This window comes from Schistocerca serialis, unplaced genomic scaffold, assembly GCF_023864345.2.
Source record: "Schistocerca serialis cubense isolate TAMUIC-IGC-003099 unplaced genomic scaffold, iqSchSeri2.2 HiC_scaffold_1261, whole genome shotgun sequence".
NCBI classification, from domain to species: Eukaryota; Metazoa; Arthropoda; class Insecta; order Orthoptera; family Acrididae; genus Schistocerca; species Schistocerca serialis.
This window is the reverse complement of record NW_026047471.1, coordinates 4,177,142-4,249,230: the sequence shown is the minus strand read 5'-3', so window position 1 is coordinate 4,249,230 and position 72,089 is coordinate 4,177,142. Positions and strand designations below refer to the sequence as shown.

At 42.3% G+C, this 72,089-nt stretch overlaps 1 protein-coding gene across 1 annotated transcript; it reads right to left on the bottom strand.

The window, feature by feature from the left end:
- Window positions 1–12,301: 12,301 nt before the first annotated feature.
- On the bottom strand, window positions 12,302–71,523 carry LOC126438158 (uncharacterized). The gene is made up of 7 exons (XM_050090535.1): window positions 71,420–71,523; window positions 38,374–38,464; window positions 37,439–37,500; window positions 37,312–37,347; window positions 25,192–25,309; window positions 16,561–16,616; window positions 12,302–12,481 (listed from the first exon to the last, which is right to left on the bottom strand). The coding sequence occupies exons 1-7, from the start codon at window positions 71,474–71,476 to the stop codon at window positions 12,455–12,457; spliced, it is 447 nt and encodes a 148-aa protein (XP_049946492.1). The 5' UTR covers window positions 71,477–71,523; the 3' UTR covers window positions 12,302–12,454.
- Between the last annotated feature and the right edge of the window lie 566 nt (window positions 71,524–72,089).

Below are 72,089 nucleotides of genomic sequence, written 5' to 3'. Positions count from 1 at the left end.
CTGAACGAATTATTTTCAGAAATTAAAATGGAATATTTTTAAAGACGGGACAATTTTGATATAAAGTTGATTCTAGTATAAATATGTAAATTACAGTTGTAAAATTCTTCAGTTGGTGTTTTTCAAACGAAGTGCAGATCTTTGGCATAGTTTGTAACTAAAATTTTGCTAATTTTAATATTGCCATAATATTAAATAAAATTTGTTATTTTAAAAGAAAAGGAAATCTGTGATGGTAGTAATGATCAAAAATATATTTGTAGAAAATAATTCAAAAAAGCATCATCTGTAACAGTCTGTTCCGTTTAGGCTCTAGGTATACTGAAACACAGCCAGTTTTCAATCTGTAGTAGTGTGTGTTGCAATCCTGTCCATGACAGTTTGTTTAGCAGTAGCAAGGAAGGATGAAATCATAAATATAGATCACTGAATTCACTAGAAAGAAAACCAACATACAACCAGTCACATTTACTGTAATTAAAACTCGTGAGGACGAAGATCCTGTGGAATTTACTAGTACTTCAACAATAAAACACCAAAAGCATCAACAATAAGATAAGAACCTTTTCTTCGTACCTCTCGATTTCGAGCAGTAAAATACTGATTGCAATAAATTAATTTATCGAATGATGCATTGCGTTGAATTACGTATACTAAAATGAAGTGAGAAGTTACACATTCTCTCTACTAACTAAGAGCAAAGAGACGTATCGATAGAAAATGAGAGACAATAAGTTTATTTTATCATTTAAAATATCGTAACTTTAAGTAGTACACGCTGTGTGAAGACTCTCCTGGCTGAAATGGATCCTCTTCTGTTTATTTTCCTTCTGTTTGAAAGTCATTAAGTACATGTCGGGGAAATTTGGCTGACCCACCTTTGGTCTTATTGTCTAGCATATCTGTTCATTTTTATTTCTGTCACGACGTTCAGTACCCCTCATATCTGTCTTTCTTAAAAATTCTTCCGTGAACCGATGGGACATTATGATATTGACTGATTACGTAGTCATTCATCACACACACACACACACACACACACACACACATAGACACAAACACACAGATCGCTTTCGCAAGAAATCTTAAAGCAGGAGGGTTTGGACTGTACAGTTTCCGACCACGACAAGGAAGACACAGTAAAAGATGCTATGGTTCTGTTTGTGTGGATTCTACAGGCCGTCTTCTGCAAACGTTAAGGAGATCGTCAGGCCCTGGACTTTAGAAGTATCAGTAAGCTTTTGATGGCCATTAACATCATGGGATGCGAACAAAGAATTTGTTTCACCCTGATAAATAAATTCAGATAACAATTATTAAAATTTTCCGAGGTCGAATTAATTTCTGGGAGAAAACAGACATGCATCCTCAGCTGTAGAGGTCACCTTCAGAGGAGGGTAGGGGAGGGGTGTAGCTTCGATACACATCCTGCCTTGTTACGGAGAATTTTCGTCATTAAATACGTTCTATGTGAACTTTGTTCTACGTCTTTGTTAGAGGGGAGGTTACTGATTGCTTTGTACCAGAGTACATTTCTCCAAATGAAATGATAAAGTTTCAGAAACTTAACTGGTCTTATACTGATATGATTTTATGTAAAGACACTGAAGAGGTGAGTGAAAACTTGTGCAAAGGTTGGGAATCGATCCCAGGTCTCCTGCTTTCTAGGCAGGTGCGTTAGCCACTGAGCCACCTCGGCACAGCAGTCCACACAACTGCATGGATGGCGCTGGCATACCTCCCTCGTCAATCCTAATTCCCACTGCCGCCCCAGTCTACTTTAAACTCATCCTTACACACGCACAGAATTGCCGAGGTTGTCCGTGTTCCGGAGTAGCACCTCTACAGGGTGGTCCATTGATAATGACAGGGCCAAATGTCTCACGAAATAACCATCAAACGAAAAAAACTACAAAGAACGAAACTCGTCTAGCTAGAAGGGGGAAACCAAATGGCGCTATGGTTGAACCGCTAGATGGCGCTGCCATGGGTCAAACGGATATCAATTGCGTTTTTTTAAAATAGGAACCCCATTTTTTATTGCATATTCGTCTAGTACGTAAATAAATATGAATGTTTTAGTTGGACCACTTTTTTCGCTTTGTGACAGATGGCGCTGTAATAGTCACAAACATATGGCTCACAATTTTAGACGAACTGTTGGTAACAGGTAGGTTTTTTAGAATTAAAATACAGAACGTAGGTACGTTTGAACATTTTATTTCGGTTGTTCCAATGTGATACATGTGCCTTTGTGAACTTATCATTTGTGAGAACGCATGCTGTTACAGGGTGATTACCTGTAAATACCACATTAATGCAATATATGCTCAAAATGATGTCCGTCAACATCAATGCATTTGGCAATACGTGTAACGACATTCCTCTCAACAGCGAGTAGTTCGCCTTTCGTAATGTTCGCACATGCATTGACAATGCGCTGACTCATGTTGCCAGGTGTTGTCGGTGGATCACGATAGCAAATGTCCTTCAACTTTCCCCACAGAAAGAAATCCGCGGACGTCAGATCCGGTGAACGTGGGGACCATGGTATGGTGCTTCGACGACCTATCCACCTGTCACGAAATATGCTATTCGATACCGCTTCAACCGCACGCGAGCTATGTGCCGGACATCCATCATGTTGGAAGTACATCGCCATTCTTTCATGCAGTGAAACATCTTGTAGTAACATCGGTAGAACATTACGTAGGAAATCAGCATACATTGCACCATTTAGATTGCCATCGATAGAACGGGGGCCAATTTTCCTTCCTCCCTCAGTGCCGCACCTCACATTAACCCGCCAAGGTCGCTGATGTTCCACCTGTCGCAGCCATCGTGGATTTTCCTTTGCCCAATAGCGCATATTATGCCGGTTCACGTTACAGATGTTGGTGAATGACGCTTCGTCGCTAAACAAAATGCGTGCAAAAAAGATGTCATGGTCCCGTAATTTCTCATGTGCCCAGTGGCAGAACTGTACACGACGTTCAAAGTCGTCGCCATGCAATTCCTGGTGCATAGAAATATGGTATGGGTGCAATCAATGTTGATGTAGCATTCTCAACACCGACGTTTTTGAGATTCCCGATTCTCGCGCAATTTGTCTGCTACTGATGTGCGGATTAGCCGCGACAGTACCTAAAACACCTACTTGGGCATCATCACTTGTTGAAGGTCGTGCTTGACGTTTCACATGTGGCTGAACACTACCCGTTTCCTTAAATAACGTAACTATCCGGCGAACGGTCCGGACACTTGGAACATGTCGTCCAGGATACCGACCAGCATACATAGCATACGCCCGTTGAGCATTTTGATCACAACAGCCATACAACACGAAATCGACCTTTTCCGCAATTGGTAAACGGTCCATTTTAACACGGGTAATGTATCGCGAAGCAAATACCGTCCGCACTGGTGGAATGTTACGTGATACCACGTACTTACACGTTTTTGACTGTTCAACAGCGCCATCTGCCACAAAGCGAAAAAAGTGGTCCAACTAAAACATTCATATTTCTTTACGCACTACACGAAAATGTAATAAAAAATGTGGGTTCCAATTTAAGATAATGCAGTTGATATCCGTTTGACGTATGGCAGCGCCATCTAGCGGGCCAACCAAAGCGCCATCTGGTTTCCCCCTTCAAGCTAGACGAGTTTCGTTTTATGTAGTTTTTTCGTTTGATGCTTATTTCGTGAGATATTTGGCCCGGTCACTATCAATTGACCACCCTGTAGAGGTGCCACTCCGGAACACGGACAACCTCGGCAATTCTGTGCGTGTGTAAAGAGGAATTTAAAGTAGACTGGGACGGCAGTGGGAATTAGGATTGACGAGACAGGTATGCCAGCGCAGTCCATGCAGTTTTGTTGACTGCTGTGCCAAGGTGCCTTAGTGGCTAACGCACCTGCCTAGTAAGCAGGAGGCACAGGTTCGATTCCCGGCCTTTGTACCAATTTTCAGTTGCTGCTTCAGTGTATACACATAAAATACACTCCTGGAAATGGAAAAAAGAACACATTGACACCGGTGTGTCAGACCCACCATACTTGCTCCGGACACTGCGAGAGGGCTGTACAAGCAATGATCACACGCACGGCACAGCGGACACACCAGGAACCGCGGTGTTGGCCGTCGAATGGCGCTAGCTGCGCAGCATTTGTGCACCGGCGCCGTCAGTGTCAGCCAGTTTGCCGTGGCATATGGAGCTCCATCGCAGTCTTTAACACTGGTAGCATGCCGCGACAGCGTGGACGTGAACCGTATGTGCAGTTGACGGACTTTGAGCGAGGGCGTATAGTGGGCATGCGGGAGGCCGGGTGGACGTACCGCCGAATTGCTCAACACGTGGGGCGTGAGGTCTCCACAGTACATCGATGTTGTCGCCAGTGGTCGGCGGAAGGTGCACGTGCCCGTCGACCTGGGACCGGACCGCAGTGACGCACGGATGCACGCCAAGACCGTAGGATCCTACGCAGTGCCGTAGGGGACCGCACCGCCACGTCCCAGCAAATTAGGGACACTGTTGCTCCTGGGGTATCGGCGAGGACCATTCGCAACCGTCTCCATGAAGCTGGGCTACGGTCCCGCACACCGTTAGGCCGTCTTCCGCTCACGCCCCAACATCGTGCAGCCCGACGCCAGTGGTGTCGCGACAGGCGTGAATGGAGGGACGAATGGAGACGTGTCGTCTTCAGCGATGAGAGTCGCTTCTGCCTTGGTGCCAATGATGGTCGTATGCGTGTTTGGCGCCGTGCAGGTGAGCGCCACAATCAGGACTGCATACGACCGAGGCACACAGGGCCAACACCCGGCATCATGGTGTGGGGAGCGATCTCCTACACTGGCCGTACACCACTGGTGATCGTCGAGTGGACATTGAATAGTGCACGGTACATCCAAACCGTCATCGAACCCATCGTTCTACCATTCCTAGACCGGCAAGGGAACTTGCTGTTCCAACAGGACAATGCACGTCCGCATGTATCCCGTGCCACCCGACGTGCTCTAGAAGGTGTAAGTCAACTACCCTGGCCAGCAAGATCTCCGGATCTGTCCCCCATTGAGCATGTTTGGGACTGGATGAAGCGTCGTCTCACGCGGTCTGCACGTCCAGCACGAACGCTGGTCCAACTGAGGCGCCAGGTGGAAATGGCATGGCAAGCCGTTCCACAGGACTACATCCAGCATCTCTACGATCGTCTCCATGGGAGAATAGCAGCCTGCATTGCTGCGAAAGGTGGATATACACTGTACTAGTGCCGACATTGTGCATGCTCTGTTGCCTGTGTCTATGTGCCTGTGGTTCTGTCAGTGTGATCATGTGATGTATCTGACCCCAGGAATGTGTCAATAAAGTTTCCCCTTCCTGGGACAATGAATTCACGGTGTTCTTGTTCCAATTTCCAGGAGTGTACATATCTCCAGTCTGAACCCCACACAATGTGACAGTCTACATGAAAACCATTTTCGTGTCTTGTATTGTGTTTATGTAACTCACAGTTCGACTGAAACTGATTTTTAGTATCAACCTAAAGGAGGATGAAGGAATGAATGAAGCGGGAAATGAATGTAAGAATTTCGAGACCGTTATGAGAGTTCTGCGTATATTTACTTCACAGTTCACATAATATTCTTAAATCTTGCTTCTACCGAAAAAGCATTGTATTACTTTAGGTTTACTGACCCAGAAGATAGTTCCATGAGACAAACCTGTGTGTAAATATGTAAAATTAAACAGCAATGAGATTCTGAGTTAAGCTTCTCGGTTATCTTACCATTTTGTGCTGCAAAGTAATGCCTCCGAATAAATATCTTCATCTTTATTCTCCATGTCTACATATTTACGGTCCTCTGCTGCTAGGTAGCTCCAAATTGTAGGGCGAAACATGGCGATGCGTAACGTTAACTTCGGCCGTGCGTGAGAAACAGCGAGCTGTAATCGAGTTTCGAATTCGAAGAGTTCGTCTACATATGGAGAACCCTCTACTTCAGCATGACAGCGCCAGGTACCGCACGAACGCTGCGACATCAGCAATAATCCGACACCTTGGATTCACTGCCACCGATCATCCTCCAAAACCGAAAGAACACCTTCGAGGGCTTCACTTTGATAGCGATGAAGCGGCGCAAGCATAGGTGAGCTTATGGCTCAGTCAAGAAAGCCGGACATCATACTGCGACGGCAAGCAGAAGTTGGTCTCTCGTTGGAAGAAATGTGTTCGTATCCTGGGTGACTATATTGAGAAATGATACGTAGACATGAAGAATAAACATGTAGAATGTTGAATTATTTAAATGTAAAAATCAATAAGAGTTTCCGCAGAAAAAAATCGGAGGTATTACATTTCAGCATGCCCTCTTGTTTATTTTGCTTGTTGACTTCATTCCATTATCCAGTTGGACCAGAAGGAATTTTACAGACAGGGTTTCTTATTCAGAATGAGATTTTCACTCTGCAGCGGAGTGTGCGCTGATATGAAACTTCCTGGCAGATTAAAACTGTGTGCTGGGCGGAGACTCGAACTCGGGACCTTTGCCTTGCGCGGGCAAGTGCTCTACCATCTGAGCTACCCAAGCACGACTCACACCCCATCCTCACAGCTTTACTTCTGTCGAGGTACTGGCAGAAGTAAAGCTGTGAGGATGGGGCGTGAGTCGTGCTTGGGTAGCTGAGTTGGTAGAGCACTTGTCCGCGAAATGCAAAGGTCCCGAGTTCGAGTATCGGCCCAGAACACAGTTTGAGTCTGCCAGGAAGTTTCAGGGTTTCAAATTGTTTATGACCATTAACGTCAAAGATCAAATTGAACGTGGCGGTGATGAAGCCGCAGGCATGAAGAAAGGAAGTGCAGGGATCACAGCATCTTCTGAGCTGGTGCGTTGCTGGCGCCATTTTCCATCGATTGTCTTTTGATCGTTGAGTCGACTTCGTTGCTTATTTGTCTTCTTCGCATCTTTGGCAGCGGGGGATTTTATCTGCAGTGCGCGCGCTCTGCTAGCGGCTGGTGTGCGGGTATCCGTGGTGAGGTGGAGTGACGTGGGACTGTGTTTGTATGCAGCACGGCGAGAGGCGAATTAGCACATGCATCCGGGTCAGAGAGGGCGCATCTTCGTACCAATAAGTGGGCTCGTGCTGCCTACTTCCTTGTAAACTGGAAAGGAAATTGTAATCACTGAAATAACATTACATACCCCCCCCCCCCCCCCCCCCAATCCGCGAAGTTTATATCGTTTCCTCATTCCTTTCTGGGTGCTTTACTTTTTCGGTTGGCAGTGTACAGACAAGTGGATGTGAAGGAAGTGTGTAGCGTAAAGAAATTGGAACACTGGTTTAACTCTAGTCACTACATCGGAATAATTTTGGAACTACAGAATACCCTACTTTTAGTAAAACAACGTTATTTAGAAATTTACAATATCGTGAGAATAAAATGCGCACGAAACATATCCTAAAAAAAGACTGTTCCGGAAAGATTAAGAAATGTTTGACAGCTTTAGGTGAAGCTTAGTAAATAAGAAATGCTGCACTTAATGTGAAACTTCAAAATTGAATAAGTGACGTACGGCAAGACTTTGTTGATTTACTTAAATCCCAATAAATTTAGATTGTGCTCCATTTTTTGCCATGTAGAAGGTAAAGGAGTGGGTTTGGTAACTGTGCAGCTGAATTGCTCATATTGAGCTAGTTCATCTGCTACAGCGTTGCCTCATCGATGTAATTTTGTATACCTCACTACAGTCATTGTGTCTTGTGTTCTTGAATATATCGGGCTCTTTTGTTTCTCACTGTGCCGTGAAATGCGGTACATTCGTCTTGCCCGTCCCTTCTCGTGCATGTTGAAATTGATTCGGCGGCGGACCACGCGAGAGGTCGCGAGGAGAGCTTGACAAGTACTCGGAGCGCCACCACCGGTGGACGACACGTAGCCGCGGTGGAGCAGAGGCAGATGAGGCCACTACGATTAGCAGGAGTAGCGGGGCAGCGAGGCAGCCTGGCGGACGGACAGCCGAAGCCGTTAGGTTCAAAAATGGCTGAAATGGCTCTGAGCACTATAGGACTTAACATCTTATGTCATCAGTCCCCTAGAACTAAGAACTATTTAAACCTGACTAACCTAAGGACAGCACACACACCCATGCTGGAGACAGGATTCGAACCTGCTACCGCAGCAGGAGCGCGGTTCCGGACTGAAGCGCCTAGAACCGCTCTGCCACCGCGGCCGGCGAAGCTGTTAGGTAATTCTTGTCAACGCGGGGCATCGTTCCGGCTGAAACAGCGGACGGTGCTGTCCACCCGGATCCAAGGAGTGCAGTGCAGCCGGGACTCAAGAATTGAATCCGGCGGCGTGTCTTCGGGAACGACGGCTAGGGTAGTGTGTATTTGCTGTGGTAAGTTCTGGGTATATGGTGGAAAGGAGCTAGGATTGGCTTACTTGGGCTGCCTGCCGATTACGCAGTGAAACACAAGGAGGCCGCTGTGCATTCAGCTGAAGGTGTGTTAGCTGAAGGAAGTGTGCTAAGTAAAATTAAATTGTCATTCCTGTTGGCTTTCATTCCTTTACCGTTCTGATATTCTGTAGCAAGCAGAGTGTAAAGATAGTGAACAACATTGCGAATTTCGTTTTTTCTTGTACTTCTGTGTTGTATACGTCGCTGTCTTTGTATCATAATTCAGACCCTTGTGAGTAGCCAGAGTGAACTCAAATTTTTTGACATTCTGCCTATTGCATTAGCTACTAGTGTGCTAGTAACTGTATACTGATTTACGCCATGTTTTTGCTACGCTGATTCTGTTGGGGCATTTTAACTCAAATTGCATTACCTGTTTTACTTTGTAACTCATATTTTCTCTTTTGAGCGCTGAGTTATTTGGTATTTGTTTATTCTACATTTTCTCTGGGTTGTTTATACACTCTGGGGGGGGGGGGCGGCGGGAGTAGGGGAAACGACGTAACACGAAGGAATTACGTGAACAGGTCGGAAATCTGTAGATGTGACGTACGTGTACAGACAAACGAATGATTACGAATTCAGAAAAACTGGATGATTTATTCATGAGGAAGATCTTCGCAAACAGGGCAAGTCAATAACGCGTTGGTCCACCTTTAGTCCTTATGCAAGCAGCTATTCGGTTTGGTATTGACCGACAAAGTTGATGGATGTCCTCCTGTGAGATATATGGCTGTTTTTCTTTGTGTCATCAGTTTTCTGACTGGTTTGTGAGGGCATCCACGAATTCCTTTCTGTCCCAGCCTTTTCACCTCAGAGTAGTACTTGCAATTTACGTCCTTAATTATTTCCTGAATGTATTCTAATCTCTGTCTTCTTCTACAATTTTTGCCCTAGTACCGTGGAAACCATGCTCGATGTCTTAACAGATGTCCTATCATTCTGTCCCTTCTCCTTGTCATTGTTTTCCACGTATTCCTTTCCTCTCCGATTCTGCGCATAACCTCCTCATTCTTTACCTTATCAGTCCAGCTAACTTTCAACATTCCGTGGCAGCACCACACTTCAAATGCTTCGATTCTCTTCTCTTCAGGTTTTCCCACAGTCCATGTGAAACGTGAAAAATGAAACATTGACGCGTTAGACTGTCAAAATCACTAGATGGTAGGAGGGCCCTGCCCATAATGCTCCTCACTCTCTTAAGTGGGGAGAAGTTCGGCAACCTTGCTAGCTGACGAACGGTTTGGCAAGCACGAAGACCAGCAATAGAAACTCTCGCAGTCTGCGGGCGGGCTTATCTTGCTGAAATGAAAGCCCAGACGGGTTTGCCATGAACGGCAACAAAACGAGGCGTAGAATATCGTCGACGAACCACTATGCTGTAAGGATACCGCGGATGACAACCAACGGGGATCTTGCGATGAAAAAGAAATGACATCCCGGACCATCAGTCGTAGTTGTCGGGCCGTATGGTTGGTGACAGTCAGATTGGTATGCTGCCACTGTTCAGACCGTCTCCAGACACGTCTTCGCTGGCCGTCGGGGCTCAGTTCGAAACGGGACTCATCACTGAAGACATTTCTGTTCTAGTCAGTGACATACCAGATCGAATAATCGCTTTTATAATCGACAGATTTGGATCAATGTCTTGATGACTTGCTCAATTTATCGAGCTCTTTCTACTCAATAAATCATCCAATTTTTCTGAAATTGCAATCATTTGTTTGTACATGTCTACCAATCTCCGTCCCATTCGGATAATTCCTTCGTGGTGCATATTTTTTTCGTCTTTGATACTGCTTACTAGTTAACTGGAAGTGGTAAGTTCTTTGGTCGTTGCTTATTCTGCATGTGGTCTGAATTGTTTGTTCTTTTTAATAAATTGAAATACACTGTTGTGCAAAATTAAAGCAACAAGATGCTGTTTCCCCGACCTGTGTCTAATTGACATTATAATCATATAAATTGTCAACAGATTTCGTGTTGAGCGCGGAAGATGACACTTCGGTCAACGGGAAACAACGCCAACGATGACCTTGGGGCACCTATCAAACGGAGTAGTGTTGGCCACATCCACAATCACTGTGTACACAGTTACAGACGGTGATGTATACCACAGAGAAGACGCATATCAGATTCTCCGCGAGGGAGGGCAGAAGGAAGAATGGAAGCAAGACAGTCGCTAAATCATGGAAGGATGGCTTAACATGTATCGTTCTGTTGTTTCTCGGATGTGGTGACAGTTGAGAGAGACCAAAACTGTGTCCCGAAGACCAAGACAGGGTCGACGAAGTGTGATATCAGAAAGAGAGGACTGTTATTGGGCTGTAAGGGCACGACGGAACCGCCTTAGTGCTGCGCAGCAACTGGGATCTGACCTCGAAGCACCCACTGGACATGTATCTAGGCAAACGGTGTAGAGAAGGCTTCGACAGAATGACCTTTATTGTCAGAGACCCGCTATATGTGTGCCTCTGAAGGGGACGTCTAAAGTGGAGTCGTCAACATGCCACCTGGACAATTGAACAGTGGGCCAATTTTCTTTTCACAGATGAGTGATGAATTTGGTCTGAAGAGTGATCCTCGACGGTTTCGTATCTAAAGCGAATGTGAAACACGATTTCGAGACTCGAACATTGTTGAAAGAGACCGATATCGAGGAGGATCGCTAGTGGCGTGGACATGGATTATTTTGACCACTCTAACACCTCATCATGAATTTGTACGGCGTCTGACAAGATCTTGGGACCTCGTGTACGATTGTTGCGAGATGCAGTGCGCTCAGACTTCGTACTGATGGACGATAATGCTTGATCTACTAGAGCACGAGTCGTTGATGTTTTCTTGGAAACAGAAGTTACTGCACGCATGGCGTGACCTGCTCACTCTTCCGATTTGAGTCCCATAGCGCACGTCTGGGATGCACTAAGAAGACGGGATGCATCAAGTCAACATCCACCAACCACTCTCCATGACTTGAGAGTAGCTCTGTATGAAGACTGGGTGTTATTGCCGCTATATGTGTGTTCAAAAATGGTTCAAATGGCTCTGAGCACTATGGGACTCAACTGCTGTGGTTATCAGTCCCCTAGAACTTAGAACTACTTAAACCTAACTAACCTAAGGACATCACACACATCCATGCCCGAGGCAGGATTCGAACCTGCGACCGTAGCAGTCGCACGGTTCCGGACTGCGCGCCTAGAACCGCGAGACCACCGCGGCCGGCTATGTGTGTTATTGCCGCACCATTACATTGATGACATTATTCACTGCATGCTCCGTCGTTGTCAGACCTGTATTGCTGCCAGAAATGGTCGCACCCCATAGTGAGCACATTAATCAGTTTTTGGAATGTGTGTACAAATCTCTTAAGTTTGAAAAAAACGAAGAACGTTTGCGTCTACTGTTATGCATGTTGCAGCTGTTTGCGTTCTGTATTCATTACATTATTTCTACTTTGCTTTCACCTGTTTACACTGTTTTGTGGCAAAATAAAAGCAACCTTGCAAAATTCAGTTTGTTGTTTTAATTCTGGACACCAGTGTACATTTGGTTCAGAAGTTATGCAACCACAATCCTCAACCACTTATCTCTTCTATTTGTTCCTGCGCCACATCAAATAGTACGAAATTATTATAATTGTAAAATACTTCGAATAAGTGTGGGAAAGCTGCTAGCTGCGTAGCCGTGCCATGCAGATATTTAGATGGTTTGTTGGACGATTTCAAGTCTCAAAGTGTCCTGCAACTGAGCTATCACTTTTTCTCTAATGACGAAGATGTCGACAGGTAGTAGTAATGCACGTGCATTGATTAGAATCAGGAAATAAAACTGCACAAGCAGGATTCAATGCAACGTTTTATTGCTACGAATAAATGCACTGACTGGTACTTCAGCTATTGTTTTTCACTTCTGAGATTTCATGCTACATCGTTTTCCTCTTGTCATTAGAACTCACTCGCAGCAGACGGACATTCAAGAGACCTCTCTTGATTAACGTGCCTGGCGTCGTGACAGCTCCTGAAACATTTTAACATGTATAAGTTTCAGGTGACGTATCAGAAGTGATTATTACACCTTACATATAAGGTAAGGGATTCTGATACCTTGGGAGCATACGACGGAAGGAGCAAGGAAGACGTCAAAAGTAGACTAGCACATGCAAAGAGGGCATTCCTGACCAAAAGAAATCTACTAATATCAAACATCGACCTTGATTTGATGAAGTAATTTTTAAGAATGATGTTCGGATCACAGTATTGGATGGTAGTGAATCGAAGACTGCAGGAAACCGGAAAAAAGGGGAAATGGTATAGATGGATGACTAAACAGACTGATAAAATAAGGAGTGGGGAGTTTTCCGCAGAATCGGCGAATAAAGAAAGAAGTGGTAAACACTGACAAGAAGAAGGGACAGGTCGATAGGACATATCTTAATACACCAGGGAGTAATCTCCGTGGTACTAGAAGGAGCTGCAGAGGGAATAACCATGGGGGTCCGCAAGGGTGAGGGGCGGGGGCGGGACGGAGGGGGCAGTTACGCTTGGAATTTGGAGAACAGAGTTTTTATTCATATATTCAGTTCTTTGAGATATAATAACTTTTGTGCCACCTGTAAAATTTAGTTCTTGTGGCTTGACATGTCTCGAAACTGATGTAAAAGAGAGCAATATTAGAATCCTGCCTTCGCTTCCCTACTCCCCCCCCCTCTCTCCCCCTACCCTCCACACCTCTCTCCTGGATAAATTTCTGTGTACGCTCGGAAGTCAAGGTTTAGAATACATCTAACAATTAACTGAGGATATAGGGTGCAAGTGAAAATCTGAGATGACGAGACTGGCACAAGTAAACAGCTCTTGGCAGGCCTAATTAAACGAAATGGAGAACTGATGACGCAAAAAAGATCAATGAATTATATGTGGAACATTCCTTATAGGTATTATTTAGCTAATATTCATTCACTTTGGAACTCTGATTTCATTAATAATATCAGCAAAATGAGGTGTGCATCAAAGGTATTGGGAATTCTGTGAACTTTAAAGTTTCGAAATTATTATCTAGGTAAAATTTTTGGATGACGAATAAAGAAAAGGTCCATAAACTGGAGTACTTCGCCATTCAGCTATTGATTTGCAATTTCAGTGCCACAATCAGTACATCAAACATCAAAAGTTTATGTGTATTGTCACTGAGTGTAACATAACGTTTAAAAGAAGAGGAACTCAAAACAGCCGTAACTATATCGAACCAGATACATAAAGTTTGTAGATTTTTGTGCTACATACAAAATGCTCTTTGTACAAGGATATTGGAACAACTATGGATTTTGTGAACGTGGTCAACACGATCAATTCTTTAACACTCCCAGACCTCTTTCTGTGGGAGCGTGGTATGCACTGCGCCTGCTACTTCTTTTGTATTAATTCAGTGCAAGCCTTAGATAGTTCAAATGGCTCTGAGCACTATGGCACTTAACTTCTAAGGTCATCAGTTCCCTAGAACTTAGAACTACTTAAACCTAACTAACCTAACGACATCACATACATCCATGCCCGAGGCAGGATTCGAACCTGCGACCGTAGCGCTCGCGTGGTTCCAGACTGTAGCGCCTAGAACCGATCGGTCAACCCGGCCGGCGCAAGCCTTAGATATCCTAAAGAATTAGAAATCTCTTTTACGCAATTATGGCGAATGTATGTCTTTTTTCATAAAAAAAGTCTGTGAATTTGAAATATTGATACGCAACTCATTTGATTTCACTTTTTCTAAGCTACTTCTTTTATTCAAGGTAGTTTTATTCCTTAAATGAAACTCTATGAGCAGATGTTTTCCGACAAAGAAGACTCTTGGTCATTTATAAAATTTATCACAAATACTGCGTTGGCTGGGGCGTAGCCTTGTCTACACGTGTCTCTGTACATTACACTTCACAAAGGAGCGCAGGTAACTCCATGATTCTGCGTCGGAAGACAGAATAATTTCAAGAGGCATAATTCCTCCAAGTATACCCACGGAGATCCTAACTCACTTTGTAGACTGAAACAACAGTACAATAATAATACGATTGTTCAAGTAAATGGTGTCTTCTGATGTGAAACTGTTAATAGGAGACGAAAGGAATTATGAAATTGAACTTGTAAGGAGGAATATGGATTTAACGTCACTTCGATGGCCAGCTCATTAGAGACAGCGTACAGGGCGACACAGAATAACGGGAACGATTGAAATGAGTAGTGACAGCCATGGGCAGGTGGCAGCGCTGCGGGTTCGTGACAGTTAGCGAGCAAACAGTCCGCTATGTCAGCAATCATGGATCAGTGGAACGGACAACAGCGTTTGGTAGCGGCCCCTAGGGAGTTTCGACGTTATTATAATTTAGGACGACATGATGCCGTTCCATTGACACACGCGATAAAATGTTGGATTAATAACTTTGAAGAGATTGAAACACGCGATGAAATGTTGGATTAATAACATTGAAGAGATTGGATCTTCCCTCAAGAAGAAAAGCCGATCGGAGTGGCCATGCGGTTCCGCTACGGTCGCAGGTTCGAATCCTGCCTCGGGCATGGATGTGTGTGATGTCCTTAGGTTAGTTAGATTTAATTAGTTCTAAGTTCTAGGTGACTGATGACCTCAGAAGTTAAGTCGCATAGTGCTCAGAGCCAAGAAGAAACCAACAGGACGACCAAGAAGTGCGCGTTCTCCAGTGAACATTGATGTTATACGTGGGTCTGTCTTAAGGAGCCCACGTCGTTCAATTCGTAAGCAAGCAGCAGTGGTTGGAATGCTCCGGGAGAGTGTTCGCAGAATTCTTAATCTTGATTTAAAACTTCATCCGTACAAACTACAGATGGTGTAACAACTGAAGGACAAAGATTACCGGCTACGATTAGGATGCTGTCAACAAATGACAACAAAAATAAACAGTGATGATGAATTTCTAAACAACTTGTGGATGTTAGACGTGGCACATTTTCGTCTCACAGGTTGCTGGGAAAACACAATCCTAATGACGTTCATAAGCGCCCTTTACACGTTAATAAAGTGACAGTATGGTGTGGTGCTTCATCACATGGGATTATCGGACTGTATTTTTTCGCAAATGAACAGGGAAATACAATAACTGTCAATGTCGATCGTTACGAGGAGATGTTACGAACTTTCGTTACAACTGCATTTAACAACTTTCCAAACGTTGAAGAAGCCTGGTTTCGACAGAATGGAGCAATATTACACACTGCACGCCAATCAATGGCATATGTGAGAGAATTGTTTGGCAACAGATCTCACGATTAGGTAACATTCCCAGGCCCCTTAGATCGCCAGATTTATCTGTTTGTGATTTTTTATTGTGCAGCTACCTCAAGAGCAAAGTCTACACAACCAAGAACCCTGGATGAGTTAAAACAGAGAATTCGGGATGAAATTCACAGTATCCCAGCTGAGACGTTGCAGCGTTCAATGAGGAATCACAACAACGGATTTCACGAATGTATTCGTACAGGAGGACGCCATCTAAGAGACGTAATTTTTAAAAAAGTGATAAATGCCATCAATGTTTCGTAAATGGCAAAGTTTTATGGTTTCAATTACTATGAACGCAATTTCTTTCCTTCACGACTTTTAGTTTTATTGGATTGTGGAAATGTTCCCGTTTTTCTGTGTCACCTGGTACGTGCTGGAACTGGGAAGATGGTAAGGGAATCGACAGTGTCCGATTCGAAGAACCATTCATTTAGTTACCTGAAGCGATTTGGGGAAACAACGGAAAACGTAAAACTGTACGGCCAGACAGGTATTTGAACCCCTGTCCTCCCGAGTGAAGTTCCAGCATCTTAGTCACAGCGCCACATTCTTCGGCAACACAACAGACACAGACAAGAAACTTTACTATGGAAATCCCTACTCTCAAATTTCGTATGTCACAGGAAACGTGGGAGGACAATTTTTATTTTTGAATTGGTTTCTAAAGTAATCAACCGCAAAAGCATAATAAGGTTTTGTAGCCGCCTGCAAAAATAAAGCGTAGTTATAATAGTCTTTATTTGGACATGTTATGTTAAGTAAAAAGAAAAGTCTATCACATGGTGACTTACCTCCACTGTAACACACTTCACAAGTGCGTACGCCTTCTCGCAAGTATCTGTCTCAACTGAAAAAAAGAAGTAAATAATGATATTAAAACAAACGTAATCCTTACGGAACAACAATAAACAGAGCACATTCTTGTTATTCAACTGCTGTTTCATGTCACGCTCCTGGGGTAAGTAAATTTCAAAAGGGCACCCTGTCACACAGCAAATGATTTTCCATTTTTTTCAGGACTTACAATAAACAACGGTGGCAACCTCTTCTGGGAGCAAAATGGGTAATTACTGTGCCAGTACGTATTGTAACTTTAGAAAGTATAGCACAGAGGCTGTGACTGTTCCAAGTATACCTCTCCCTACTCTAGGGTGAGAACTCTCTATGAGGATAGTCATGAGGTTTTAATTATCTGCTCTTCATTGTAACATATTTTTCTCGAAGATGGAGACTTTCGCTGTAGAAGTATGCATTTTAGCCCTTCAGGAAGTGTTCAAATGGTTCAAATGGCTCTGAGCACTATGGGACTCAACTGCTGTGGTCATAAGTCCCCTAGAACTTAGAACTACTTAAACCTAACTAACCTAAGGACATCACACGCATCCATGCCCGAGGCAGGAATCGAACCTGCGACCGTAGCGGTCGTGCGGTTCCAGACTGTAGCGCCTTTAACCGCTCGGCCACTCCGGCCAGCTCAGGAAGTGTTCAACGTCTTTCTGGAATTGACTGCCTCGTCAGAGGATGCCTTGTCAGGAGAACACGAGGAAGGAGAGAAAATTAGATAGCCCAAAGAAGCGACATGTATGTATCCTGTGTAAAATGAGCCGAGGTGTTGCGGTGGAACAAACACTGCCTCTTGGACAGCTTCCCGCCATATCTCGACCAGAGGACCTCCTGTAGCCTCGTCAGATTTCGATAGTTGCATTCCTGTAGTGGTTTGCACCTTAAGAGCAACATCTGTTAGAATAACACCACGGCAGCATCAAATTGCGCGATGATGGTTGTATCTTTACCTTTTACGACAATGGTGAATACACGCATGCCCATTGCTTTGCTTCTTTATCTCAGGCTCATAGTGATATACCCAGCTCTCGTCTATGGTGTTCACGCGACTAAAGAAGTCGTCTGGACTCGCCTGACACAACTGCAAAACTTCCTCTGATGCCCTGGTTCGGTGGGTTTCTTTGAATCTGTGTAAGTGTCAGGTTACAGTTGTGGCTGCCAGAACGATTCGCTTCAGTTGACCTCACAGACAGTCAGATTGCTCTCCGTGTACTCACATGCATGTAGTGGAAAAGGTGTCGCAAAACATGTTTGTAATGAAGAAAGGGTGGCCATAGAAAATATGACACCTGGGTGCTGTAACTCATACAAGGTAATAAACGCTGTTTTCATCTTGCAAAGCCATTAAATGAAACTGTGGTCTGCGTTTAAACCCGTGTACTACAATATTCTCTGCTGACGTACACGAATAACAAGTTATTATCGGATCAGTTAGATTACAAGCAACACACATAATGAGAAAAATATTAATTGTAGACATGGGTCACTATAAACCCGACACATGAATACCTCGACATGGATTGGATAATTCAGTTGGGTGGGATAAAGCTGGAATCTGCACATGATTTATTGGTATTTAAATCTGCAATGATCGTTCACTGATTGGCCACGTCTGCCGAAAGGAAGAAAGACACACGCAGCTAACACATTTAACTGGTAGTGATGAGTCTGTCGAAACTCGCGAAAGTATTGGATTATGAAATGTTGCTATCCCTAACACCATGTCGATAAATGTACGTGCATTCTCGCACCCTTTTCGCCAGCACTACTTTTGCTCACCATGCTCAGCTCTCTGAAGTGTGACGCAAGATGGGCTGTATGATATGCTGCAGAATGCAACACTTCAGTTGAAGTGTCTAATTCAAGTGTTCTCAGTCGAGAACTGAAGTCTTCCTTCTATAGACAACCTTGATGTCGTGTCGTGCGTCATTCCCGACGAATCACTTAAGTCTGTCCTCAACTGAGATCAGATTCCAAGCATCCTCTCTGTTCTTTATCGATATCAGAATTTGTTCTTTATTCTGTAAGTCTGCACAATTGGAGGGCGCCAATAGCCAGGCGTATATCTGTTTGCACATAAACAATCTCCCCTCCGTGCTAAACTTTTATAAGAGTAACCGCTCGTTACACACATGATCTTGCAGCTCTTTTCGCCCACTGCCCGCGCTTTTCTATGTTTCAGTAAACGCAGTCTCCTCCACACAAGCACTTCTTAAAATTTGTCATCTTGGGACTCACTCGGGAGAATGTATTTTAGGTGTCTTATAACCTGTTAGGCCAGGGGTCATCCACCTTGCATATGGCGAGGACGGGGAGGAAGGTAAAGGAAAAGAAAATCTCTTTTCACGAAGCAGGCAAGCGACTTTCCTCAGCGTGCGAAAATGTTTATCAGTCTGTTACTGCTCATCACACAGCGTTCCTGGAAAGCAGATCTTCAGCATAAAATTCCTTTGAAGTTTGTTTGGCCTGCATGCCTTTCCTTGTGAAAACTGCGATTTCATACTGAGTGCAGGTGTTCACACATCACATTAAGCACTTCTGTGACTGCAGACGTGGACCCACGTCACTCAGGGTGCAAAGCGTTATGCAAAATCGGCAGTAAGGCGTTTGTTCGTCGCCAGTTCCTGACAATAGCAAGGCCTGGTGTCCAGTACCTGATTCCTAGTGGTCGCTGTGCCTTAATCTGCTCATCCCCATCAACCTCCGCCCTCTCCTGATAAGCGGGTCGTCTACCTGTTCAAAACTGGTTCAAAATGGCTCTGAGCACTATGGGACTTAACTTCTGAGGTCATCAGTCCCCTAGAACTTAGAACTACTTAAACCTAACCTAAGGACATCACACACACCCATGTCCGAGGCAGGATTCGAACCTGCGACCGTAGTGGTCTCGCGGTTCCAGACTGTAGCGCCTAGAACCGCACGGCCACTCTGGCCGGCCGTCTACCTTTCGGACTTTGTGTGGGCGCACTGCGACTGCATTGCGGACCCAATCTGTGCCCAGTTATGTGGCAGTTTTCACCATGTCAAAACAGAAGGGAAAAGGATGGAGTGTGGAGTGGCAGGTAAAGGTTGGGGCAGCAGGTAGCAGAGCGCTGGAGGAGCCGACGCTATAAAATAACACACTACAAAGACGAACATGTCGGGCTGGCCAATCCAATTTGGTTCATCATGCTCTCAAATGAACTGCAGTAAAATTCATGCAAGACCTCCACCAAGAAAAGGTATTAATATGGAATTACGTGGCTTCGTATGCCAATCACAGATTTCATTAATTACAACTGTTCATTATTTTTATTCAAAGATGAGAATTTAGCTTAGACAGTACTGATTATCAGTCAAATTATGATTTGCATACGAGACGTATAGTCTGGCAGCAGGCTTTCAAGTGTCATGAGCAGTTGTAGAACCCAGTGGGTGGCAACGATTTATATTTTCAAAATGTTGTGCAAGTTGTTGTAAGCTGACCCACACATGATTTTCACTTCTTCCACTATTGCATTGCTTGTGATCCGGTGGGCTTCGAGCACCAGGGCCTCTACCTATACTGCAGTTGTCAGTTCACAGAGAGATGGTGTGTCACTTCATCGTCATTCAGATTTGTTTGACCAGGTTGGAACCGTCTGGGCCACTGAAGCACTGTATCATATGACAGTACATTGTTACCACAGTCTTCACCTAAATCCTCTTCAAATACAGGAAACGAATTACTGCATGATAATCCATTTTTCTGTGGGAAGGGTCTTCATATATTTTTGCTACAGTTTTTACAGCTGTAGAGGATTTTATCATTGATGATGAATTTGGCCGGCTGGGGTGGCCAAGCGGTTCTAGGCGCTACAGTCTGGAACCGCGCGACCGCTACGGTCGCAGGTTCGAATCCTGCCTCGGGCATGGATGTGTGTGATGTCCTTAGGTTGGTTAGGTTTAAGTAGTTTCAAGTTCTAGGGGACTGATGACCTCAGAAGTTAAGTCCCATAGCGCTCAGAGCCATTTGAACCATTTGCACCATATGATGAATATCAACAGGAACCGAAAGTTAGTTATGTAACCTAACGTAACTTCATTTTTTCGAGATGGTAGTTAAAACGACTACTCTTCATGTTAACGAGGGGACGTTGTAGAGAGATTCGTTCATTTCGCACAGCGTTTGCTGCAACTTAGGTAATGTTCTGAACATTAATTAAATTGCAGTAGTCACTGTTCAGAATAAATGAATTTCTTTATAACTTAACTCGGTTGAGAAATGTCTGGACTTGCTTTATTAACGAGCCAAATTAATTTTACAATTACAAAATTTTATTTGCATCTTGTAAATAATGCAATGCTAATGATGTATTGCTTGAGTTACTATGGGTACACTAATGTTTTCGCAATGCCATCGGAATCAGAATAAGACTGTTACAAAGAAAATGAATAAGAGGTTTGTTATTTATTTAATGAAATTCTGCGAAACATGGAAACATTCAGAATCACAATGTTAATGGTCAGACAGACCACGGGAATGGTTTCCACAGGCACTGATGACAGGCTATCGAAGCAACACAGAGAAGAGAGCGAACTCCAGCACTTTCTCAGAATTGAGCTCTAAAGTTATTAATGTTACTGGTGGTACCAAGTACTGTCGACAGATTTTTATTCCTGTCAGAACATCAATACAAAGAAAAATTACAAAGAAATATCGATGCACCTGAAACGAGTACCTGTTAGCAGTGAGAAAGCGAAATGAAACAGACCAGACTACGTTACATTGTAAGTAGCTTTGCACGAAAATGCTCTATTTTGATTCCATTAAAATATAATGGGGCCTGAGTTGAGTTTCGTAAGAGGAAACGCCTTTGGGTTTACTCGTATACCGAATAACTCCCATAAAAAAAAAAATATTCTAGCGCACACACACACACACACACACACACACACACACACACACGAGTTACACTTTATCTTCCAAGAATTGAAAGCTTCAGTTTAATGTCAAGAGTAAATGATCAGCTGAATTGGGAACATAAGTCATTATTTGTAAGGGACAGATATCCTGACTTTCCTTCGAGATGATAAATAAGATATCTATATCGGGAAGATCAGACTGAGATGTGAACACAAATAATGTTTAATATCAATTCCTGTTTCATGTGGAAAGAAAGCGTGTTGTCGACACATTGCCTGAATGAACCGAGTTCCAGCTAGCTAATTCATATGTGTAAATGAACATAGCATTTTATTTGTACTTCATAATGGTCTTCAGTTGAAAGTGGTTAAAAACAAAAGTATAATTTATGGTTGTACTGTGCAGAAAACTTGCTCTTATTCGACAATTAGATGAAACTGGCGTAACTGTGTAACATCAAAGCTCATGTAAAATAACGGAAGGGGAACCATTCACCTACAGAGAACTGATGTGTGGAGCATCATAACACAAAACAATTTTCGAGCTATTGCTATTTTTCAGGTAAAAGTACACACAATCACACAAATAACTATACAGACACGCAAACATACAGTCTTGCGACAGTTTCGCTGCTGCGGTGGCAGTGTGCGTTTGTGTGGTTGCCTTTCCCTTATTCTACGTATCGTCCCGTCCAGAAATTACCATTATTGTTATTGCAGTCCATATAATCGTTACCAGGTAGGCATGCGCTAGCCACACACGTTCTGAGTTCATTCAATGTGCTGACGGTATATTAACTTAAGAATCTGATTAAGCTAGAGCGGATCTACTGCGGATTGCCTAAAAAGGACCAGCAGGATTATACGTTGCCTCCCAAACTTCTATCGAAGTTAAAAAAAACAATGGCTCTGAGCACTATGGGACTTAACAGCTATGGTCATCAGTCCCCTAGAACTTAGAACTACTTAAACCTAACTAACCTAAGGACATCACACAACACCCAGTCATCACGAGACAGAGAAAATCCTTGACCCCGCCGGGAATCAAACACGGGAACCCGTGCGTGGGTCTATCAAATTCCACTTTTTCGTGGGTCAAAAAAATGGCTCTGAGAACTATGGGACTTAACATCAGTGGTCATCAGTCCCCTAGAACTTAGAACTACGTAAACCTAACTAACATAAGGACATCACACACATCCATGACCGAGGCAGGATTCGAACCTGCGACCGTAGCGGTCACGCGGTTCCAGACTGAAGCGCCTCGAACCGCACGGCCACTCCGGCCGGCACTTTTTCGTATTTTCAGTCTTCTTATTGGTTTGGTACGGTGCGCAAGAACTTCTCCCGTGTTCAAGTCTTCATCTCAAGGTAGCACTTGCACCGAACGTCCTCCATTATTTGAAAGATGTATTCCAATCTCTGTCTTCCCCTAAAGTTTTTACCATCTAGACCTCCCTTTAGTTTCACGGAATTTATTCCTCTACATCTTACAATCATTCACCCTGTCCTTTCTTATAAACGTTCCCACAGTATCCTCTCCTCTCCGATTCTGCAGAAAATTTCTTCATTTCTCATCAGTCTACACAATTTTCAAAATTCTGCTGTAGTACCCCAACTCAAACTCTTCGGCTCACTGTCCATTATTCACTTCCATATAATGTTCTGCTCGAAAAGCACGTTCTAAAAAATTTGTCCATCCAATTAAGTTCCGCGTTCGAGATTAGGCTTCTTTGGTCTAGGAATGCTCTTTTTGCCTGTGGTAACTTCTTGGTCTCAATTTTGATGTTCAATTTATCGCTAGTCTCAATTCTGCTACTCCTCGTTTTCATCTTTATTCGGTTTACTGCGCTTATTAGGCTGCTCATTCATTCCATTCAAAATGTCCTGCAATTCTTCTTCACTTTCACTGAGGATAGAAATGTCATCAGCGAACCTTATCATTTCATTCCCATTCCTGAACCTACCTTTTATTTGCGTACTGCTTCTTCGATGTATAGATTGAATAGTCTGCATCCTTGTCTTACACCCTTTTTAATCCGAAAACTTCATTCTTGGTCTTCCAATTTTATTGTTCCCTCTTGGTTCCTATACATATTGCATATTATCCGTCTTTCCCTGCTGCTCGCATCTATTTTCTTAGAATTTCGAACATTTTGCACCGTTTTACATCCCCGAATGATTTTTCTATGTCGACAGATCTTACGAACGTGTCTTGCATCCATTACCAGCCCTACGTCAGAACTCCATCTGTCGTACCTATTACCGTTCCTGAGGCCGATCTGATCGTGGTCAAACGGATCCTCAGTTTACTTCTCCGTTCAACTCTATAACATTCTTGTCAGCAACTTAGACGTATGAGCTGTTAAGCTAATTGTGCGATACTTCTCACACGATCTGATCGTGGTCAAACGGATCCTCAGTTTACTTCTCCCTTCAACTCTATAACATTCTTGTCAGCAACTTAGACGTATGAGCTGTTAAGCTGATTGTGCGATACTTCTCACACTTATCACCTCTTGCTGTCTTCGGTGGTTGTGTGGATGATGGTATGTGTCCAGACTCTTAGTTCACAAACCATCTTGAATAGTCGTTAACTGCTATCTCCCCCAATGACTGATCGAAAGTCTTCCAAATCCCTGATTCTAATACTAGATCTCTTATGTTTCCATATCTATTTCTTCTTATACGTAACGAGTCCTTCCTCTCGTAGAGGCCTTCTGTCTTCCTTTTCTCTTATCCGCACTTGTTTTTAATTTCGCTGGTGGTTGTTTTGACTTTTATATTTGCTGACTCCCTCCTCCCACCGACCTTCTCTTTTTAGATTTCTTCGCATTTCTCTTGCAACGATTTCGCCCTTGGCTTCCATGTAGTTTCTATCTATTTTATTCCAAAATGACTTATATTTCTGTTTCCTGTCTTATCATAAATATTTTGGTACTTCCCTGTTTCGTGGATCAATTCTTTTCTTGTGTCAAAAATGGTTTCTTCGCAGTTACCTTTTTTGTAGCTACGCCTACGTTTCAAACGGCTGTGATTACCCTTTAAGAGCAGTTCATCGCTCTTTAAGTGGGTTATCTACTGCGGTATTCATTATCGAAGCAACTACAAATTAGAGACCTTCAAGCGGATCTCATCATTCCTCATTATTTCATCAGTTTTGCACTGGCCATCAATGCCATACGATCACTTCATTTCATTTCTAAATTCAGTTAGTCTTTCTCTTTCTCATTCCTACTACCGAGGTAATACTACAGCGTTCCAGTCACCCGTGATTGTAAGATTTTCATCTGCCTTTAATACTAAATTACTTGTTCAGTCTCATCTTATACTCTCTGTCTCTTCATCTTCTGCTTGAGACGTCAGCACCGATACCTGTGTCACTGTTGCTGGTGCAAACTGCTATCAATTCTGATGAGAATAATTCTATCACTGAACTGTTCGCAGTTACTTACTCACTGCCACTTTTTTTGTCCATAACGATCCCTTCTCCTGTTACACACTTCTATGCTGCCGTTGATATTACCGTACAGTCGTCTGATCAGAAATCATTATGTGTTTCCATTTAAATTCACCTCACAATTCCGATATAGCTGAAAAGTCTCCCCCATTAACGATCTTCATTTCCACTATACATTTTCGTTGAGGTCTAAGCATAATACGATTTGTAGAAACGAGTGCTGTCGGAGACTCACCTCTTCCCGGGACACACATGTCGATCAGCTCACCGTGGCCGTCTACAGCTGTGCCGTCGTGGCTGGCGAGGAAGACAGCTTTAGTCACGTCGCTGTTGATGGTTCCCTTGTCGTCCATCTGAACAAAAATGAGACCTGTCACACAATATTTATGTACACACGAAGTCTATCTAGAAGATCGCCCACGTTTTCATGGAATATAGGAACTAGAGTGGAGAATGGAAGAATCGCTTCATTGATTCGTGCAGTAGGTCAGTGTGTTTAGAGCTGTGCTAGTGAGGAAGCCACATCCTGTAGGAAGTGTTGAAAATGGGCACTGCTGCTTAAAATAACGTCACTGTGGAATTCATACTGTAATACCCAGTCTAGTGGCAAATTTTGTCTCAGAGGTGAGACTGGCAATCGATCCACAAGAGCAGAAATCAAATTTTTTTATAAGCTAGCAGCTATGCACGGAATATAGGATTTATTTATTAAGAATTATTAGTATTGTTTTTTGTATCATTCTGCGCCTGGACAAAATGTCATTATTTCTGAAATTTTGGTTCTAGTTCGATTACGATGCAGCTTCAAGATGTACATGCCAAAAACCTCTGTAAATACGGCATAAAAATAATGTGCTTGTGTGATTCATACGTTTATTCTTTACATAATGTTTTTGTATAAACAGTAAATGAGCAATAGGACTATGAACTGTCTGCTTCCACCAGCGATGTCCTGAAAATTATTGTATTCAATGTACCAATAGGAATGAAGTTGTTAATTAAATTAAATTTTTATAATTACATAAAATTATTACTGAAAATCACTTGACCACTTTTAGGTGCAGTCAAAATTAACAAGCCTCAACTGATAACAGAATTTAAATCAAATTATAAACGTTTAGCAGTTACAGTGTGTCAACATATTTCTGTGCAGTGGAATAATTCCACTGTACACGTTTAAAATTTTTAAAAGGTCTACCAGACAAGTTCAGGACAGAGAAGGTTAGTTCTAGGCCAGTGTGCCAGTCGGAGTGTGAAAAAGACGTACCTCCAATGTAACAGACATCAGGGCATGAGACGATTAGCCCTACACTACCTTAGGCTGAGGCAGGCAGGACATCAAACATTGCTGTGCTACATAACAAGGTACCGTGAGATAACGTTACTAACGTCACCACCCAAGCGCTGCTGCAAAGGCAGAAAGAGCCGAACATGGCGATAATAATTATAGAATTACTGCAGCGACGAGTGTTCGCTGGTCCGTTGAAAGGGGGAAAATGAGCTCATGCACTTAGTCACCACGTCATAAGCGCGGGGTCAGCCCTTTAAGTACATCTACATCTATCTACATGGATACTCTGCAAATAACATTTAAGTGCGTGGCAGAGGGTTCATCGAACCACCTCCACAATTCTCTATTATTCCAATCTCGTATAGGGCGCGGAAAGAATCAACACCTATATCTTTCCGCACGAGCTCTGATTTCCCTTATTTTACACAACTGGCCATTAAAATTGCTACAGGCGGCCGCTGGTGGCCGAGCGGTTCTGGCGCTACAGTCTTCATCTCGACTGCTAGTGATAGGAGGCCATTGGGATCCAGCACGAAGTTCCGTATTACCCTCCTGAACCCACCGATTCCATATTCTGCTAACAGTCATTGGATCTCGACCGACGCGAGCAACAATGTCGCGATACGATAAACCGAAATCGCGATAGGCTACAATCCGACCTTTATCAAAGTCGGAAACGTGATGGTACGAATTTCTCCTCCTCACACGAGGCATCACAACAACATTTCACCAAGCAACGCCGGTCAACTGCTGTTTGTGTATGAGAAATCGTTTGGAAACTTTCCTCATGTCAGCAGGTCGTAGGTGTCGCCACCGGGGCCAACCTTGTGAATGCTCTGAAATGCTGATCATTTGCATATCACAGCATCTTCTTCCTGTCGGTTAGATTTCGCGTCTGTAGCACGTCACCTTCGTGGTGTAGCAATTTTAATGGCAAGTAGTGTGTCTTCGTTCCTCCCCATGTGGGTCGGTGTGAACAAAATATTTTCGCAGTTGGAGGAGAAAGTTGGTGATTGGTATTTCGTGAGAAGATTCCGTCGCAACGAAAAACGCCTTTCTTTTAATAATGTCCAGCCCAAATCCTGTATCAGTTCTGTGACACTCTCTCCCATATTCCGCGATAATACAAAACGTGCTGCCTTTCTTTGAACTTTTTCGATGTACTCCGTCAGTTCTATCTGGTAAGGATTTAACACCGCGCAGCAGTATTCTAAAAGAGGACGGACAAGCGTAGTGTAGGCAGTGTCCTCAGTAGATCTGTTACATTTTCTAAGGGTCTTGCCAATAAAAGTAGCGAGGCGTTTGGAGCTCAACAACACGATCTGTCGTGCTAGCATTCTGTCTATGTCACTATAACCGGAGAGAATGACAGTCTATTGAGTTTCAGTGAAACCATGGCAAGGCAATCGACTGTGGCCAGTCTGCTACATGCTTGCTGACTTCAATGCCAAGATGCAGCCAACCTGATGCACATCAAAGCCTAGATCATTGCAGATGAGGAGACTGGTGTGCAGCCAACCCTCCTACCCTGCAGGTGATCGCGGATGATCTGCAAGCGACCATTTTGAGGCGTGACATGTGCTTGCAGGCTCCTGGCCGACCCGTGAACGTCTCCTGCCGTCTTGGCTGATCCATGGTGGATGATCAGGGCCTAGCCTTCAAGACATGCGACATTCGGGGCCACAGTCGTGGTAAAGGACTTCTTTGAGGGTGCAGAGGTGGAAGCCGTGGCACTGGGTCGTGGAACGTCTCCTCCACTACTGCAAGCACAGCACGCGGCAGTGTCACTGACCTGCCGGAGGGACGTCGTGACTTAATGACGAGTCATCAACACTTCTTTGCGGTTCACACGTTTACGCATGGACTACGGCCGCAGCACTGAAGATACCTGTATACTTTACTCGATAAATAAATGTTATTGCTGGTACCGCAGTGTCATTGATACCTCCCAGCGTGAAATGGACTACTTGTCCACACTCCGTGCTCGATTTCTTGGTCGAAACACATCGCCAGCAACAAAATTTTTGATGTACGGTATAATTATTTTTCATCTTTTTAATTGCTGAGCAATTGTGTTAAACACATTACCTCAAATTGATACATTTATCCTACGCCAGCATTCCTGAAAATTTATAACATCACCACAGAATCACCTTGTGTAATCGCATTTGTCTGAACGTGAAGAGCTACCCACCACCTATGGTGTGTGAAGTCTGTGGAGCTCACTACCCTATACAGGGTGATCAGAAACAGTCTAGAACGCTTGTAAGGGTATTGCAGGGTAGTTTCTACTGAGAAATAGTTGTTAATAAAAATGCCAGTGATATTTAATTCGGAAACAGCGTAACGTATCGAATTTCATTTTTAACAATTATTTCTCAGCACAACTTATCCTTTAACAGCGTTACAATCTTTTCGGTTCTAGGCGCTTCAGTCTGGAACCGCGCGACCGCTACGATCGCAGGTTAGAATCCTGCCTCGCGCATGGATGTGTGTGATGTCCTTTGGTTAGTTAGGTTTAAGTAGTTCTAAGTTCTAGGGGACTGATGACCTCAGATGTTAGGTCCCGTAGTGCTCCGAGCCATTTGAACCATTTCAGCGAAGCTTTTTGGACTGTTTTTGACAACCGCGAAAAAGAAGAGATAGCAAACATCACGTTCGAAGAGCGCAGGTCGGCAGGCGCAGTTAAATGGCGGCGCTGCGCCTTCGGATCACAGGGGTGGACCCTCGTAGCACTCAGGGCGAGGGTGTGTGCAAGTGGCACATTACTTTTCACGAGCTCTGACACGTGGTGCACGGAGTTGTCTTTTCATGTAAATCTCCACAATATTAATAGCAAATGTAATATGTACGAAAACGGCTCTTTGAGAGAGAAACTACGGTAAAATATTCATAGTCAAGAGTCGGACAATAAGGAGCGTGTGGAGAAAGATGTGATTGTAACGTGCTGGCGCGAGTAGACGTTTGGTCCTGATGCACTCCTTCCACAAAGAGGAGCATATTTCCGCTTCTGGTCTTTGCTGTACTGGTATCTCCGACAAGTTTTGAAACTCCATATTGATTTGCGTTTCATGGCAGTATGCTGTTTCAAAGGACCCAGCGTCTACCAGTACGCTGTTTCAAGGCAGCGGCGCATTGAAGATTTATCACAGGCACGTTACCCTTATAATTAAATGTCAGTTAATGATGCTTCGACGATATTAACCTTTATGAAGTTCTATCACAGTCGACATAAGAAACGAAAAACACATGTCTTTTCGGTAGCGAAGCGGATAAAGATATGAATTGCAGGCTCAAAGGAAGTAGTTCGCATTTCACTATATGCTAATTTTTTTTCGTCTTAGCGTTTTTAACACATTCTGCGACTTTCTTATGAATGTAGTACTAGTATATTCGATGTTATTTACATTTCTGTCTGATTGGAAAAAGGAGGACGAAATAAATATTTACATCTTTATATCCGAATATGTGGCGATTACGGCGTATGTGGTTAGGCTGGAACCTAAGAGGCCAGCAATAAAATTCATATTCTTCCTTGTCATTGCATCTCAAAAGTCGTCGAAGATGCGAGTATAGCGAGTATAGCGTATATTCCTCCTTATGAGAGGAATGCACCAAGGCGCAATGTCTTGTCTGGTTCCACCCACGCGAGGAAATAAACTGGTGTCTCACGTATAGTATTCTGCAGGCTAATGTTATTCTGCAAGCACTAAAAGCACGAGAGTGGCCAAAGTAATAGTGTAATGTGTCGGAAACATTGCAATTTTTGAGTCTGACATAAACGAACGACGAGCGTCGTTGCTTCCAGCCAGCATGAATTCAGTATAGGCAGGCACAAGTAGCTACTATCGTCATGGGGTATGTAATACCTGTACTTGAATATTTATGTGCGTGCTATGCCGTCACCGCCACGGCCTAGCAGCAGAAATTGCTGGAAGAGATCATTCAGCATGCACGGATAAATAAATTTATACTTTGGACTGTCAGAAAGCTCTCCCTCAGCAAAATTAATGAAGAGTTTCATTTTTTTATGTACCTGGTCATGCGTATCCGGTCACTTATTAGTAGATATTAATATGGCGTGTTTCCACCCCTCGCCTTTATAACGGCTCAGACTCCGCGGGGATACTTTAAATGAAGTCTCTAAAATCTGTGGAGGAATCAACAACCGACACCAGAGAAGGTAGGGATTTTGACGGTGGGCTCGAGAGCGAAGTCGACGTTCAATCTCCTCCGAAACATGTTCCATTTGCTTCAGGCTGGGACAGTGGGGACCGTAATCTATTTCAGGAATGCTATTGTCTACGAACCAGTGTCTCACAGATACTGCTTTGTGAGAGGGAGCACTGTCAGCTGATACAATCAGTCATCATCTCCGTACTGTTCCTCTACTACATGCAGTACACAGTGCTCTGAGATGTGTTCATATCCCGAGCATTTAGCCTTTGAACATAGGATTAAACGGCCAACTGGTTGCACATTAACGGTAGGTACATTGACCTAGGTTTTGGCACCTACTAGGGGTGTCTTCATTAGAATAAAAGTTGCTAAATCCTATAAAATAATACATAGGAAATGAGGTATGACTAAAAACACCTTAACCATGACGACAATTTTCATTATGTTCAAAGGTTACTTACATAAAATTGCGTAACTAGAAAGCAATAGTCAGAATTCGCAGCAGCTATGCTCCTGTAAAAAGTAAAATATAACGTTCTAGCCTTTGCCACGCGTGCCCAGCTGGGAACGACATCAGACGGATCGGCCCAGTGGCTTACATTGCTCTCACGAAAACAATACGACTTGCGCCACCTATCGGGCATGGACAGTAGCGTGTGCCCATTTGAAACATTATAATAGAAATTATTATGGGAATGAGGAAGCATTTTTCATCGTGAAGTCTCTGTACCTTTGTCACGTGACAACCTTAATGAAGAGATGACCATAAAAAACTATTATAGTTGATAACGAGTAAGATCCCACAATAGTAGACAAGAAATTCGAGGTGATCTTCAAAGTTAAAACTGACGCTAAAGTGATCACTTTCGGCAGCAGTGCTATTCCTGACAGTAACGAGAATAAAAATGTTTTCTCGATAACATTTCTGTGCCCCATTTCGTACAAAATTCGTCGTCTTATGATTAAAAAATATGGATTCAAAGTTGCCCTGTCCACGAACAATAACTTACAAAGAACGTCTCATGCTCAATCTCAAGACCGCAGTTGCTCCGATACGCTATTCAGGTGTGTATAAAATCACCGTCCGCAGCTCGTGGTCGTGCGGTAGCATTCTTGCTTCCCGCGCCCGGGTTCCCGGGTTCGATTCCCGGCGGGGTCAGGGATTTTCTCTGCCTCGTGATGACTGGGTGTTGTGTGATGTCCTCAGGTTAGTTAGGTTTAAGTAGTTCTAAGTTCTAGGGGACTGATGACCATAGATGTTAAGTCCCATAGTGCTCAGAGCCATTTGAAACATATAAAATCACTTGTGATGCGTATCCCGTTTATTATGTAGAACAAACTGGAAAGTCGTTTAGTGTCAGGTACAAGGAACGTCTTGAAACATCCTCCAGGCTGTGGCTTAGCCATGTCTCCGCAATATCCTTTCTTCCAGGAGTGCTAGTTCTGCAAGGTTCGCAGGAGAGCTTCTGTAAAGTTTGGAAGGTAGGAGACGAGATACTGGCAGAAGTGAAGGTGTGAGCACGGGGCGTGAGTCTGCTTGGGTGGCTCAGGTGGTAGAGCACTTGCCCGCGAAAGGCAAAGGTCCCGAGTTCGAGTCTCGGTCTGGCACACAGTTTTAATCTGCCAGGAAGTTTCATTCTGGAAACAAGGAACATTTGTTGTGTACACAACTCCACTTTTGCTGATCATCTGCTAATTTTCGGACATAAACCGAAACGCGTTGAACATATTTCAATTTTACATAGAAAAAAGAAAGGTCATAGACTCGAAGAGCTAGAGATTTTCAAGCCTGTTTCTAAGAACGATGGGCAGTTACAACTACGTAACACAAATTTTTTCAATGGTTTCAATCCACTATTCGGGAAATGTTGATTTTTCTATTTTTACTATATTTTCCCTGCTTCTGGTGTCGAAACATTATTTTCACCTAATCTCATAGATATGTGCTGCTGAAGTAAACTTCATGCATATGTTTTCTGGATTATAGAACAGTTTGTAAATATTTTCTGTGTCATTCTGCCCTTGACGTAATAGTAATTTCTTTAAAGCCTCTGTTATACTCAAACTGCTTGACTACTGTGTACCTTCAAAAAGACATTCAGCTCTCTTTATATTTTGTTTTTAAAATTAACTGCCTTTTTTAAAACTATTTCTGTTACAACGTTTCAAATGAGCTCATGTTACATGTTCTGATAGGCGGCGCAAGTTGTATTGTTTTCATGGAAGCACTATGGGACTCAACATCTGAGGTCATCAGTCCCCTAGAACTTAGAACTACTTAAACCTAACTAACCTAAGGACATCACACACATCCATGCCCGTGGCAAGATTTGAACCTGCGACCGTAGCGGTCGCGCGGTTCCAGACTGAAGCGCCTAGAACAGCTCGGCCACGGCGGCCGGCAGCAGCGGAAGTCACATTGGCCGATCGGTCTGATGTCGTTCCCAGCTGGGCACACATGGCAAAGGCTAGAACGTTATATTTTACCTTTTACAGGAGCATAGCTGCTGCAAATTCTATCGCTTTTTATCAAAGTAATGTGACGAAAGTAACCTTCGTGCGTCATAAAAATTGTCGTGTTGTTTAATGTGTTTTTCGTCATACCTCATTTCCTATGTATTATTTTATAGGATTTAGCAACATTTATTCTAATGAAGACCCTCCTAGTAGGTGTGGAAATCTAGGTCAATGTACCTACTATTTACGTGTAACCTGTTGGCTGTTTAATCCTACGCTGAAATTAGTATACGGTTGCTGAATAATATCCACGTTCAAAATGCAGTATTCAGCGTTTTTTATTTATTTATTTATTTATTTTTCAGAGCAATAGGGTGACCTCCCCGTAATCACGAAAAAGACAGTCATACAGTGACACGATGTCCCCTGTACTGTTGGCACTACACATGATAGCAGGTAATGTTCTCCACGCGTTCGCCAAACACAAACCCTTTCATACAGGGTCCAGCGCTATTCATCGTTCCAAATCACACGTTCCCAGTCACCCACTGTACAGTGATTTCGTTCTTTACAGCACTTCGAGTGTCTCTTGGCACTGAGTACAGAAATGTGCTCGATTATTTACCACTATCTAACTCCCTATGCACAGCCATTGTCGTAGCTGGACTGCTACATTTGGAACTCACGAATGATTCGTTCACTTGATTTCATATGATTTTACTAACCACCCTCCGCACTGCTTTACGATCCCCGTCCGTCAGTACACGATGTCTAGTCTTCCTTTAGCTATGCTTATTCCTCTGCGTCCCCACAATCACACCACCAACAGTCGAAACAGGTGGTTTTAGAAGCGTTTAAACGTCCATGATGGATTTGTAACTCAGATGAAATCCAACGACTAGTCAACGTTCAAAGTCACTGAGCTGTCTTGATTGATTCTATGTGCCATTGCTTCTCTGCTAACAACACAATGTTTTTCACTTCCTTTTACTCCGCGGGGTCCGCCGCTCGTGTCATTTAGTGGTCTACCTCGCATTACATAGGGATGACGAGAAACTGCGAATCCGATATTGTATTTCTGTTTTAAAGTATTTACCAGATCATTATTTTGCAATAAATTTCCTTTAGTAGTGACTGAATCAATCGTCCTACACATTTCTGGTTCCAGTATTCATGTTTTACATAATCTTGAAATTCCCATTCCAATCTTTTACATAATTTACTATTAAAATGTAGTAATTCAAAATTATTTTTTTTGTATTTTGTATTTAAAGAGAAATATTTTGTGGTTTGAACTTTTACTTTGGAGTAGATGTACAAATATCAAACATTTTCGTGTTGTTAACAGCCATACGTGTCCGAATATTTTGCTTCTATTCTTGATTGTCATTGTATGTGTTTTCTTGCCTCTTTTGGGAGTTCTGTTTTTACACCTGCGTATTTGAATGTTATTTGTGAAATTTACATATCTATGTGTAGCTGTCTGTGAAATGCGAGCCATTATAAGCTAGGCTTTGACCAACCGTAACACAGCAGAAATTTCTCATTGGTCGAATGTTGATATAGACTGAGTAATTAGAATATGACATCCGGAAGATGACGGAAACTTGTGTCTACTTCCTGAAATCTGTATTGCAGCGTTCTAAATTCGTGGCTGAAGTTACTTGATCTTTCAGTTAGTCCTGGACATTATTAAGGTTCATATATGTTTACTGCGTCCTATTGGAAAGAATTCACATTGTATGTTCGTACGAGGTGTATCCAATCTATGTAATAATGATTATAGTGAGGGATAATGCTTATCTCGTTACTCACATGTATATTGGTGGGAACTGTACGATTACAATTACGTCTTAAGTCATGGTCTGAAAATGGACGTGATTGTCCGAAACTAGTCACCACAAAGAGATGACTGTTATTCCACTTGTGACGGATATTAAAGGAACTGATTTGGCGATAGAAGTAAGTGTGGTGGAGTTATAAAGTATAGAGGGAGATCAAGGCTACAGTTGTATTTGTAATACTGTTTGATATTAGAAAGATAAACATTGGACTGATACAAGCTAATAGCACCACGACACACCTCAATAGGTATTCCGATACAGTTTGATATTACAGTGATAACCACTGCACTGGAAGAAACTAACAGCATCACGACATCATTTCAATAGTGATAGCAACTCCATTTAGTATTACAGTGACAAACGTGGACCAGCAAAAACTAATATATCACCTCAATATTTACAGCAGTACCATTTGACATTTGTGAGTACCGCTCGAGTGTTTGGAAACCGTACCAGGTCGCATTGTAGGAAGACATCGAAGCAATTCAGAGGCGGGCTGCTAGATTTGTTACCAGATGCTTCAGGAACTCAAATGGGACTCTCTGGAGGGAAGGCGACGTTCTTTCTGTGAAGCACTGTTGAGAAAAATTAGAGAACCGGCACTTGAAGCTGACTGGCGAATGATTCTGCTGCCGCCAACACACACTGCGCACAAAGGCCCTGAAGATTCGAGAAATTAGGGCTATTGCGAAGGCATATAGACAGCCATTTTTCCCTTGCTCTATTTGCGGGTGGAACGAAAAAGGAAATGACTAGTGTTGGTACAGGGTACCCTCTGCCACGCACAGTAAGGTGGCTTCCGAAGTACTTTGTAAATGTAGATGTAGTGATGAACACTGGACTAACAGAAGTTAATACCATCATGACTTCACCTCATTAGTGGTTGCAGTAGTATTTGATATTACAGTGATAAACACTGGGCCAGTAGAAGCTGATAGCGCTACATCAGCTCAATAGTGCTAGCGATATTATTTTATATTGAAATATAAACATTGGGTCAGAAGAAGCTAATAGCATCACAACATCACCTCAGCACAGATTGCACTACCATTTGATATTACAATGACAAACATTGGACCGGAAAAAATTAAGAATCACGACATCTCCTCAATAGTGCTAGCAATATAATCTGATATTACAATGATAAGCACTGAACAGAAAGAAGCTAATAGCATCAGGACATCACCTCAATAGATATCGCAATACCAATTGATATTACAGTGATAAACAGTTATTGACTTTCCTAACTTCATGAAAGTCATGAGAAATTTCATTTGATTTGTCTCCTGTATTCAGAAGACTTTCTTGAAACCACTGACGATTTTTGGGGTCTACTGCAGAATACAGCTGCCTCATCGGAAGTTTTGTCCTATACATGCACCATGAAATAAAATTCATGTTTATACGAATTTTTTTAGTTGTTAAGCAGATTTCCTTAATGAATACATAAGAAGTGGGATACGCAAGTACTAAGAAATGACGAGATACACTTGAAGTTCTCGAAGGATATAGATACAGCAATAAGGAACAGCAAGCTATAGAGAGAGATGGGTAATATAAAATATGTACAAAGCCAAGAGGACTTCAAGCTGCACATCGAAAAAGCAATGATGATAATAAAAGAAAGGTTCAGTAGTGGAATCAAAATCCAAGGTGAAATGATATCAGTATATGATTCGCTGGTGACATTGCAATTCTGAGTGATCGTGAACAAGAATTACACAATCTGTTAAATGGAATGAACAGTCTAATGAGAATAAATATAAGACAGACGAAAGTAATAGGAAATGGCAGAAATGAGAACAGCGAAAAACTTAACATCATGATTTAGGGTCAGGAAGTAGATGAAGTTAAGGAATTCTACTATCAAGGCTGCAATATAACCAATGTCGTACACTGCATGGAGAACATCAAAAGCAGACTAGCGCTAGCGAAAAGCGCATTCATGGTTAAGAGGCCTTCATTTGAGGAAGAAATTTCTGAGAACTTACATTTGGAACACTGCATTCTATGGCTCTGAGCACTATGGGACGTAGCTGCTGAGGTCATCAGTCCCCTAGAACTTAGAACTGCTTAAACCTAACTAACCTAAGGACATCACACACATCCATGCCCGAGGCAGGATTCGAACCTGCGACCGTAGCGGTCGCGCGGTTCCGGACTGTAGCGCCTAGAACCGCTCGGCCACCCTGGCCGGCCTGCATTCTATGGTAGTGAAATACGGACTGTGGGAAAGCCGGAACAGAAGATAATCGAAGCATTTTAAATGTTAAAAATTAGATGGACTGATAAGGTGAGAATGAGGAGGTTCTGCGCAGTATCTGAGAGGAGAATATGTGCAAAATAGTGACAACGACAAGAGATAGGATGATAGGACATCCGTTAAGGCATCGGTTAATGACTTCCCTAGCACTAGAGGGAGCTGCATAGGGCAAAAAATGTAGAGGAAGACGGAGACTGGAATACATGCAGCAAATAATTGGGTACGTAGACTGCAAGTGCTTCTCTGAGATGAAGAAGTTGGCACAGGAAAGGAATTCGTGCAAAAAGAAACAGAAAAAAAAGACATTTGCTATTCACTTACCGCGCCTGTCTGCAGTAGCACGCACTCGAAGAAGCACTGGAAAAGAAGGAAACCTCAAGTTTATTCGTGAAATATGCTGGCCACTAGTCTGTGACTCTCAGACGAAACAGCTAAAAGAGAAACTCACCTTCGCCACCAGATCTTTCTCGTCGTCAAGAGAGCCAGTGGTGACCACGCTGTCCCAGCTTTCTGTAATGTAAAACAAAATTACTACTGTTATCTTTACAACTATAACCTTAAAGCCTAACACGCAATTTCCTTACTGAAAGGAGCTTAGTCTGTATATTTAATACGTTTAAAAACTTGTTGCATTATAATTTAAAGATTGCTTTTGCCGGATCCTCTATTAGGGTCCACTGATGTGTAGCTAGACTCTGGCATTTATACAAAAATTCTAAGGTGAACTGCACGTTTTAATACTATGGAATGGTTTGCAAAGATTACAAGCGAGTAAATACCGTTTTATATGATCTACTGCAGATTAAAATTGTATGACAGACTTGAACTCAGATCAACATATCTGCTTTCTGCGGACATTACAGTACAATAACACAATCCGCGCACACCTCAGGGATTCACTAAAAGTTACAATTTGTCACTTACATCTCTCAGTAACTTCCACACTCCTGCAAGCTACCGCTAGAGCACCTGTTGAGCTTTCAAAGTACGGTAACAAACAAGGGACAACCGAAATTTGAGGCGAACATGAACAGTGGAGCGCGTACCGGTAGTGCAATTGGTAACACAAAAATAATCTTGTGAGCGTCTACACTAATTCACGTAGAGTCTATCACCAAATCTCTGTAGGGCCTTTATGTTAGTCAATTCATTGTGTCCCCATCATAAGTGCTTTTAATGTTAAAAATAATTTAGCTCTTTCTGTGTCATTTCCGATAGTAAATGGATTCTGAAAGTTTGTTTTCAATTGAAGGAGCTCTCAGCAAAAGACTAGGAAGAGTGACACAAAAAAATGGTATTTGCAGGAAGTAATCCCGTTTAGCCTTAAGCTGGGAGATTATGGGTTCTGAAGAGCTTTAGCTAGATTATTGTAAGCGTACTTACTCTGAGATAAGAAGTACGTGTCGTTGCACTCGTTCACGGCCGCCTTTAGCTGGTTTTTGGTGAAAGTCTCTCCTGCTCTACAAATGCCATCCTGAAATGTCAATCGGAGAAGTACAGTTTAGTTATTGTACAGGACGCTGAAGTGTTTCGAAATGATGAACTTACAGCTTTCATTGGAGCATAACAAAGTTAAAACGTCAATGGACAAAAAAAAAGTTTGCCTTAGCTTACGACCTGCGTCTCTCCTTTAAGTCATTGTTGGAAATTATGTTTTCTTTGGCTAATTAGTTAATGAGTTCTTGGAGGTCTGCTCCTTCTGCAAAACTAAATAAACGGGATCTGCTCCTTCTGCAAAACTAAATAAAAGGCAGTTTGTTTTTATATCATACTGCATAACGACACGGGAAGCAAACAAAACACGACTACACACAGCTGCGGTTGTCAACAATGTGAACACTAAAAACACTTCACTAACACACAACTAATATATGTCCTTTTTTATTTTTGTCATCAGTCTTCTGAGTGGTTTGATGCGGACCGTCACGAATCCCGCTCCTGTGCCAACCTCTTCATCTCAGAGCAGCACATGCAACCTACGTCCTCAATTATTAGCTGGACATATTCCATTCTCTGTATTCCTCTACAGTTTTTGACCTCTACAGCTCTGCTACCACGAATGTCATTCCCTCATGTCTTAACAGATGTCCTATCATTTTGTCTCTTCTCTTTGTCAGTGTTTTACACATATTCTTTTCCTCTCCGACTCTGCGCAGAACCTCCTCTTAGCTTATCAGTCCAACTAACTTTCAAAATTCGTCTGTAGCACCACATTTCAAATGCTTCAATTCTCCTCAGTTCCGGTTTTCCCCACAATTCATGTTTCACTACGATATAATGCTGTACTCTAGGCGTCCAGTCTCAGAAATTTCTTCCTCAAATTAAGGTCTATGTTTGATTTTCTCTGGGCCAGGAATGACCTTTTGCTATTGCTAGTATGCTTTTGACGTCATCCTTACTCCGGCCGTCACGCGGCTCGTGATCTTGTGGCTAGCGCTGCCGCCTCTGGACCACGGAGTACCGGGTTCGATTCCCGTCCGGGTTGGGGATTTTTTCTGGCCGGGGACTTGATGTTTGTGTTGTCCTCATCATTTCATCATCATAATCATCACCATCATCATTTGTGACAGTGGACTGTGTAGAAAATTGGACTGGTTTGTGTTGTCCTCATCATTTCATCATCATAATCATCACCATCATCATTTGTGACAGTGGACTGCGTAAAAAATTGGACTGTATAAGAACTGGGACTTCGTACGGGCGTTGATGACCACGAAGTTGAGCTCCCCACGAACCAAACATCCGTCCGTCATTCGTTATTTTAGTACCTAGGTAGCAGTATTCCTTAACTTCATCTACTTCGAGACCATCAATGCTGTTCTCATTTCTGCTACTTCTCATTACTTTCGTATTTATTCTATTTAATCTCAATCTATATTCTGTACTCATTATATTGTTCATTCCATTCAGCAGATTATGTAATTCTTCTTCACTTTCACTCAGGATAGCAATTTCGTCAGTGAATCGTATCATTGATACCCTTTCCATCTTGAATTTTAATTACATTCCTGAATCTTTCTTTTATTTCCATCGTTGCTTCTTCGATGTACACACTGAACAGCAGGGGCGAATGACTACATCCTTGTCTTACACCATTTTTAATCCGAGCACTTCGTTCTTGGTCGTCCGCTATTATTATTCCCTCTTGGTTTTCGTACATATTGTATATTACCAGTCTCTCCCTACAGCTTACCCCTTTTTTCTCAGAACTCATAACATCTTGCACCGTTTTACATTGACGAGCGCTATTTCTAGGTCGATAAATTCTATGAACGTGTCTTGATTTTTCTTTAGTCTTGCTTCCATTATCAGTCGCAACGTCAGAATTGCCTCACTCGTGTCTTCACGTTTTCTAGAGCCAAACTGATCGTCATCTAGCACATCCTCAGTTTTCTTTTACATTCTTCAACTTGGCCGTATGAGCTGTTTAGCTGATTTTGCAATAATTCTCGCACTTGTCAGGTCTCTCAGTCCCGAAGACTGAGTCGACGATATTTTTTTGGAAAGTCGTATGGTATGTTTCCGGACTCATACAACGTGGTTGCTTTGTTGCCACTTCCCCCAATGATTTTAGAAATTCTGATTGAGTTTTATCTATTCATCCTGCCTTATTTGACCTTAAATCCTCGAAAGCACTTTTAAATTCTTATTCTAATAGTGGAACCCCTATCTCTTCTAAATCGACTCCTGTGTCTTCTATCACATCAAATCTTCCCCCTCACAGAGGCTTTCAATGTATTCTTTCCACCTATCCGCTCTCTCTTCTGCATTTAACACTGGAATTCTCGTTGCACTCTTATCACCCTCCGTTTTAATGTCACCGAAGGTTGTTTTGACTTTCGTGTATGCTGAGTCTGTCCTTCTGACAATCATTTCTTTTCGATGCCTTCACATTTTTTCTGCAGCCATTTCATCTTAGCTTCGCTGCACTTCCTATTTATTTCATTCCTCAATGACTTGTATTTCTACATTCATGAGTTTCCTGGAACATTTTTCTAGCCTTCTTCCATTGATCAACGGGAGTATTTCTTCTGTTACCCATGGTTTCTTCGCAGTTACCTTCCTTGTTCCTATAGTTTTCTTTCCAACTTCTGTGATGGCCCTTTTTAGGGATGTCAATTCCTCTTCAACTCTACTGCCTACTGAGCTATTCCTTTTTGCCGTATCTAAGAGAACTTACAGCGTATCCGTCATTCCTTAGTACTTCCGTATCCCGATTATTTGCGTATTGATTGTTCCTGATTAATGTTTTAAACTTCAGTCTACTCTTCATCACTACTGTATTGTTATCTGAATCTATATCTGCTCCTGGGTACTCCTTACAAGCCGGTATCTGATTTCGGGATCTCTGTCTGACCATGATGTAATCTAGCTGAAATCTTTCCGTATCGACCCGACTCTTTCCAAGTACACCTCCGCCTCTTGTGATTCTTGAACACAGTAATCGCTATTACTAGCTGAATTTTATTACAGAACTCAATTAGTCTTTCTCTCTCATTCCTTGTCCCTAGCCCATATTTTCTGTAACCTTTTCTTCTTCCACTACAACTGCATTACAGTCTCCCATGACTATTAAATTTTCATCTCCCTTTACATACCGTGTTATCCTTTCAATATCTTCATATACTTTCTTTGTCTCTTCATCTTCAGCTTGCGGCGTCGGCATGTATAACTGAGGTATCGTTGACGGTATTGGTTTGCTGTCGATTCTGATAAGAACAACCCTACCACTGAACTGTTCACAGTAACACACTCTCTGCCCTACATTCCCGTTCATAACGAGTCCTCTACCGTTATACCTTTTTCTGCCGCTGTTGATATTACACTATATTCATCTGACCAGAAATCGTTGTCTTCTTTCCATTGCACTTTCCTGATCCCTACTATATCTAGATTGAGCCTTTGGATTTCCCTTTTCAGATTTTCTAGTTTCGCTACCATATTCAATCTTCTGACATTCCATGCCCCGACTCGTGGAACGTTATTCTTTCGTTGATTTTTCAGTCTTCTTCTCATGGTCACCTGCCCTTTGGCAATACGCTCCCGGAGATCCGAAGGGGGACTATTCCGAAATCTTTTGGCAATGGAGAGATCATCATCATGACACTTCTTCAATTACAGGCCACACGTCCTGTGGATACATGTTACGTGTCTTTAATGCAGTGATTTCCGTTGCCTTTTGCATCCTCATGCCGTTGATCATTGCTGATTCTACCACCTTTAGGGGCAATTTCCCACTCATAGGACAAGAGAGTGCCCTGAACTTCTGTCCACTCCTCCGCCCTCTTGATAAGGCTGTTGGCAGAGTGAGGGTGATTTCTTATGCCGGGAGTATTCGGTCGCAGTGACGCGATTCGAACCTGGGACACGAGGACGTTTTAATTAGTGATCAAAGACGCTATCCCTAGACCACGGGGGTAAAAAATTTTTAATAAAGCAATGCGAAAGTGAAGCCTGTAAGTGAATCTGTGTGTCGTCAGATAATACGGTCTCAAAAATCGTAAGTAGGACCTTTCGCAACTTATGCTCCAATAACTTGTTTCACACCTGACACTTAGAGAATAACGGGAAGACTGTAATGAAGTAAGATATCTGGAAATATTACAAATCATATTACACTATAAATACATTGGCGGAAGGAATCGCAATACAAAATGTTCAAATATGTGTGAATTCCTAAGGGACCAAAACTGCTGAGGTCATCGGTCCCTAGACTTACACACTACTTAAACTAACTTAACCTAATTTATGCTAAGAGGGAGGACTCGAACCTCCTGCGGGATGGGCCGTTCAATTCGTGACAAGGCACCTCAAACCGCGCGGCTACTCCGCGCGGCGAATCGCAATACCAAAAAAATAATGTAGAGCAATGAAATTGCAGGAATACATTTGTCTAGCTGACATATTTAAGCGGTTAATATTGCAATATCATAATTAACGTAAGCACGAGATAAGCCATTGCAAATGTGTTATGCTGGTACATTAATACCTGATGTGACCGCCAGGATGTCGAATGCAAGGATGCAGACCTGCATGGGTTGTGTTGTACAGGTGCCGGATGTCAGCTTCTGGAATCGAGCTCCATACCTGTTACACTTGTTCAGTCAATACAGGGGCGGTTAATGTGTTTGTGGATGACGCTGTAGTTGTACGGTGATGTCCCATATCTTCTCGATTTGAGACAAATCTGATGATCGAGCAAGCCGAGGCAACATTTCGACAGTCTGTAGAGCGTATTCGGTTACAACAGCAGCAAGTGGGTGAGCGTTATCCTTTTGGAATAAGGTGCCTGGAATGCCGTTCGTGAATGGCCGCACAAGAGGTGTAATTACCAGACTGACGCACAGATTTGTAGTCAGGATGCGTGGGATAAGCCCGAGAGTGCTCCTGCTGTCATACGAAATCGCACCCCAAACCATACATCTAGGTATAGGTCCAGTGTGTAGATAGGTTGGTGGCATGACCTCAACGGAACTCTTCGCATCCAACACAGGGCCATCACTGGCACCAAGGTAGAAGCAGCTTTGATCAGAAAACGGAACAGACCTCCACCCTGCCCTCCAATGATCTCTCACTTGACACTGGAATAAGGTGCCTGGAATGCCGTCGCAACTGGCATTCAGTGTAAGGCACGCTACAGGGAGCTGTTCTTCATATCATTGTGGTACCAACTGCTGCTCAAACTGCTGCTGCAGACGCTGTACCAGTACGACGCGCCGGAGCCATACATCGAACTCGATGATCTCTCCTCTCGATAATGCCACGTGACCGTCCGAAGCCCGGTCTTCTTGCGACCGCACATTCCCGTGACCACCTCTGCCAGCAATGATTTACAGTGGCTACATTCCTGCCAAGTCTTTCTGCAATATCTTCAAAGAAATATCCAGCTTCTCATAGTCCTATAACACGACCTCTTTCATTTGAGATACGGATAATGGCGTCCTTATAGCCTTGAAGGAATTCTTCGCCAACATCAACTCACCTCGTCGAATCTCAGATATAACAAACACTCACGACCGTTACGGCGTGTATTTAAAGCAAACCTGATTTACGTACTCGTAATGGCGCTACTAGCGCCATTCTGATGCAGGTGGCTCAAAATCTGAATACACTTTATGTTTCAAATGTAGAGACACGCCTACCAACTCCTTCTTGGTTGCGATTTCTTTCCGTCAGAGTATAACACAGATGTATTTCAGGCACAGAGGATGCTTCATAAATATAACTCTTCTGTGGTATAAAATAAACAATTTTATATTTCGTGACATAGATGGAGCTCATCTCCAGGTAGATAATCGGTACACAAGCGACAGAATGTACTACTTAATACGTTCCAAAACGCCGCGTATCTACATCTACATGGATACTCTGCAAATCACATTTAAGTGCCTGGCAGAGGGTTCATCGAACCACCTACACAATTCTCTTTATATTCCAATCTCGTGTAACGCGCGGAAAGAATAAACACCTATATCTTTCCGTACGAGCTCTGATTTCCCTTATTTTATCGTGGTGATCGTTCCGCCCTATGTAGGTTGGTGTCAACAAAATATTTTCGCATTCGGAGGAGAAAGTTCGTGACTGTAATTTCGTGAGAAGATTCCGTCCCAACGAAAAACACGTTTCTTTTAATGATTACCAGCCCAAATCCCGTATCATTTCTGTGACACTCTCTCCCATATTTCGCGATAATACAAAACGTGCTCCCTTTCTTTGAACTTTTTCGATGTACTCCGTCAGTCCTACCTGGTAAGGATCCCACACCGCGCAGCAGTATTCTAAAAGAGGACGGACAAGAGTAGTGTTGGTAGTCTCCTTTGTAGGTCTTACATTTTCTAAGTGTCCTGCCAATAAAACGCAGCGTTTGGTTAGCCTTCCCCACAACATTTTCTATGTGTTCTTTCAAATTTAAGTTGTTCGTAATTGTAATACCGAGGTATTTAGCTGAATTTAAGACTTTTAGATTAGACTGATTTATCGTGTAACCGAAGTTTAACGAGTTCCTTTTCGTACTCATGTGGATGACGTCACACTTTTCGTTATTTAGGGTCAACTGCCACTTTTCTCACCATTCAGATATTTTTTCTAAATCGTTTTGCAGTTTGTTTTGATCTTCTGATGACTTTATTAGTCGATAAACGACAGTGTCATCTGCAAACAACCGAAGACGGCTGCTCAGATTGTCTCCCAAATCGTTTATATAGATAAGGAAACGGGATTCTTCCGGGGCTGTCACGTCGTGTTCTATTGGTTATAAATAGGTAGGGTCAAGTGCTTTATACAGCCCTTGGGATAAGGACCATTTGCATACCAACAGAAGGACCGTCTCAGTGTCACTATGCTGCAGTACAGGGTCAAAGTATGAATATTACACACTTCTACCTTTAATTGTAAACATTTTAGTTTAGGCTTTACCGTGACTGTTATTTACATTAAACTAAACAACCAGTTTACTGAAACTTCCTGGCAGATTAAAACTGTGTGCCCGACCGAGACTCGAACTCGGGACCTTTGCCTTTCGCGGGCAAGTGCTCTACCATCTGAGCTACCGAAGCACGACTCACGCCCGGTACTCGCAGCAGAAGTAAAGCTGTGAGTACCGGGCGTGAGTCGTGCTTCGGTAGCTCAGATGGTAGAGCACTTGCCCGTGAAAGGCAAAGGTCCCGAGTTCGAGTCTCGGTCGGGCACACAGTTTTAATCTGCCAGGAAGTTTCATATCAGCGCACACTCCTCTGCAGAGTGAAAATCTCATTCTGGGAACAAGTTTACTGTTACCAGACACTGTCTATTTATCACCACGGCGCGTTTCAAAGGTTTAAACTTCCATCATCAGATGGATTTACATTTATTAGTATGACATTTGTGTCTGTTGTAATACGATTTTTTTTTGTAGGAACTTGTGGCACTGTCTCCAGTGGTCACAGGTTCCTTTTACTGTCGTAGCACATCACATGTATGACAGTGTACATGTGGTGTGTTACGACAGTGAAAGGAACCTGTGACCGCTTGAGACAGTGCCACAAGTTCCTACAAAAAATTCGTAACACAGCACACACAAATGTCATACTAACAAACGTAAATCCACCTGATGATGGAGGTTTAAATCTTTGAAAAGCGTCGTGGAGATAAATAGACATTGACTGGTAACAGTAAACTTGTTGTTTCATTTAATTAACACTTCTACCTGCTTAGACAAATGGAGCAAATCACATTGTGGTGTACAGTGGGTCTTAGGGACATATAGAGGTACGGTTAGTTCATTGGCAGTACCACAGAAACACCAAAGAAAGCGCGTTTTACCACTTTTTCGTACCAAAACTGAGCCGCAACATACAAGATCACTACGCACAGTGAATGGATGTAGTTTTTACAACATATTCTTAAGATCCCGATGTCGAACAAACTTGAAAATTTTCTCGACGTTTTTATGCGTTTCCGAGATATGGAGCTGCAAATTTCTCCTACCTGTACACATAAAATCTGGGGTGATGCCAAAACGTAGTTTACAAAGTGACGTAGCATGGAGAAATGTTCTGTAAAGGATCTCCGTAATCATCAGAGAGCGAGCTACAGTTAGGGGAATTTGTGGGAGTGAGACGTGAGTTGCATGTTAAAAAGAATGCTAATTCGTTCACAGGCCAAAGGTTTTGGCATCATTTTTAAAGGTGCTGAGGAAGTTAGAATGACGCAGCTGGTAATCCGTCTTTCAGAGTCTTTCAATAAGGAGCATATTCACGTTATTGTTGGTAATTATAATAACATATTTGCTGTTTTCTATCAAATATGTGAAGAATAATCGTTAGTAAACAGTTGTTAGTGGAAACTCATGTAAAGAAAAATTAGTAATTCTCTGCAGCATTTGTAAAATTCAACTTTCTGTGTTAATGGAGTACCGGAAATGTTAAAATTTCGTGTAATGACAATTTCAGGAATACTCAGAGCTCGAGGTTACCCTCTCGGACTAAGAAAAACGAGGAAAATTAACTAATCTCCTTCTACAATTTTTAAAACATGTGTACAAAATTAAAATTTCTCAGTAACGTTTGTGTTAGATACCCACAACAACATTTTTTATTAATTAAACTTTTCAATATTTCTGATTTTTTGATTTTTGCAATATAGGAGTAGGCTATAATTTCTTTATCCGACGTCAGTTTCTCGTAATCGAGCAATCTGAAATTCACAAAGATGAAACAACATTAATAATTCAAATCTGGATAACAGGGTTGATGAGCCGTGGAATTGGCTGTCGGCAGTGGCAATTACAGACGCGTATACTGGGCACTTGTTCCAGTGAAATACAATTCTTATTCATCAAATTTTACGTGGTATGTATTCAATAAAGATAAATTAATTTACCAGGGCATCCAAAAATAATTAGTTACAAACTAATAAGAGCAACATAAAGCAAAATTGAGACGTAATAAAAAATATATAACGTAAACGGACACTGGTCGCTTTCAGGCCTCGCGGGAACTATTTTACGTAGTAAGTAATGCCGCCCGTATTTTAATTCGGAGAGAGAGAGTTTGCATACATTAAAAGAGTGGCGGCGAGCGCTACAGCACGGCCGTAATTTTCAAGTAAATGAGACTGTGGCACTAATTCCGTGGTCCTGCCGTGCTAGAGGCGTCCGGTTTGCTCGTATGGTGAGATGTTAGTTCTATATCAACTACATTTATACTCAGGAGGAAACTGTACAATGCTTGGCGGGGGTACATCGCACCAGTATTATTGATTTTCTTTCCTATTCGATTTGCCTTATGAATCAGAGGCAGATCACTGTTATGTGCATTTATACGTCTCGTACTCTCTCTCGTTCTCATGATCCATATATATATATATTCCCTAAAGGTACACAACAGGGTTTAGCGAGAACTAGGCCTTCTGTCTTCCAGGCAATCTCATTTAAATTTCCTCAACACCTCTATTATTCATGGAAAATATCCCAACCTGTTACTATCCTTGTAGCGCATCTCAGAATTTGTTCTTTGTCTGTGGTCATGCCAACTTGATAAGGATTCTAAACAATGGAACAATAGAATTGACCGTACTACTTTCTCGAATGCAGTGGATTTTTCCAGAGAACTAAAGAGAGAGATTTCTATTCGCCTTTCCTACTACAGATTTACGTCGTCACCCGATTCAATATCTCTTCTTGGTTTTGTCCATAGATACATATTCAGTTTAACGTGCTCAAGTTCACCACTAATCTTATTATTGGATAAGATCAGGTTCTATCTTTTTGTTATATGACCCATTTATCCACGTTTGACGAGAGATGCCTATCACAATCATCAAGTCGAAATTTTGTTAATATCTTTCTGCAATTCTTTACTTTCGTACAACGACGATACTCCCCAGTGCAGTTCCATCAGCTGGTAAACTTATGGTGCTGCTCATCCTATGTGGAAAATCGCTTATGTCTATTGTGAATGTTATCGTAAAATGGTTTGAGTAGAAACAGTATTCAATTGACAATTTTTAAAATAAGTATAAGAAGAAAAATTATGTGTACCTAATTGTAAACTCGTAATTACATTTGAGACCTGATTTATGCTTTCAGAACACAAAAAATAAAAACTCCGTATTCCTATTCATCCTGCTGAGAGCGATGAATAGGTACAACAGTATTAATGCTATTATTTTTTCTGTTTATTGCCTTTGGGGTGAATAGGGCCATATCAATAACTGTTTTGGACCTAGGAGAATAAGAAACAAAACTTATCTGTTTGAAAAAGATTTTTATTTAATGCAATAGGAAATAATATTGAGTGAATTGTTGTTTCTACTCGTTTTTTAAACAAAGTTATGTCTGTATTTACATTGTTGTAATATTAAATTTATGAACTTGATTTGTTTGTTCATACTTTAAGTCAGTGACATCATGTTTAAAAATTATGTCTTTGAATCTACAAGTCGTACCCCTAGAAGAAATGAAGGGCTTTCGAACATCATCTCCTTAAATAATAAATGACTTCTCATCCGTTGGACTAAACGTATTTAGTCGGCCATGATTTTAAAAAAAATATCAACATAACCTTTACCATATAAATAACAAATTTCATACCGAAAAATCGAAATGACTGCTAACTTTTTGCACATGCTTTGGCCATAGCGTAATCTCCTGGATTGAGAAAAATGCCAGATGGTTCTTCGTTTCCATAAAATTCTTCGCCTTCTTCTGAAGAAACAGCGACGATTACGGTTTCTGTTCACCCCACAAATTACGGAAACACTACCCCACATTGGCCGAAACACAAGTCAAAATGAAGTGTACTTCAAAAGTAAACGTTTGCTTAGTGAAACGGAATTGCAAATTTGCTTTCCACGTACTTACAACACCATTTAGATTGGTACTTACAGACAAAGTTCGAAGTAAGCAAAGTCAGCACCCTATCTGACGTTTGTCATATAGTACAAAAAACGTCGACTTGTAGTGTCGTCAAGTTTGATATTCATAATCTCCTCGTTAGATTTGTTCACTACCAAACTAGGCAAACAAGTCTTTGAATGATATTCCCATTTGCCTTCCGACTCCGTAGGAAATAACTCAACTGTAAGTGTCGTTACTATTCACTCCATTGTTTCTATTCACCGCATTTTAACGTAGAAGTCGTACTGCACACCGTTTCCTTCCCTGTGGAACATTCGCAGTCCAATAAAGCGTACTGGACTCTGTTAATGAAGCATTCCTCCAGTCAACAACAGATCTGAGTAATTGCAGCAATCGTATTAATGTGAGGTACAGCGTCGAACATATACGAAGACGCAATCGACCTGTTCACAACGACTTGTGATTTGCAAGATGTTTTGTCTCCAGGGTGTCGTAATTTCTGAGCTTACAATACGCTCTAAGGTACTGGAACGGTGGGACATCAACGATACTGGTCTCTGCGCATTCAGTACATTGAGGTCACAAAAGTCATGGGACAGCGAGATACACATATACAGATGGCAGTAGTTTCGCGTACAAAGGGTATAAAAGGGCAGTGCATTGGCGGACCTCTCATTTGCACTCAGATGATTCATGCGAAAAGTTTCCCGACGGGATTATGACCGCACGACGGAAATTTGCGGGCGTTGAACTCGGAATGACAGTTGGGGCTACACGCACGGGACATTCCATTTTGGAAATTGTTAGGGAATCAAATATTCCGAGATCCACAATGTGAGAAGTGTGTCGAGAATACCAAATTTCAGGTATTATCTCTCACCACGGACAGCACAGTAGCCGATGACCTTCAGTTAACGACTGACATTCAGCGCCGTATAGGTAGAGTTGTCAGTGCTAGCAGACAACCAACAGTGCGTGAAACAACCGCAGAAATCAATGCAGGACGTACGACGAACGTATCCGTTAGGACAACCTGCAAAATTTGGCTTTAATGGGCTATGGTAGCAGACGACCGATTGCGAAAGTCTTTGCTAACAACACGATATGATCTATAACGCTTCTCCTTGGCTCGTGACCGTATCAGTTGGAACCTATACGAGTAGAAAACCGTGACCTGGTCAGATCATTTGGTAAGAGCTGATGGTAGGGTTCGAGTGTAGTGCAGACCCCAGGAAGCCATGAACCGAAGTTGTCAAGAAGACACTATGCAAGCTGGTGTCGGCTCCATTATGGGGTAGGTTGTGGTTACATGGAATGTGCTGCGTCCTCTCGTCCAACTGAACCGATCGTTGACTGCAAATGGTTATGTTCGGCTACTTGGAGACAATTTGCAGGCATTCATGGCCTTGTTCCCAAACAACTATGTAATTTTTGTGGATGAAAATGCGGCTTGTCGCCGGGCCACGATTCTTGTGTTGTCTAGTTAATTGTAAATGTTTTTTCGTAACATCATTTTGGCCACTGATGTTAAGGAAGAATGTTTACAATTGACTGTGTAGTAAGTATTCATTACGAGTTGATGATGCTGAGATCGAAACACGTCAATAAGGAGTAAAGAATGAAAAAAGGGCTAAGTGACCAAAAAAGAGTAATTTATTAGTTCATTCATTGATCTGAGATGTGATTTTGCCTCAAGTGTAGTTATTAAGGCCTTACATGGCCAACAATGTCGAAAAGCGATCTTAATTTTCTAAATAACTTTATTTGTCTAGATCGTGGGTTATAAAATGACATGACTTGTTTCGATTGTGCTAGCAATCATCTTCAGATCTAAAACAGACAGAAAAATACTGTTAGTAAAAAAATTTTCTCTAATTACAATACGTACAATACCAGCCGAAAAATTCTTCTATACGAGCATAATTAAGGCGAATAGGCTCCTGTTTATTAAAAGACATTGACTGAAAAGTGGGGTTCCAGCTATCTCATTCTACCTTCCTCTGCACCTTTAAAAATTTCACCAAAAGTCTGGCATGCGAACATATTCCTGCTCTTTTTAACACGCAACTCACTTCTCACTCCCGCACACCCATTAGCCCACTGCTGTGAGTCGCTTATACTCATCCATTCCCACCTGCCCATTCTCACTCACTCATTGAGCCGAACTCATTGTCATTATCTCTTTGTGTCTCTCTGTGACTGTGCCCTGTTTCACAGTCACATCTTCTTCGTTCTGTCCTTCTCATACCGTCTCAGCTGACTGTTACTGTCTCCCTCTGGCTCTCTCTTACTGCTACTATTTCATTTATTCCTTCCACTGCTTCTGTCTCTTTTTGCTGTCACTATCGCTCTCTTCCTTGTTGTCATTATTATAGACTCTGTCTCTCATTATCATTCGCTTTCACCTACTTCCTCTTACTCTGTCCCTTTACTTCTCTCGCCGCACGGTCTGAGGCTCCTTGTCACCGTCCGCTCGGCTCCCCCCGTCGGAGGTTCGAATCCTCCCTCGGGCATATGTGTTTGTGTGTGTGTAGTCCTTAGCGTAACTATGTTTAAGTTAGATTATTTATTTATTTATTTATTTAACCTGATCAGATTAGGGCCATCAGGCCCTCTCTTACATCGGACCAGTGTTCCATACATGCAGCATTTCACACATCAGAGTTACATCATGAACATAGTTTAAATGAGAAAATTAGCTTACTCTAGTGACAATATGAATAAAGAGTAGTGACTAAGACCTAATAAAGTAAATGCGGAAGTATTTTTACAACAGTTGCTATACATACAGATTATGATAAAAGCAATAATAATAACAGTAAAACAAAAAATCAAATAATAATGATAAACATGACTAAGACCTAATAAAGTAAATGCTGGCAGTATTTTTACATCAGGTGCTATACATACAGATTATGGTGAAAGCAATAATAATAACAGTAAAAAAAATCAAATAATAATGACAAACATGAGAAAGATTGGCAATAGTAATGAAGGTTTGTGCAGATGTACATTAATATTTTGGTGTGTAAAGTAGAAGTTTACTAGTATAGCGAGTTTTGGGTAAGGGAGGTTTAAGGTGGGGGAGAGAGGGAAGTAATGAGGTGAAGTGCACTCATGTACAGAGGAAGGCATTACTGTTGCTTAAGTAGATACGTCATTAACTGTTTTTTGAAGCCGGTCATGTTTTTAAGTTCTCTAACATAACGAGGGAGGTTATTCCAGAGTCGGGTTCCCGCTACTGTAAAGGATTATGTAGTGTGTAAGTTTAGGTCCCGATGACCTCAGCAGTTTGGCCCCATAGAACCTACCACAAATTTCCAAATTTTATCTCTCTCCTACTGAACCTCACTCCTTCACTCTTTTCCTTTCTGTCGCTGTGAACTATGTCCGACTGCCACTGTGTCCTCTTTCTCTCTCACTGCCATTGTCTCTCCTTTCTATACCACTATAACTGTCTACTTTTTTCCATCATTTATTACCCCTATGAACCACGGACCTTGCCGTTGGTGTGGAGTCTTGCGTGCTTCAACGATACAGATAGCCGTACCGTAGGTGCAACGACAACGGAGGGGTATCTGTTGAGAGTCCAGACAAACGTGTGGTTCCTGAAGAGGGGCAGCAGCCTTTTCATTAGTTGCAAGGGCAACAGTCTGGATGATTGATTGATCTGCCCTTGTAACACTAACCAAAACGGCCTTGCTGTTCTGGTACTGCGAACGGCTGAATGCAAGGGGAAATTAGAGCCGTAATTTTTCCTGAGGGCATGCAGCTTTACTGTATGATTAAATGATGATGGTGTGGTGTCACCGCCAGACACCACACTTGCTAGGTGGTAGCTTAAATCGGCTGCGGTCCATTTAGTACATGTCGGACCCGCGTGTCGCCACTGTGTGATCGCAGACCGAGCGCCACCACAAGGCAGGTCTCGAGATACGGGATAGCACTCGCCCCAGTTGTACGACGACATTGCTAGCGACTATACGGACGAAGCCTTCCTCTCATTTGCCGAGAGACAGTTAGAATAGCCTTCAGCTAAGTCCATGGCGACGACCTAGCAAGGCGCCATTAGCCTTACATAGTTTGAGAGTTATCGTATGAAATGTCTCATCAAGAACGTTGTAAACCAACAAAGAATTAAAGTTAAGTATTCGAGGAGCTGCATACTTTTCTTATTAGCATTCAATAGTTATCCTGTTCCAGACTTCACGCCAGTCGGCGTGTGTGTACGCGTGCCTTTCTTTCGGCTACCCGTCACTGTGGACTGGCTGCATTGTCAGTCCACATCAGATGGCGTCCTCTTGGGCAAAATATTCCGGAAGTAAAATAGTCCTCCATTCGGATCTCCGGGCGGGGACTACTCAAGAGGGCGTTGTTATCAGGAGAAAGAAAACTGGCGTTCTACGGATCGGAGCGTGGAATCTCAGATCCCTTAACCGGGCAGGTAGGTTAGAAAATTTAAAAAGGGAAATGGATAGGTTAAAGTTAGATATAGTGAGAATTAGTGAAGTTCGGTGGCAGGAGGAGCAAGACTTTTGGTCAGGTGAATACAGTGTTATAAATACAAAATCAAATAGGGGTAATGCAGGAGTAGGTTTAATAGTGAATAAAAAAATCGGAGTACCGGTAAGCTACTACAAACAGCATAGTGAACGCATTATTGTGGGCAAGATAGACACGAAGCCCACGCCTACAACAGTAGTACAAGTTTATATGCCAACTAGCTCTGCAGACGATGAAGAAATTGGTGAAATGTATGATTAGATAAAAGAAATTATTCAGGTAGTGAAGGAAGATGAAAATTTAATAGTCATGGGTGACTGGAATTCGACAGTAGGAAAAGGGAGAGAAGGAAAGGTAGTAGGTGAATATGGATTGGGGCTAAGAAATGAAAGAGGAAGCCGCCTGGTAGAATTTTGCACAGAGCATAACTTAATCATAGCTAACACTTGGTTTAAGAATCATGAAAGAAGGTTGTATACATGGAAGAAACCTGGAGATACTAAAAGGTATCAGATAGATTATATAATAGTATGACAGAGATTTAGGAACCAGGTTTTAAATTGTAAGACACTTCCAGGGGCAGATGTGGACTCTGACCACAATCTATTGGTTATGAACTGTAGATTAAAACTGAAGAAACTGCAAAAAGGTGGGAATTTAAGGAGATGGGACCTGGATAAACTGACTAAACCAGAGGTTGTGCAGAGTTTCAGGGAGAGCATAAGGGAACATTTGACAGGAATGGCGGAAATAAATACGGTAGAAGAAGAATGGGTAGCTTTGAGGGATGAAGTAGTGAAGGCAGCAGAGGATCAAGTAGGTAAAAAGACGAGGGCTAGTAGAAACCCTTGGGTAACAGAAGAAATATTGAATTTAATTGATGAAAGGAGAAAATATAACAATGCAGTAAATGAAGCAGGCAAAAAGGAATACAAACGTCTCAAAAATCATATCGACAGGAAGTGCAAAATGGCTAAGCAGGGATGGCTAGAGGACAAATGTAAGGATGTAGAGGCTTATCTCACTAGGAGGTAAGATAGATACTGTCTACAGGAAAATTAAAGAGACCTTTGGAGAAAGGAGAACCACTTACATGAATATCAAGAGCATTGATGCAAACCCAGTTCTAAGCAAAGAACGGAAAGCAGAAAGGTGGAAGGAGTATATAGAGGGTCTATACAAGGGCGATGTATGTGAGGACAATATTACGGAATAATATGAAGATGAAGTGGGAGATATGATACTGCGTGAAGAGTTTGACAGAGCACCGAAAGACCTGATTCGAAACAAGGCCCCCGGAGTAGACAACATTCCATTAGAACTACTGACAGCCTTGGGAGAGCCAGTCCTGACAAAACTCTACCATCTGGTGAGCAAGATGTATGAGACAGGCGAAATACCTTCAGACTTCAAGAGGAATATAATAATTCCAATCCCAAAGGAAGCAGGTGTTGACAGATGTGAACATTACCGAATTGTCAGTTTAATAAGTCACACATACTAACGCGAATTCTTTACAGACGAATGAAAAACTGATAGAAGCCGACCTCGGGGAAGATCAGTTTGGATTCCGTAGAAATACGGGAACACGTGAGGCAATACTGACCCTACGCCTTATCTTAGAAGAAAGATTCAGAAAAGGCAAACCTACGTTTCTAGCATTTGTAGACTTAGAGAAAGTTTTTCACAATGTTGATTGGAATACTCTCTTTCAATTTCTGAAGGTGGCAGGGGCAAAATACAGGGAGCGAAAGGCTATTTACAATTTGTACAGAAACCAGATGGCAGTTATAAGAGTCGAGGGGTATGAAAGGGAAGCAGTGGTTGGGAAGGGAGTGAGACAGGGTTGTAGCCTATCCCCGACGTTATTCAATCTGTATATTGAGGAAGCAATAAGGGAAACAAAAGAAAAGTTCGGAGTAGGTATTAAAATCCACGGAGAAGAAATAAAAACTTTGACGTTCGCCGATGACATTGTAATTCCGTCAGAGACAGCTAGGGGCTTGGAAGATTAGTTTAACGGAATGGACAGTGTCTTGAAAGGAGGGTATAAGATGAACATCAACAAAAGCAAAACGAGGGTAATGGAATGTAGTCGAATTAAGTCGGGTGAAGCTGAGGGAATTAGATTAGGAAATGAGACACTTAAAGTAGTAAAGGAGTTTTGCTATTTGGGGAGCAAAATAACTGATGATGGTCGAAGTAGAGCGAATGGCAAGGAAAGCGTTACTGAAGAAGAGAAATTTGTTAACATCGAGTATTGATTTAAGTTTCAGGAAGTCGTTTCTAAAAGTATTTGTATGGAGTGTCGCCATGTATGGAGGTGAAACACGGACAATAAATAGTTTAGACAAGAAGAGAATAGAAGCTTTCGAAATGTGATGCTACAGAAGATTGCTGAAGATTAGATGGGTAGATCACATAACTAATGAGGACGTATTGAATAGAATTGGGGAGAAGAGGAGCTTGTGGCACAACTTGACTATAAGAAGGGATCGGTTGATAGGACATATTCTGAGACATCGAGGGATCACCAATTTAGTATTGGAGGTCATCGTGGAGGGTAAAATTCGTAGAGGGAGACCAAGAGATGAATACACTAAGCAGATTCAGAAGGATGTACGCTGCAGTAGATACTGGGAGATGAAGAAGCTTGCACAGGATAGAGTAGCATGGAGAGCTGCATCAAACCAGTCTCAGGACTGAAGACCACAACAACAACAACAACAATTACTTTTTCGTCTGTCTCCTTCTCTCTCAGCATATAAAAAAGTGCTAATATGTTCACATGTTTTGAGAAATTTTTAAAGTTGCTGAGGAAGGTAAAATGAGACAGCTGGTACACTACTTTTGAGTAAGAGTTTTTTAATAATCAGCAGTGTAATCCCCTTTTTTTGTTCCCACAGGTGCAGTTTTTCCTCGGGTTCCTTTCTTTTCCCTTCTACAACAGGGCATCCCACCCATATGAAAAGAACTTAATGGGTCAGTAATATTTTGACGATTTTCTTTTGTGAAACTGAAATAACGGAAGACTATATTATGATCTCACACCTCAGACCGGATTTTATGTGCACAAAAATATTGCATGTGCATCAATACAGCAGAAATGGAAGCTTCCAAAAACCCTTCTGATGATGATGGAGACATTTTACAACATTTTTCCCTGTGCTACGTCACTTCATGAACTACGTGTTTGCCTCATAGCGGATTTAACGTGCGTATCTTACGTGTACCAGTAAGTTAAGTTTGAACCCCTGTATCTCGGAATTATGTATTCCGCATTTTATGGGGAATCGCCAGTGAACTAAATGGTGCATGCATAAGACCTCTTAAGGAGCACTGTAGACCACATCAAATGCAAAAAGAACCAACTGATTTGCTCCAGTTGTCTAAGCTGGAGGAAGTGTGTAATATTCATAATTTGACTTTCTACTGTAGGATGGTTACAGTAAGACGATCCTGATGGTGGGAATACAAATGGTCGCTGATACAAGGACTATCCGAAGCAATTGAGCCTACGTTTATGTCACCAACAGAGCCCGGGGTATGAATCCGTGGAAAAATGGCGTTTCCATGCACGGCGTTTTGGAACATTTTGGTAGCTCGTACCGTCGCGTGTGCACCAATAAAAAGAGTGTACACATCATTCGTTGAACAATCAAGTTCTAACATGGAGACCATATGCCTATCGGACTTTTTGCAAAAACAGACATAATGTCTGATGGGATAACCGCAATCAGTGGTTTTACAATGTTGGTTATAATCCGTTTTGATTGCAAAATGTTTATTCACATGACCGGTTTCGGTTCCTCTAAATCACTTTTATATCTGCAAGATGGATTAAAAGTAACATTGTAAAATCGGACTTTTGTAACATTTTAGATTTATGGGACGCAGGATTCAGGACTGAAATATCAATCTTTCAGAGCGTTTCGATACAACTGTCAAAAATTCTCGAGAAAGTCGACTTCAAAGTTTTCGGACCTTTTTTAATGAGCTAAAATAATCTAGCGTCTTTGATGAGCAGAGTGCCTCTTTGATAGAGTGCTCTCTTGTAATGTGGGTAGACTGCGTTTCATACCAGGCGGACTTAAATTTTTAAACAGAGGTACATGTACTACGAACATCTCCGTGAATCGTAAAGTACATGAAAAATGCTGGTAGCGCTCCAGGCTGGTAATCGCTGGACGAGTTTCGTTAAAGTACAACATTCATCAAATATATCCTAATTAACAACTATCTGTCATTAGTTTGGAAATGCATGTTTGTTATTTCTAAATACGTATCGCACACAAAACTTCAGTTTTCATTGCAAACTAAAATTCTTAAACGATTTTTATAAATTAAGATCATTTAAATAAAAAAAAAAACATTACAACTTAATTTTTTCATGTGTATGTAGTTTATGCTTCAAATAAATACTCGTAGAACTCGTACACAAATTTGAAACTGGAACTGGAAATCGAACCCAGCCTACGTGGCAGGCGAACAGTCTACCACAAAACCACATTTTTTTAAAATATATGTTTTTTTCAGCAAGAGGTATTACAAAACTTTTACATTTACTTTGAATGAAACTCTTAAACAAGATGTACAAATGGTGAGAAATTTTCTCTTTCACATTTTCTCTATAGTGGGGGCGAGTTAAGTTCAAAAATGGCTCTGAGCACTATGGGACTCAACTGCTGAGGTCATTAGTCCACTAGAACTTAGAACTAGTTAAACCTAACTAACCTAAGGACATCACAAACATCCATGCCCGAGGCAGGATTCGAACCTGCGACCGTAGCGGTCTTGCGGTTCCAGACTGCAGCGCCTTTAACCGCACGGCCACTTCGGCCGGCGGGCGAGTTAAGTAAAATGGAAAGAAGACGAAGACCTCTTCACAGACGACTTACTGCAAAAAGGCAATATCAATGTAATTTTTCTAAGAAGTTTCACCAAAATGTTCATCTTTTTTAATTCCACAAGTATTTAACGTTACAAAAGTAAGCACTCTTGTGTTTCCATGCTAATACATACATATTATAAAAATGGATATGTGTGTGCATGTATGTGCGTGTGCGTGTGTGTGTGTGTGTGTGTGTGTGTATGTGTATGCGTGTGTGTGTATGTGTATGTATGAACGTTCCACATCTCCACCTGAACCACGAGACCAATTCAGGAAAACTTGATATCTTACTGTCAGGTAACAATCGCTTGGGTGGGGGAGTGGGGGGTGGGGGTGGGGGGGGGGGGGAGGAGGGGGGGGGGTAAGAACCACCTATCTATGAAAGGGATGGCGTGGAAAAGAAGCGTACCCCACGACGCGTGAATTTCCCGACTTTATTCACTCAGTATTTGAGAATGAGAGCACTTAGCGACTTGCAAATAAACTTCACACGTAATTTAAAATCTATATGAAATTTCTTCTCCATAACGATCCCAACAAAACGATGAACGGAAAAAAGCTTATCGCTTAGTACTTTTCCGCTGTTCATGCCTCTGAGGCATGACGTTATAATTTATTACTTCTTTACTACTAACTATATTCGCGATACATTTTTCAGACGGTATTCACATATAGCATTGAATGTAACTGCATAATTATATCAGTGTACGACAAGTAGGTCAGGAGATATGACGTCATAAAGAGATACGTGAAAAACTGCCGCATCGCGCATGATGTTTAAATTTGTTCGTTCTTTGCTACTAACTCTATTCGAAATAAATTTCAAACAATGTATCCGCATATCTCGCTGAATGTATCTACAAAATTATATCATCTTCAGTCCCAAGTACCTATTAAAAGTGGAAGAAGGCTATTATTGTGTTGACTGCTTTGTGTTAATGGTAGTTAGTCATGAACGACGCTCAAAACATTTTCTGAAACCATTGTGAACGTTTTGTAGATAGTGCCATATTTTATATCTCAGGACTTAAGCAGGACAATTATACAAAGAAATTTGTAAGTTCAGGGTTGCTTCATGTAAAAAAAAGCAATCATTTGCTTTATTCATGTACCTCATATTTGCTGTAGGTTTCAAAATAGGTCAAGATACACATTTGTTATCAAACCTTTCAACAATTAAAAATACTTAAGCAATATTACTATAGCTGAATTTTTCAAAGCATTGTTGCTTTGCCTGAATTTACCACATGGATCAGTGTTTAAGTTAGCATTGCTTGTCCTAATTTAATTTTATTTCTTGTGGAATGTGTAAATTAATTTACGTCGGTATTGAAGCAAAGGAACACTTTGCACTGCTCACACTGTACAAAGCTGATGCCCCTACAGCCTTCAGCATGATGATCACCTCATCATATGAACATGACTGTCAAACCTGGTAATCAAGCTAAAAAATATACGAGGGTTGCACTGCTTTTTTTTCTCATCCGAAAACAATGCTACGAATGCGAAACGTTACGTATATATTATTTCAAGTCTCCTGAGTGAGCGCGACGAGTTTCCTTCACTTCCGACAGATAGCATAGCTGCAGGACAGTTTCAAAATGGCGTCTGTTGGTGATGCACGTTACAAGCAACGTACCGTCATTGAATCTCTCACTGCAGAGAAAGAAACTGTGGGGAATATTCACAAACGCATGTGCAAAGTCTATGGAGCATCTGATGTCGACAAAATTACAGTTAGTCGCTGGGAACGGAGGTTGAGGCCATCAGAAGGTGGTTCGACCGCGCTCCACGATTTGCAGCGGTCGGGGAGACTATCCACGGCTGTCACACCTGACACACCTGACCTAGCACCCTCGGACTTCCACTTGTTTGGGCCATTGAAGGATGCCATTCGCGGAAGACATTTTGAGGACGATGAGGAGGTGATTCACACAATGAAGCACTGGCTCCGTCTACAGGACAAAGATTGGTACCGACAGGGCATACACGCTTTTGTTTCGCACTGGGGAAAGGCCACACAACGGGATGGTGATTACGTGGAAAAATAGGGTGTGTAAATAAAACACCATTCTTTCGTGTGTGTAATTCTCATTATGTTCAATAAAGAATTGCTGAAGAAAAAAAATGCGGTGCATTACTTTCTGGGCAACCCTCGTATAACCCAACTTCACAGTTAGTTTGGTTTGGCCTTCAATTTTGACGATTTTGCTCCACTTTGGTGTTTGAGTGACTTCTGACTGCTGGAGATTTTCTCACTGTCCCTAACAGTGTGCTCAGCTGGTTCATTACTGACAGTAAGAGTATTTATGAGTGTATTTCGCTTTGCTTCCTTGGATGTTGTTTTCATTTTCATTCAGAACTGTTGAAGTTCCAGTCGACTGTCGTTGCTATGTAGCATGATGAGTTATTCAATTTCTTGTGGCGTTGGATTCAGGTGGTCTGTTACATGTGGTTGATGTGAATGTTATACCACAGCTTGCACTTGATTTATTGCTTCCATCTCAAGTACGGTCAGTAAATTCATTACTATATCAGACTTCTACTTTCTCGGGGACTGTGATGGTTTTCCACCACCTTCTCCTTCTTCTGAGTTCGAAGTTTCCTTTCCCAGTGGTCGCGTTTTGTTCTTCTGAGTATTGTTTGTAGTGAGATGACACTACATTCCAGTTTCTGGGCCACAAACTTTTCGACAAATTCCCGCGTCAACCACTGTTATACTGATTTCTTAGGTAGTAGTTACGGGTTGGAACTGACAAGGGGAAGCCGCCAATTGTGAAATTCGGATTCGATTCATACTGCGCATAATAAAAGCTCATGGCCAGAGGTGTAATGTGGCAAAGCACCAAGATGCACTTCTCAACCGTTGTCGAGAAAATCGACAGTTAAAAGAAACCGTTGCGGTGAAATACTCTGTACGATTAATAATTTTCTACAGCGCCGTGGCGCAGCGGTAAGCGCTCGGGTTCGTAATCCGAAGGTCGCCGGATCGAATCTCGCGCCATGTAACTTTTTTTTTATTATTTGTTTTTTGTTATTCAAATGTACACACACACACACACACACACACACACACACATATATATATATATATATATATATATATATATATATATATATATATATATATAAAATTCCCGGCAATCAGTTGCCACAATTATGCATATAATAAGTTGTTGAAAGTCGTTTGTCGTGGAAAAACAGGCGACTTCGAACATCATTGTGTTTTCCGCAAACAAAGTTGTATTTCACAAATGTTATTCATTGTCTTCATAATGTTTACCACGTATAGTTAACGGAAGACGTAGAAACGATATTGAGAAACGAATACGTATAGTGTAAGTCAAACGTTCGAATTAGAATAGAGACCCCATGAACACAAATTTGCTGTGGCAAGTATGAAATATAAACTCCGTTACTCGCTCGTTGCACTTGAAGGACAGATGCTGAATGGGCCGAAACGAGACGCCGCATAACAGCGTAGTTGCATGCTAACTTCGAAAGAAGGTAGATGCGGTCCCTAGCGCAACTTATAACATCGTCGAAAATTAGTGCGTACGTGAGAGCTTTGGTACACCCTGTTAAACAAACGGAAACATGGAGGCGGTACAATTGGAGAGCGATCCGGGCCCTTCGCATGAAAGTGCTGTGATCGAAGAAGATTCTATACACAGTGAAGTGGCGAAACAACAATTGAAAGATGCGTTGGTGTATTTTGTGTGTGTGTGTGTGTATACATTTGAATTACAAAAAACAAATAATAAAAAAAAGAGTTACATGGCGCGAGATTCGATCCGGCGACCTTGGGATTACGAACCCGAGCGCTAACCGCTGCGCCACGGCGCTGTAGAAAATTATTAATCGTAGAGAGTATTTCACCGCAACGGTTTCTTTTAACTGTCGATTTTCTCGACAACGGTTGAGAAGTGCATCTTGGTGCTTTGCCACATTACACCTCTGGCCATGAGCTTTTATTATGCGCAGTATGAATCGAATCTGACTTTCACAATTGGCGGCCTCCCCTTGTGAGTGTTCTTTCCACTTACGTCACTACCAGTCTCTTCATCTAGTGATGCTTTTCTTGTTTCTTTACTCAAAGGAGGGAAGTCGTCAAATAAGACACTCAATTTTGGTGGCTCCTCTATTATCCTGTACGTTAACGGCAGGTCTCATATCTTGCAGTTGTTGTCTGGTACGCTGTTTTAGTATATTGATCAAAACAAAGACCCACTGCGGACAATTTTCGCGAAGGTACGCTGGCTCGTTACACAAACGACACATAGGATTCTGTTCTGAGGTGATAACATGTGCCATGCAACCAGATCTGGGATTGAAACTCTAATAAACAACTGCACTGACCTGATGCCATTGTAACACTGACTCTTGTACGTACTGGACCAGCTTTCAAATTGAAAGTTTTGAAACTGGCCATATTTTGAAAGAACCTGTACTAAATCATTATTTCTTAGTTCTGTCTGCAATACAAATGTCAACCAGACGAAAACAGACGCAAAATCACCAACATTGGCGATTTTTTACAGCTGCTCGAAATTTATCGCGGACTTCAATGCGATATGCCTATAACAGTTTCCACAACGAGACTTTGTTTCGAAACCTGGCAGAACATCCAAAGAGATTCTGGGCGTATGTGAAGTGTTAGCGGCAAGAAACAATCAATGCCTTCTCTGCACGATAGCAATGGAGATACTATCGGAGACAGTGCTGCCAAAGCAGAGTTACTAAACACAACCTTCCGAAATGCCTCCACAAAAGAAGACGAAATAAATATTCCAGAATTCGAATCGATAACAGCTGCCAACATGAGTAACGTGGAAGTAAATGACCTCGGAGAAGTGAAGCAACTTAAATCACTTAATAAAAGCAAGTCTTCTGGCCCAGACTGTATAGCAATTAGGTTCCTTTAGGAGTAAGATGATGCATTAGCTCCATATTTAACAACCATATACAACCGTTCGCTCGACGAAAGATCCGTACCCAAAGACTGGAAAATTGCACAGGTCACACCAATATTCAAGAAAGGTAGTAGGAATAATCCACTAAATTACAGGCAATATCATTAACGTCGATATGCAGCCGAATTTTTTAAACATATATTGTGTTCGAACACTATGAATTACCTCGAAGAAAACGGTGTATTGACACACAGTCAGCATGGGTTTAGAAAACATCGTTCTTGTGAAACACAACTATCTCTTAATTCACATGAAGTGTTAAGTGCTATTGACAAGGGATTTCGGATCGAATCCGTATTTCTGTATTTCCGGAAGGCTTTTGACTGAATGTGACTGAATTTGTGATTTCCTATCAGAGAGGTCACAGTTCGTAGTAACTGACGGAAAGTCATCGAGTAAAACAGAAGTGATTTCTGGCGTTCCCCAAGGTAGTGTTATAGGCCCTTTGCTGTTCCTTATCTATATAAACGATTTTGGAGACAATCTGAGCAGCCGTCTTAGGTTGTTTGCAGATGACGCTGTCGTTTATCGACTAATTGAGTCATCAGAAGACCAAAACAAACTACAAAACGATTTGGAAGTAATATCGGAATGGTGCGAAAAGTAGCAGTTGACCCTAAGTAACGAAAAGTGTGAGGCCATCCACATGAGTGCTAAAAGGAACTCGTTCGCTTACACGATAAATCAGCCTAATCTAAAAGCCGTAAATTCAAGTAAATACCTAGATATTACAATAACGAACAACTTAAATTGGAAGGAACACATAGAAAATATTGTGGGGAAGGCTAACTAAAGACTGCGTTTTATTGGCAGGACACTTAGAAAATGTAACAGACCTACTAAGGAGACTGCCTACACTACGCTTGTCCGTCTTCTTTTAAGATACTGCTGCGCGGTGTGGTATCCTTATCAGATAGGACTGACGAAGTACATCGAATAAGTTCAAAGAAGGGCAGCACGTTTTGTATTATCGCGAAATATGGGAGAGGGTGTCACAGAAATGATACAGGATTTGGGCTGGACACCATTAACAGAAAGGCGTTTTTCGTTGCGACGGAATCTTCTCACGAAACTCCAATCACCAACTTTCTCCTCCGAATGCAAAAATATTGCGTTGACACCGACGTACATATGGAGGAACGATCACCAAAATAAAATAAGGGAAATCAGAGCTCGTACGGAAAGATACAGGTGTTCATTCTTTCCGCACGCTATACGAGATTGGAATAATAGAGAATTGTGAAAGTGGTTCTATGAACCCTCTGTCAGGCACTTAAATGTGATTTGCAGAGTATCCATGTAGATGTAGAAGCTCCACAAACGTTATGTCACTAAAGTCTTCTTCGAAAATATGTTCCACTACAAAAAATGCCATGTCGAATCGGCAGCTGTAACTGTTAAAATTATTTGGAGACGTCATAAAATATGCCATATTATCTGCTAAAATGTAACGATATACACACATCAAAAAAAGTTTTGCATCACCTCGTTTCCGAGAGTTCCGGAACCTGTACAGAACATTGGAATAGAGATCAACATAAACATCATTTCCGACCCTTTTATTGCTCATGAAAACGACACATTGCATGTTGTACCACCTTACAGCGAGACCTTCAGAGGTTGTGGTCCAGATTGCTGCACACAGCGGTACCTCTAGTACCCAGTTGTCGTCCTCTTGCACTGATGCAAGCCTGTATTCGTCGTGGCACACTATCCACAACTTCATCAAGGCACTGTTGGTCCAAATTGTCCCACTCCTCAACGGCGATTCGGCGTAGATCCTTCAGAGTGGTTGGTAGGTCACGTCGTCCATAAACAGCCCTTTTCCATCTATCCCAGGCATGTTCGATAGGGTTCATGTCTGGCCACTCTAGTCGAGCGATGTCGTTATCCTGAAGGACCGCATTCACAAAATGTGCGAATTGTCGTCCATGAAAGCGAATGATTCGGCAATATGCTGCCGATAAGGTTGCACAATCGGTCGGAGGATGGCATTCACATATCGTAATGCCGTTACGGCTTGACCACCAGCGGCGTACGTCAGCCCCACATAATGCCACCCCGCAACGTCATGGAACCTCCAGCTTGTTGCACTCGCTGGACAGTGTGTCTAAGGCGTTCAGTCTGACCGGATTGTCTCCAGACACGTCTCTGACGATTGTCTCGTTGAAAGCATATTCGAAACTCATCGGTTAAGAGAACGTGATGCCAATCCTGAGCGGTCCATTCAGCATGTTGTTCCCATCTGTACAGCGCTGCCGGCCGAAGTGGCCGTGCGGTTAAAGGCGCTGCAGTCTGGAACCGCAAGACTGCTACGGTCGCAGGTTCGAATCCTGCCTCGGGCATGGATGTTTGTGATGTCCTTAGGTTAGTTAGGTTTAACTAGTTCTAAGTTCTAGGGGGCTAATGACCTCAGCAGTTGAGTCCCATAGTGCTCAGAGCCATTTTGTACAGCGCTGCATGGTGTCATGGTTGCAAAGATGGACCTCGCTGTGACGTCGGGAGTGAAGTTGCGCATCATGCAGCCTATTGCCCACAGTTTGAGTCGTAACACGATTTCCTGTGGCTGCACGAAAAGCATTATTCAAAATGGTGGCGTTGCTGTCAGGGTGCCTCCGAGCCACAATCCGTAGGTGGTGGTCATCCACCGCAGTAGTAGCTCTTGGGCGGCCTAAGCGAGGTATGTCATCTACAGTTCCTGTCTCTCTGTACATCCTCCATGTCCGAACAACATTACTTTGGTTCACTCCGAGACGCCCGGACTCTTCCCTTGTCGAGAGCCCGTCCTGGCAGAAAGTAACAATGCGGACGCGATCGAACCGCGGTATTGACCGTCTAGGCATGGTTGAACTAAAGACAACACGAGCAGTGTACCTCCTTCCTGGTGGAATGACTGGAACTGATCGGCTGTCAGATCTCGTCTAATAGCGCTGCTCATGCATGGTTGTTTACATCACTGTGCGGATTTAGTGACATTTCTGAACAGTCAAAGGGACTGTGTCTGTGATACAATATTCACATTCAACGTCTATCTTCGTCTATCTGGGAACCGAGGTGATGCAAAACATTTTTGATTTGTGTACTTGATATAGCCTGTCTTTTCTGCCTGATCCTGTATCTAATAACACTGTTCGACATGGGTTCTATTTCTGATATTAAAGTATGTGCTTCTAGACCATTTTACCGTGGGAAATTCAAATGTGTAAACAAAATATCATTGTCAGGGATTCTTTTTAAGTAATATATATATATATATATATATATATATATATATATATATATTCACAATTCATGGCAAACACTGAGACGTTATAGAGTAATACGGGTATGTTGCCGCATCCAGTAGTGATAGAACGTGATAATTTCTTGTGCAACAGCAGGTGGGAAGAATCAGACATCATTAGGTTATCCCCCGCCACACCTACGTCATTAAGACCACCTGAAACATCTCATTAACTCGAACGTCGACAGCCGGTCGCTGCCTCGGCAGTAAAGCTTCACGCCTCCTAGGGGCAGGTGCATCGAGTTTACAACAGTGGTGTTAGCTGCAATTTGTGTCAGTCTTAACGAGTGGGTGTTTTGGCTGACAAGTAACTGTCTCTCATATTTCCGAGCACGGTTGAATTTTTTAGTTCCTGTGTGTAAACTGATTGAGCCTGGTGCTGAAGGTAAAACGACTGCTTGTTTTTACACATCAGCGTTCCTCTAATTTAATACAGGTGTATTACCAAAGTGGTATTTTTAAATTTGCAGAAATGCCACGTCGTCGTGGATGTCGATATAAGCCGGACAACTTCTGCTACATCTGTCAGTCATAAAGAAAGCATACAAACATTACTTTGGAGTAGAGGTAGGAGACCAAGATAAAGAATGGACACCACATTTCTGTTGTGCTACATGTTACTGCAAAATAATTCAGTGGTGGAAAGGTAAAGAGAATGTGGCGTTGTTTGCTGTTCCCATGGTGTGGAGGGAGCCTAAGGACCATGTTACTGATTGTTATTTCTGTCTAACAAAAATTCAGGGGTTTACAAACAAAAAGTCGAAGAGGCACATTGTTTACCCAGATCTGCCTTCAGCGAGAATGCCAGTGCAGCATTCCGACAACCTTCCAGTACCTTCAAGAGCTCGAGGTCAAATTCCGAGTGACAGTCAAATAAGTAGTACTGAAGAAATCACAGATGATGATTCTTTATATCACTGCACAAGTGAGTCATCGCCACATTTGTTAACACAGGCAGATTTAAATGATTTAGTACGTGATCTAGGACTAAGTAAACAAAAGGCGCAGCTGTTTGGTTCAAGATTGCAAGAGTATAATCTACTGCACCAAAGTACTAAAATCAGTGTGTTCAGGCACAGAGAACATGCCTTTATTTCTTATTTTTCAACTGACGAAGCACTGACATTTTGCAATGACGTTGCTGGCCTGATGAAAGTGCTGAACTTCACTTATATTTCACAGGAGTGGAGGCTTTTCATAGATGCATCGAAAGCAAGTCTGAAGGGTGTTTTGCTCCATAACGGAAATAAAATACCCTCTGTTTCAGTAGCTTACGCTAGTTTGACAAAAGAGAATTACGAATTCGTACAAAGGATGCTAAATTCATTAAAATACAATGAACACAAATGGAAAATATGTGCAGATTTCAAGGTAATTGCTATGGTACTGGGAATGCAACAAGACTACACAAAGTATGCCTGTCTTCTTTGTGAGTGGGGTAGTCGAGAGCGAAATTCTTACTACGTGAAAAAGAAATGGCCGAGGCGAAGATGGAAAGTTGGCGAAAAGAATGTACAACGTGAAAGTCTGGTAGCTCCTGAATATATACTACTTTCACCGCTTCACATCAAACTTGGCCTGATGAAACAGTTCGTGAAGGCCATGGATCCAATAGGCTGTGGGTTTGCATATCTATCTACCAAATTCCCCCGTCTTTCAGCTGCAAAAATAAAGGAAGGTGTATTTGTGGGCCCACAAATCAGGGAGCTGCAGAAATATGCAAATTTTGAAGCATGTTTAACTGATAAAGAAAAAACCGCATGGGACTGTTTCAAGATGGTGTCGGAAAACTTCCTCGGAAGAAGAAGAGCTACTAACTACAAAGCAATGGTGAAGGGTATGATCAAAGCATATCAGGATTTGGGGTGCAATATGTCTTTGAAGGTACATATGATGGACTCTCATCTGGGCTACTTCACAGAGAGTTGTAGTGACGTATCGGATGAACATGGGGAAAAATTCCATAAAGACATTTCTACCATAGAAAGGCGCTATGAAGGGAAGTGGGTACCTTCTATGTTAGCAGAGTATTGCTGGAATATCATTCGAGAGAAGAAAGATTCACAATACAAGAGAAAAAAGTGATTTGCATTACAAGGCAGCGGCTCATTGTTTGTCAAATTTCTGTAATTTCTCATGTCAAATAAATGCTTCAACGTGTATACACAAAGGTTACTGTTTTATATGTTAGATCCCACCCTCCATTAATGTGATGAACTTGTAACACCATAAAGATGTGCGTTTGTTTGTCGAATTTCACCTCACGTTTGTTGCACTATATCAGAAACTGAAAAGAGAAATAAAATTGCGATTACTCATAAACTATCCCTGACAGAAAACAACCAAAAACAGTTTTCAATTCAGCACTGAAAATAGAACTAGAATCACAATATTTTTTATCAGAAATAGAAAAAAAGTTTTTTTTGCAGAACAGTGTAATCAGTTTCAGCTGCTCTATTCGCCACACGCTTATGCATAACGTTGAACACAGACTGTCAGATTATCAAGCTATCTTAGTATGTTATCGATAAAATCGACAATGGAGATTCGTCATGCAAATCACATATACACTGCATTATTCAGTACCATAGCATTTCAAAAGCCTCTGCTCTTTCCGTGTCTGAAGTACTTATGGTCCACGTTTCACTTGTATATAAGTCTACGCTCTATACAGATACCTTCAGAAAAGAGTTCCTAATCCCTAAAATTATGTTCGACGTTTTTCGGATATGATTTTTGTGCCACAGGCATTTTATATTTTTCTGCCAACAGTGTGCCCACGTTCGAATTCATGTAGCTCCGAGACATGCAGTCAACGCGACACAGAACACTGTCCTGGTCCCCAATATCATCTGCATTTATATTCATGTTCAAACAGGAATTCCTTGCGGTGTTCCCACGTTTTTGTTCAATCCTTATTTATAGCGGCTCACTATTCTGGGCAAATTATGTTTTAAGTATGTATACATTTTTCTGATTAAAGACGCCTCGTAAGACGTGTAATACAGTGAAGCGCCAAAGAAACTGGTATACTCGTAGGCATGCGTACTCAATTACTGAGATATGGAAACAGGCGAATACGGCGCTTTGGTCGGCAACGCCTAAACAAGACAACAAGTGTCTGGCGCAATTGTTGGATCGGTTACTGCTGCTACAATGGCAGTGAGTTTGAACGTGGTGTTACAGTCGGCGCACGAGCGATGGGACACAGCATCTTCGAGGTAGCGATAAAGTGGGCGCTTCCCAAGCCCGGGTTTCCGGGTTCGATTCCCGGCGGGGTCAGGGATTTTCTCTGCCTCGTGATGACTGGGTGTTGTCTAATGTCCTTAGGTTAGTTAGGTTTAAGTAGTTCTAAGTTCTAGGGGACTGATGACCGTAGATGTTAAGTCCCATAGTGCTCAGAGCCATTTGAACCATTTTTGATAAAGTGGGGATTTTCCCGTAGGACCATTTCACTAGTGTACCGTGAATATCAGCAATCCGGTAAAACATCAAATCTCTGGCATCGCTGCGGCCAGAAGAAGATCCTCCAAGAACGTGGCCAACGACAACTAAAGAGAATCTTTCAATTTGACAGAAGTGCAACCCTTCAGTAAATTGCTGCAGATTTCAGTGCTAGTCCACCAACAAAAAAGCGTGCGAACCATCCAACGGAACATCATAGATACGGGCTTTCGGAACCGAAGGCCCATTCGTGTACCTCTTACACGACACAAAGCTTTACGCCTCTCCTGGGCCCGTCGACACCGACGTTGGACTGTTGATAACTGGAAACATGTTGCCTGGTCGGACGAGTCTCGTTTCGCATTGTATCGAGCGGATGGACGTGTACGGGTATGGAGACAACCTCAAGAATCCGTGGACGCTGCATGTCAGCAGGGGAGTGATCAAGCTGGTGGAGGCTCTGTAATGGTATGAGCAGTGTGCAGTTGGAGTGAATTGGGACCCATGATAAGTCTAGATACGACTCTGATAGGTGAAGCGTACGTAAGCATCCTGTCTGATCCCCTGCATCCATTCATGTCTTTTGCCATTGGGCAATTTCAGCAAGACAATGTGACAACCTAAAAGTCCAGAATTGCTACAAAGTGGCTCTAGGAACACTCTTCTGAGTTTCAACGCTTCCGTTGGCCACCACAGATATGAACTTTATTGAACGTATATGTGATGTCTTGCAACGTCCTGCTCAGAAGAGATCTCCACCCCCTCGTACTCTGACGAATTTATGCAGGATTCATGGTGTCAATTCCCTCCAACACTACTTCAGACATGAGTCAAGTCCATGAGACGTCATGTTGTGGGACTTCTGCATACTCGCGGGGGCCCCTACACAATATTAGACAGATCTGTCACTTTCTTTGGCTCTTCGGTGTAGTTGCACACTGAAACAGTAGGATATATGCAATCTATCGCATATGGAATAAAGTCTCAAAAATACTTACGAATACGACTGCACCCAACAGGAGAGTAACTGTAAAGAATCGGACAGAAAATGTCATGGTAGCGTCCTAACGTCCCGTCGTCCCCAAAGAATAGGAAATCCGTGGAGGTGCATCCTTTATTTGAAGGATATCTGCCCGCGCAGGCACTAGTCGTTCCCACTGATTATCTGTCGGCGCTGTTCAGAGAGCTTCCGTTGCGCCAGTCTTTACAAAATTGCCACCCAAATCGCCGTCGCATGACTAGAACTGCGTCGTTTAGCTACTTTTGTGTCACGTATGCTGGGAAACACGATACGGAAATAGCCCTATTCGCAATGCTAGAGCAGTAGACGATGACGAATAACTTTGTTACTCGTCCTCTTACAAAAAGTCTGGTAATGGGTTGCGAAGGCCATCCTCGAAATTTACCTGCTGTTTACCCCCACCATACGGCGTCGGCAACGGCATATATCAGCAGAAAGTCTGGGCATGTTCGCAGGCACTGCAGACGCTCTGCTACAACTGTGTGAGGAGGCAAGCACTCGGGTCACAGGTAAGACCGGGAACAGGACTGTGGGACCATCGGCTCTGGACAGGGTAGGGCACGGCATGGTCGATGTAGGACGTAAGCAATATGTAATTTGTACCTGTTCTGCAAATGTAAGACATAAAACATATTAAAAGGAAGGTC

Bases quoted from the DNA above. Each gene is read 5' to 3' on its own strand.
- LOC126438158 (XM_050090535.1), bottom strand. From the start codon at position 71,476: ATGACATTTTCTGTCCGATTCTTTACAGTTACTCTCCTGTTGGGTGCA. The intron at 38,465-71,419 runs GTAAGTATTTTT...TTGACATTTCAG, and splicing joins TGTTGGGTGCAGTCGTATTC to GATGGCATTTGTAGAGCAGG. The intron at 25,310-37,311 runs GTAAGTGAATAG...ATTTTTGTTCAG, and splicing joins TGCTACTGCAGACAGGCGCG to ATGGACGACAAGGGAACCAT.